General features: G+C 38.9%; 1 protein-coding gene across 1 annotated transcript; it reads left to right on the top strand.

The window, feature by feature from the left end:
- The first annotated feature begins 17,742 nt into the window (after positions 1 to 17,742).
- On the top strand, positions 17,743 to 61,623 carry LOC139736272 (uncharacterized). The gene is made up of 10 exons (XM_071647001.1): positions 17,743 to 17,818; positions 22,640 to 22,951; positions 23,649 to 23,990; positions 24,459 to 24,539; positions 25,508 to 25,693; positions 25,965 to 26,126; positions 30,210 to 30,297; positions 48,460 to 48,527; positions 60,313 to 60,631; positions 61,164 to 61,623. The coding sequence occupies exons 1-9, from the start codon at positions 17,743 to 17,745 to the stop codon at positions 60,609 to 60,611; spliced, it is 1,614 nt and encodes a 537-aa protein (XP_071503102.1). The 3' UTR covers positions 60,612 to 60,631; positions 61,164 to 61,623.
- Positions 61,624 to 72,089: the final 10,466 nt, after the last annotated feature.

The raw sequence follows: 72,089 nt of genomic DNA, 5'->3' as shown, positions 1-72,089 counted from the left end.
GGGGGGCGCACCGGGCGCAACTGCTGGCAATTACTGGCAGTAACATCAGGAGAATGGCAAAGCGATTAAATGCGAGCGAGCCTGACGATTTTGACATTTTACAGGCAAAAAAAAAAAAAAAAACGTTTGTAGCTATATTTTTTCGCTTAGAATATTAGGCAGGGCGCACCGGGAGCAACTGCTGGCAAGTACTGGCAATAACATCAGGAGAATGGGATAACGATTAAATGCGAGCGAGCGGAGCGAGCGACCTTGAAAAATTTGACATTTTACTGTCAAAAAAACTTCCGTCTGTAGCTATATTTCTTCGCTTTGGAAATTAAAGGGGCGCGCAGGGCGCAACTGCTGGCAATACTAACATCAGAATGGCATAACAATTAAATGCGATCGAGCGGAACGAGCGAGCTTGAAAATTTTGACACAGTCAAAAAACTGCCGTTTGTAGCTATATTTTTTAGTTTTCGAAATTAAGGGGGGGGGGCGCACCGGGCGCAACTGCTGGCAATTACTGGTAGCAACATCAGGAGAATGGCATAACGATTGTATCGTCTGTATCACTTCAGTCAATCAATTTTCCTTACAACGTTTTTGTTACCCAAAGGTTCCACAATTATGTTTTCTCAATTTACTTTGTTTTGATTATGCAACCTTATTCTATGCTACCAAAGAAAGTGAAATGTTTATGTTCTTTTCGAAAAATGAAATAAAGTTTGAATTGAATTGAATTGAATTGATCTGAATTGATTAAAATGCGAGCGAGCTTGAAAATTTTCACATTTTACAGTCTAAAAACTGCCGTTTGTAGCTATTCCTTTTCACTTTGGAAATTAAGGAGGGGGAGCGCACCGGGCGCAACTGCTTGCAATTTAATACTGTCAGCAACATTAGGAGAATGGCATAGCGATTAAATACGAGCGAGCGGAGCGAGCGAGCGTGAAAATGTTGACATTTTACAGTCCAAAAACTGCCGTTTGTAGCTTTGTTTTTTCGCTTTGATAATTAAGGGGGGGGGGGGCGGTGCGCCACTGGTAGTCAAGGATGTCGATTTATGTTCATGATTGGGGGAGGTATGACCAGCGAGGGGGCGTCGAAGTGACCAAGCTGGGGAAGGATGTCCAAAATCTGCACTTTAGAGCATCCCCTAATTGTTTGTGTTTGTGTGTGTGTGTGTTTTATACATGGAAAAGTTGGGAAATAGCCCAGATCAAGTCTTATTATTGGCAATGCAAGGCATTTTAATGTAGACTATAATACATGCAACACTCAGTGATCTAGCTTTGATATAACGAAGTGTAAAGTACAGAGGTGTACATTCTACATCACATTGCGCAACATTGCAGCGACTCTTTGCCGTTCGGATGTTCTGAGTACACTGCTCCATCCTCTTTATCATTCAGAATGCCAACCAGGAATTACGCTGAATCACAATCTTTTGTCGGCTCCGGGCTTTTTGAACAATGTTTCACACTATTGATGCCTCTTTAATTATGGTTAAAAGAAATCTTAGAAAAAAAAATAATTTCTTGCTCACCCTTTCATGTCAATTTCCAAAACAGCTTACTAATCCTTGAATTGCCATTTTGATATATTTTTTTTTTTTGGTACCAGCGGATTGGGGGGGGGGGGGCACGTGCCCCCCCCTCCCCCCAGTTACGCCATTGATTGGAGACCTATAACGGGGGAGGAGGATGTGGGCGGGGTATCGCCGTCCCATGCGATGGAGCTTTTGCATTTTCTGAATTGATAATCCGTTGCATAATGAATTCAATATACCTTACGTATACAGTATATACGGGTCGATAGATATACAGTGCGTATCAAAATAAACGCAACAAGATTTGATTTCAAATTTGTGAAGATTGTGTTAACTTTACACCAAAGTGAGTAGCAACATCTTAAAACCACGTATCTCCTCTTTCCAATAATATCTTATTCATTCTTACACGGTCATGGATGGCTGAGTAATCATTCTTTTTGGACAATGGGTCAAATTGGACTTGGGACCAAGTTTAGGCACAGCAAGAATCAATACACCTTATTAGAAATTAACTGAACAAACGGAATAATGAAATTAATTTTAATGAAATTAATGATCACAATCAATAAAATTAATGATCGCAACTTACCATTGTCTTCTTACGGATACAAGTATCTCTTTTTAACATTACATCCCATGCCCCTCAACATGCTGCCACCATTTCTTTCCACACTGAGATTAGCTCTTAGCCATCTCACGCACAGCCCTGAGAATCATTGGGGCTTGGTGGCGTAGAGCTTCAAACTCATCAGTGATTCTTTGTCTCAGAGTTGCAATGTCAGGTGGAGGGGTAATGAACACTTTGCTCTTGAGATAACCCTAAGAAAAAAGTCACAAGTCAGATCTGGAGATCGTGGTGGCCACTCCACATCATGATACAAGGCAATCACCCGATTTCCGAATACCTCAGCCAATCTGTTTCTTACTGCAACTAGTCGATCGGCTGGTGCGCCATCCTGTGCCCACCATAGGCATCTGAACACACTCCTTTGTTGCACAGGAAAATTTTCCATTAATTCAGGAATCATATTTCATTTAAAATTTGTAAGTATCCATTTCCGTTCATGTTGTTTTCAAAGAAGAAGGCCCTAGGAGGAAACCGTTTCCAGAAAGTCCAGAACAGACATTCAGCTTTTCTCTACGAAAATCGACGTCATAGTTGAATGCAGAAACTGAAACTTGGTCCCAAGTCCAATCTGACCCATAGTCCAAAAAAAAAAAATGATTACTCAGCCATCCATGACCGTGTAAGAATAAATAAGATATCACTGGAAAAAGAGATATGTGGCTTTAAGATGATGCTACTCACTTTGGTGTAAAGTTGACACAATCTTCACAAATTCGAAATTAAAGGGGGAGTACAGTACTGGTTAAGGTGGGGATTCATGTTTTTTACATTCCTAAGTGAGATAATGAGAAACCTCTTCTGAAATACGAAAGAGCATGTGATTTTAAGAAGGATTCAACGTTGATTTGATGAAAATTGGTTTTCAAATGGCTGAGATATCCAAAAAAGTGAAAATAATAAAAGGCGACATGCCACAACTTTATTAGGATCTCTTTGTTTCACCTTGTTTTTGGATAAGTCAGCCACTTTAAAGCCGATTTTCATCAAATAAACTTTTGATACCTCTTAGAATTGCATGCTCTTTGACATCTCATAGAGTGGTTTCTGAATATCTCACAGAATGTTAAAATCTAAATCCTCGCCTCGACCAGAACTGTACACACCCTTTAAATGTTGCGGGTTTTTTTTTATACGCACTGTATAGTAAACACTGTATGTATAGCATCAGTGCTGCCAGGGCCGGGGTGCGATTGTTTTTGTTTTTGTTTTTGTTTTATTTTTGTTTTGTTTTGTTTTTTGTTTTTTTCCTCCTGGTGCCAAAAAAAAAGAAGAAGAAAAGTAAAAAAAGAACAATTATTTAGCGTCCGGCGTTGAGGTCGCTCGCAGACTGAAGCGTGTTTTTTATTTTCTTTTTTTAGGTTCTGAAGGGGGGTGCGTTCGCACCCAGCGCTACCCCCCCCCCCCCCCCGTGACGCCCATGAAAATACATTCAATCCATGTCTTGTTAGCGGAAGTCAATATATCATCTGCTAGCGCGTTTGATTCTGTCTTGAAATCATGTATCAAAACTTTCATATGTAATGTACATGTATTTCAATGTAAGGGTGAATTACGAACAAAAGTAAAAATTTGTGTAGGACTGTGTTATGCAAATTGTATGACGAAGACACTCACTGTCGATTGTGCCTTCTTGTGCTGTAAGTATAAACCTGTAGGGTCTATTTTGTAGTAATCGGTAATCTGTAGAATTACTTCAACGGAATCATGCAAACGCCTCTCTCAGCGCTCGTGGCCAAAAATACACCCAAGACACATCAGTAGGACACTCGTGTTTGTTTAGGAGAGGGATTTCCTGCAAGAAACATTTTGATTGGACCCTTGCACATTTTGTGCACTAACTTTCTTCAATATCACCCAACGTTGTGAGCTAGTTTGGCAAGAATTGAAGTGCACATGACGGCTGTCATTTCAGTGTTTAAAATCTAATATTAGCCGAGAGAGGGGAATAAGTCAGCAGCTCAGCATATCGAGTCAGAATATTGTTTAGGTTAAAGGGACTGTACAGTACTGGTTGAGGTAGGGATTCATGTTTTGAACATTCCTAAGTGAGATAATGAAAAGCCTCTTATGAAATATGAAAGAGCATGTAACTTTAAGAAGGATTCAATATTCATTTGATGAAAATTGATTTTCAAATGGCTGAGATATCCAAAAAAGTGCTAATAATAAAAGGCGACAAGCCACAACTTTATCAGGATCTCTTTGTTTCACCTTGTTTTTGGATATCTCAGCCATTTCAACACCGATTTTCATCGAATAAACTTTTGATACCCCTTAGAACTGCATGCTCTTTGACATCTCATAGAGTGGTTTCTGAATATCTCGCAAAATGTCAAAAGCTAAATCTACACCTCGACCAGAACTGTACACACCCTTTAAGAGTGTTTGAAGGTAGGATTTGGGTCATACCGTAACAAATTCGAACCGGCCTTGTTGAAATTTTGTGGGTGAACGATTGAGCCTCCCATACGGGATGATATTCCTTGAAGGAGACGAGTGCCGGGTACAGGCCTATCGTAGATTACACTGTATGTAGTTCATGTTGTGTGTGTTCCGCATACTGTGCACTTTGTACGGTTTGCAAGCAGTTCTCAAGCATCGAGTAGGGAAAAAAAAATGATAAACCTATTTTGTGTGTGTGTTCCCGAATGTTATTGTGTGTGAACTTTTTTTTTTTTCGTCTTGGATTTTCTTTTCCTTGCAAAAGAAAACAACAGACAAATAATACTCTTCCGGTAGAACAATATGAAAAAAAAAAACACAAAGCCAAACAGAAAAGTATTATTCAGGGGGTCTTTTCAAAACCAAAAATTATACACAGGTGAGTGTTTTATGAAATAAAAGACAATAGTTGATACATTCTTGATTACGTTATGCAAGATAAGTAATTGTCCAGTCAAATTTTAAGAGCAGATGGGACATCTACATTGCAATACGGGGGGGGGGGGGGTCCATCAACACAGATTTTTTTTTTCCCCATTGTTGTGTTCACGCACTTGACTAAGGCGGTTTAATATAAGACTACCCCTTTATGCAGAATGCTGTTTGAATCGTGATCGGCGATAGTTTGAAAGACGACACACAGAAAGAAAATCACCAGCAGTCGATTACGTTTGAAACATATCTATAGCAAAACAGGTCTTTGCGATATGGACGCATAAAGAGCAAAGCTGATTTGCTTTATTACCATAAAGATGCTAAAAGACGATCTATGATTAAAGTTTTCCAATAATTCCATTGACGCTTCCATCTGTGGACTTGTCTTTTGGAGGGTGCAGAAATTGTTCAACACGTACAGAGACATGGAACGAGTGCTATTCATGTAATGCAGTGGTGGCACTATACTCTTTCTGGCCATGTTGCATATACATGCAGGGCTGCCAACTCTCACGCAATCAGCGTGAGACTCACGCAATTCAACCAATTTTGACTGTCTCACTCTGATAAACGAAATCTCACGCTAAACCCCCAAAATGGAATGTAAAAAATAAACATCTCTCTAAATTCTCTGATATTCCGAATATCAATATGCCCATGCAAGCCCAAAGTTTCGAGATTTTCCTGCGCGGGTGTAAAGCTTAACCAATAATAATCGTTTTCGGTTCGCGCGCAAAGACGAGCTATTCGATTACGATTGGTTTCTACCTATAGTTACGTAAACGTAGCTTGTACTTTTGGCAAATTACAGTACTACAATGTAGTACATGTATGGCTATGACGCGTGCTTTACATTGCTTTACATACAATGTACACACTATGAGAGAATACGTTCGTACAGCTGTACGTACGTACGGCCGCACAGCAGGCCGCCGCACACACGTACCAGGCGCTCAAAGTATAGCAGCCGCGGCCCAGAGGATCTTTCTTTCATCACATTTAGATGAGAGTGAGACTTTCATTCCTTCATCGTGCTGCTTGCATGTATGTATGTATGTATGTATGTATGTATGTACGTATGTATGTATACGTTCAAATCATGACTAAAGTATGCATCAGATTGCACCATGTAAAATGTAAAATTGTCAAAGCTCCCTACCGTGGAAGGGGGACACACCCCTTCCACACCACCCCCCCCCCCCCCCTCGTTCGCTTCGCTCCCTCGCAATGTCTCACTCCGAACTCTCACTCAAGGTTGGCAGCCCTGTACATGTACTGGTATCATGCGTCACCAGGGCTACAAACAGCAGCAGTCATGGCAGCTGCAAGGTACTAGTGGGGAAAACCACGTGAACTTTGAACTCAGTATGTTAAAAGCGCAAGAATAACAGGTATAGAATACAGAACATAGATGAGCGCAAATGTCAGTATGATAATGAGGAAACTTTTTGTGACCACTGCAGAAAGTATAATAGCAGGGATGAATTGTATTGATGTCTTCAATGCAATATCTAAAGATGCCAGACGTTAAATGGCCTTTATGGCACTGCTGCCGTTTTGGTCTCGGAACACATGCAGTGAAAAAGCTTCACACTGTCTGCATTTAATGTCGTATGATTATGTGCCACCGATTTAACAAAATCTTGTAAAAAATTGACTTTCTTTGGACATTGTTCTGTAAAATCAACCTTCAATTTTCAATCCTCCTAAAAACTTTATTCGTCATCAAAAGGAAAACGAGCGCCACGGTTTTGTTAATACACATCGGGATCGGTTAACATCTATGGAGATCAGAACTTAGAGACAGGGCAAAAAGAAATTAAGTCATGGAAGACTGACAAGCAATTTTGAACGTCCACCAATTAAAAGAAATGTCAACTTTGTATAGTTTTAACTGTTTTGTTTTGTAAGTACAACAGTAATTCCATTTACATAACAACAACTTTATTGAAAACTTGTCCTTACGTTTAAATAAGGATATGGTGTAGGCCTATATCATCCTCACAATTTTCTGCATATAAAATTCCCTTAAATTTACTTCAGTTAAGATTTTGACATCTGTTTTTTTATTTTCTATTTTTAGTGATTGTGCCTCTTTATGTGTCGTTGGCGGATCAAGAAGGGAGCGTATCGGCCCGCCCCTCTTCATTTTTTTTTTTTGGTTAAAACATCTAAAGAAAACAAATACGTGGGGGGGGGGGGGGTTGCGCCCCCTTTAATTTTGTAAAGGCGCCTCCCCTGTACGGAATTCCTGGATCCGCCCCTGTCATACTGCTTCGCTCTTTAACTTTCATTTTCCTTTATGTTCGATATCACATGTCGTACGTTATATCACATTTCTTTTTCTTCTTTTTTTTTACGTGCCGTATAGGGCATTCTTAATCTTTTGTAGTTTAAAAAAACAATAGAAAAACAGAAAACGTAATATGTAACAACTATAATTCACACAATAATTATTTAATCAGGCAAAATGTCACAGCCAAATCCGCCTTCACGTAAAGGTTTGAACACGATGAAGAAGAGCAACTTATCAATTAAGATATCACGATCTGATTTTGTTCGATTGTTGCGTACTATGAATCATAACACAATGGTGTCTCGATTCGTGTTATCAGTTGCTGCAATAGTGCTACCCACTCTGGACAATGATCCTAAATTTTACTAGTGCTTAGTGGGCGGTAGCGAACTTACAATTCTCAGTCACGTGGTTGGTAACCTACAACCAGCCATTGCTTCCTTAGTGGTCACGCAAAGCAAATCAACTGTATTTGAAGTGAATGCAATTTTACAGTAAATCTGATGAAAACTAATTCAATACACTTGAAATCGGAAATTCTGACCACCTTAAACAACAATAAAGAATGCGAACAATGACGATTAAGATTGTGCCCATTTAGAAATGTTGATATGAAAAAGACTGAAACATGGTGACGGATGAGATTATCACCCATTTACCCTTGAGAATTGAAACAAAAATATGAGTGCTACAAGACGTCAATAAATGCTTTCAATCTCTTCACAAAACTAAGTCTATACTAGAAGATATGATCTCATAAATGTGCGAATCGTTTGCCATTGGGAATCTCCGCCGACCTGTAGGTAGAGCGACGACTTTGTTCATGCAAATTACGACAGGGTTAAAGTTCTTCAACGACGCGGCGTTCACTGAGTTGATTTTGCTTGAGAGAATCCTACGTGCGTAAATGCAACCATCGATATACCCTGCTGATATTATGCTGTCAGCTATCGTAATCAAAATAGATCCAGTGCAGTCGATGCAAGAGCAGGGTTGGGACCACTGAAAAATTTGAATATCTCTCGAACCTTATGATGGACACCTGGTACGGAAACCTACTGCTTTTTCTATCCATAAGTGGGAATCTGTTGTTTGGTCTCTGTTCAGAAGGTAAGCGGATATTTTGTGTGTATCTGCTGATTAGACGTTAAACCCGTTATGCCTGGTTCAAGTAGAATGACATCCACGGAAAGAATAATTCAAGTGATATCATGCAATTACTTTAGTAAACGATTTATAGTACTGGATACTGGATGTCTTTTATTTCAATTTGAATTATTTTACTTTGGCTCTCCTCGCAATTTCGTAGAAATTTTAACCTGTCATATAGGTATAAAACAGTTACTGTATTTGTTTTTTTTTTTCTGGAATTGAAAAAAAGAGCTCGCGAAAATATATCTTTTTCATGTATTAATTTAACAAACACACACAAACACACACACACACACACACACACACACACACACAAACAGTCTTTAAAATTAAAAGTTTTATAGAAATGTGCAAATAGTAATTCACGAAAGCATACTATAAATCGAAAACTGAGTCAATAAGGTATGCCCTTAAAGAAATATAATCATTTTTTTATATTTGCATATCAACAATATCTTGGAAATGGAAATGAACGAAAACTACATAATAAATGCAATTTCACTTAAGGATAAAAAGTAATTCAGCTGACATGTTTTTTTTTTTCTTTAGGTTAGTCCCTAAAACAATGACAGGAGGGGATAATTATGCAATCATATATTTTAATCAAAAACAAAAACAAAACCGAAACAAATTTCATTACAGTATAGGCTGCCATGTATATATATCAAGTTTGTTTAGCATTGTGTGGGTAACTAATGAGGCACATATTACACAAAGATACATTTTCCTGTTGAATACCAAAGTGTAGTGAGGGGAACCAGCAATTTCCACCAGGATTCTTAACCAGGGATTTGAACGCTCAACAAGACTTCTAGTAGGCTTGCTAAGGGCGAAAAAAAGGGGTTGAATGCTGCATTTTGTTGCGGTAAATGTCACATTTGCATAGTTCTTAATGGCCCGAATTCACGAAGGTGGTACAAACTAAACCATGGTTTAAACCATGGACAAAAACCATGGAGCGCCAAGTGTCGCACGGAATATCTTCGTTATGAAATTGGTCATTTTGTCGACAAAATGACAGTTTCGTTAACAAAATTATCATTTCATGGACGAATTGTTCAGTTAGTTACAAAATGTTGTCATTTTGTTACAAAATAATCATTTCATAGAGGAAATGACTGATTTTGCAACGAAATATTCCATGCGACACTTGGCGCTCCATGGTTTTTGTCCATTAAACCATGGTTTAGTTTGTACCACCTTCGTGAATTCGGGCCAATGTGTGTAGATAACCTTGCATCCATACAGCTTTGCACATGTTTATCAATACGATGTTACAAGCCTGTAATTCGTTGAGTTGCCCAACAAAATACTTAAAAAAATAGAAGTCGCACTTTCCATAGGGAGTGGTTCTGGGCTTTGTGATGATTTTCTAATCAAAACCTTAGTTGTGTATTGCATGCAAGGAATAAAGTCCATTTGCTAACAACATTGTTCCAATTTGCATGGATTAGAGCTAACTCCAGTGCAGTGTTTTAATTTCATGTTCTTATTGTGTCACTTTCGGTTATTATTTTCCCACCCTACTAAGCATTTATGCAATGAAGAGGTAAAATTGATAGTAAAATAATTTTAAAGATCAAAATCTTTCGAAACCTTGCATCTTGTATGCTGATATCTGAGTAATGTGAATACTGTGAAACAATTTCAAGCAACTAAAGAGTCTTGTTGCTGGAATGTTTTCTTAGTCAATTGGCTGTATGGATGAAAGTTCAAAGCGATTAAGACATGAATCATTGTTTTGGTCCTGATCATCTGTGTATAGGAAATTGTAAGAATGCCATCCGAATGGAACGCTGTTTGCATATAATAGACAGTTTGTTCTTTTATAAATGAATCACTTCCTTTTGACACAAGGGACATTCATCCCGGGCTAGACTTTTGTACATAAGATGCTGTACTCAATTTGAAACAAACAAGAGAAATACTCTCGGAAATTCAAGTTATTGCAAAATGAATTGCATAATTATGTAAATTTAATGTTTATTTGCATAGTTATAAACTCAATTTTGCACGATATATTTTAGCCGTATTCTACTGAATATTTCTACCAAATGTGACATTTCCAATGGATGCGTATAATATTTCTAAATATTTTACAATCTGTATATTCTGCACAAATTTATGGACAGACATTCAGCTTTTCTCTACGAAAATCGACGTCATAGTTGAATGCAGAAACTGAAACTTGGTCCCAAGTCCAATCTGACCCATAGTCCAAAAAAAAAAAAAAAATGATTACTCAGCCATCCATGACCGTGTAAGAATAAATAAGATATCACTGGAAAAAAGAGATATGTGGCTTTAAGATGATGCTACTCACTTTGGTGTAAAGTTGACACAATCTTCACAAATTCGAAATTAAATGTTGCGGTTTTTTTTTATACGCACTGTATAGTAAACACTGTATGTATAGCATCAGTGCTGCCAGGGCCGGGGTGCGATTGTTTTTGTTTTTGTTTTTGTTTTATTTTTGTTTTGTTTTGTTTTTTGTTTTTTTCCTCCTGGTGCCAAAAAAAAAAAGAAGAAGAAAAGTAAAAAAAGAACAATTATTTAGCGTCCGGCGTTGAGGTCGCTCGCAGATTGAAGCGTGTTTTTTATTTTCTTTTTTTTTAGGTTCTGAAGGGGGGTGCGTTCTCACCCAGCGCTACCCCCCCTCCCCCCCCCCCCCCCCCATGACGCCCATGAAAATACATTCAATCCATGTCTTGTTAGTGGAAGTCAATATATCATCTGCTAGCGCGTTTGATTCTGTCTTGAAATCATGTATCATAACTTTCATATGTAATGTACATGTATTTCAATGTAAGGGTGAATTACGAACAAAAGTAAAAATTTGTGTAGGACTGTGTTATGCGAATTGTATGACGAAGACACTCACTGTCGATTGTGCCTTCTTGTGCTGTAAGTATAAACCTGTAGGGTCTATTTTGTAGTAATCGGTAATCTGTAGAATTACTTCAACGGAATCATGCAAACGCCTCTCTCAGCGCTCGTGGCCAAAAATACACCCAAGACACATCAGTAGGACACTCGTGTTTGTTTAGGAGAGGGATTTCCTGCAAGAAACATTTTGATTGGACCCTTGCACATTTTGTGCACTAACTTTCTTCAATATCACCCAACGTTGTGAGCTAGTTTGGCAAGAATTGAAGTGCACATGACGGCTGTCATTTCAGTGTTTAAAATCTAATAGTATAGCCGAGAGAGGGGAATAAGTCAGCAGCTCAGCATATCGAGTCAGAATATTGTTTAGGTTAAAGGGACTGTACAGTACTGGTTGAGGTAGGGATTCATGTTTTGAACATTCCTAAGTGAGATAATGAAACGCCTCTTATGAAATATGAAAGAGCATGTAACTTTAAGAAGGATTCAACATTCATTTGATGAAAATTGGTTTCAAATGGCTGAGATATCCAAAAAAGTGCTAATAATAAAAGGCGACAAGCCACAACTTTATCAGGATCTCTTTGTTTCACCTTGTTTTTGGATATCTCAGCCATTTCAACACCGATTTTCATCGAATAAACTTTTGATACCCCTTAGAACTGCATGCTCTTTGACATCTCATAGAGTGGTTTCTGAATATCTCGCAAAATGTCAAAAGCTAAATCTACACCTCGACCAGAACTGTACACACCCTTTAAGAGTGTTTGAAGGTAGGATTTGGGTCATACCGTAACAAATTCGAACCGGCCTTGTTGAAATTTTGTGGGTGAACGATTGAGCCTCCCATACGGGATGATATTCCTTGAAGGAGTACAGGGTACAGGCCTATCGTAGATTACACTGTATGTAGTTAGGTGATCCGAGTATCCTCTCGGATCACCTTCTGTATCTGTACGGATTCTTTGTTGGTTCTTCTTATTTCTGGACAAAAGTTGTGTATCTACTTACTCAAAAAGTTCTCAGAGTATCAATTTTAAACTCATACCATATATGTATCATGTCCCAAAGACGACAAATCTAATGTATAATTGTGATCAGTCGACCGTGACGTCACTATGACGTCATTATATGAAAACACATTTTCATTCATATCTCATTAATAGAATGGAATTTTTCAATGAAATTTACGTCACATACACTTCAATTTATGCACATTCTATTCATATTCTCAAAATTCATATTTTCTCTTAAAACGTGCGCGTACGCGCGCGTTGAAATATTTGTATGCTCAAATCGAGCTCAAATTTTTTTTGCACACGTTTCAGACCATTTGGAGCATTTTTTGAAAAATTGAAAAAATTGGACGGACGCGTACGCGCGCGCGCATATACGCACGTACAGCTCATATGCAATAGAAATTTCCACTTTTTTTACACAGATCGGATGCCTGAAATGTCAAGGAATATTTCTACAAAGTTTCAAGTCAATCCCACTCAAAATGACGTCATACGGGTCCGTCAAAGTTGAAATTCCGCGCGCGCGTCAATGGCGATATACAGTGCAACAATGCCAAAAAACTGCCAATTTTAAATCCGATTTTACTCGTCAGGATGGACGGTGACCCCCCATTTTCTTTACATATTTTGAAAGCTGATGAGTTGTACATGTCATTTCATGGGTTGGCAATGCTGGAAAAATGATTAAAATATATCAAATTTCTTAATAAAGTTAAAAAAGTAAATTTTCAAAATGACGTCATCAAATTTCAAGTTCATTCAAGCATATCTCACTTATTCTTTAGTTGATTTTCGTCCAAATTTCAATATGTTGTAGCTTATTAAATGGTCTTTCAGATATATAATAACAACAATTTGATTGGATAACGGCATCACCTCGTAAAAAGGGATTAAAAGTAACATTGTTAAATTTGACCAGTTTACGTGTTATCTCTATGGGAGTGCAGTTTTTCTGGAAATGAAAACTGACATGACTATCTTTATCGAGCACTAGCTCACTTATGCTTCGGTGAATTTCTCCCATGTTTTAGTATGTTGTAGCTGAGACTTTGGGCTATCGTGTGTGTGCCCTTCGTTTTTTCATACGGAGTCGGCATCATGCCCAAAAACTTGGTTGAAATTAAAGCTTATCTTCCATGTATTTTCATATTCCTTTCTTTCTGCAACTTTCTTTGCAATAACTCAAGAAAAACAAGCTCTATCAGCCCAATATTTTGCACATGTTTAGTTTATGTCACGTACATTATTTCATAAAATAACAACTACTTGATCGGGCACCTTCTTGGGTATGTAAATTAGGGTCAAAGGTCAAAAATGTTTCATCCTGTATCTTGGTGAATACATGTCTTATCTTTCCCATATTTTGCTTACGTAAAGACCATGTTACAAGAATCATTTCACAAAATAACCACTTTTTGCTCAGACGCCATCTTGTCTGTGCAAAGTAGGGTCAAAGGTCATATGTACTTCTTTCTTTATCTTCATTATGACGTGTTATCTCTATGGGAGGGAATTTTTCTAGATGTGAAAATTGACATGATTGTCTTTATCGACGACTAGCTCAATTACCCTTCAGTGAATTTCTTCCAGATTTGAGTATGTTGTAGCCAATGTAATACTCTTTAAGTTTGGTTAATCAAAGTTTTAATCGGATGATGTCTTCACCACGTGAAAATGGATATAATGTAACCTTGTCAAATTTAACCAGTTTACGTGTTATCTCTATGGGAGGGAATTTTTCTGGAAATAAAAATTGACATGACGGTCTTTATCGAGCACTACCTCACTTACTCTTCTGTAAATTTCTCCCAGATTTTAATATGTTGTAGCTCAGACTTTGGGCTATCATCACTGATTCTCCATTTTTTCATACGACGCCGAAATCACGTCAAAAAACTTGGTTGACATCAAACTTATCTTCGATGTATTGAGATATTTCTTTCTCTCTGCAACTTTCTTTGCAATAACTCAAGAAAAACAGCCCCTATCATCCCCATATTTTGCACATGTTTAGTTTATGTCACGTACATTATTTCATAAAATAACAACTACTTGATCAGACACCATCTTGGGTATGTAAATTAGGGTCAACGGTCATAAATGTTTTAACGTGTATCTTGGTGAATACATGTCCTATCTTTCCCATATTTTGCACACGCAAAGGACATGTTACAAGAATCATTTCACAAAATAACCAATTTTTGCTCAGATGCCATCTTGGCTGTGCAAAGTTGGGTCAATGGTCAAATATACTTCATTCTGTATCTTCGTTATAGTGTATACCGAATTTGGTAACAAAGATAGCAGACCTGACTCTCTTTTCTAAATGAGAATCCAAATATCACACGTCCAATGTCTCTAAACACAGATGAAACCTATATGGTCATGCCTATTGCGATCAGGACTCAAATCATTGATTAAAAAAAATCGGATCACCTAATTTGTCAGTCTTGACAAATTCCAAGTCTAGTTCATGTTGTGTGTGTTCCGCATACTGTGCACTTTGTACGGTTTGCAAGCAGTTCTCAAGCATCGAGTAGGGAAAAAAAATGATAAACCTATTTTGTGTGTGTGTTCCCGAATGTTATTGTGTGTGAACTTTTTTTTTTTCGTCTTGGATTTTCTTTTTCTTGCAAAAGAAAACAACAGACAAATAATACTCTTCCGGTAGAACAATATGAAAAAACAAAGCCAAACAGAAAAGTATTATTCAGGGGGTCTTTTCAAAACCAAAAATTATACACAGTTGAGTGTTTTATGAAATAAAAGACAATAGTTGATACATTCTTGATTACGTTATGCAAGATGAGTAATTGTCCAGTCAAGTTTCAAGAGCAGATGGGACATCTACAATGCAATACGGGGGGGGGGGGGGGTGGCATCAACACAGATTTTTTTTTTCCCATTGTTGTGTTCACGCACTTGACTAAGGCGGTTTAATATAAGACTACCCCTTTATGCAGAATGCTGTTTGAATCGTGATCGGCGATAGTTTGAAAGACGACACACAGAAAGAAAATCACCAGCAGTCGATTACGTTTGAAACATATCTATAGCCAAACAGGTCTTTGCGATATGGACGCATAAAGAGCAAAGCTGATTTGCTTTATTACCATAAAGATGCTAAAAGACGATCTATGATTAAAGTTTTCCAATATTCCATTGACGCTTCCATCTGTGGACTTGTCTTTTGGAGGGTGCAGAAATTGTTCAACACGTACAGAGACATGGAACGAGTGCTATTCATGTAATGCAGTGGTGGCACTATACTCTTTCTGGCCATGTTGCATATACATGTACTGGTATCATGCGTCACCAGGGCTACAAACAGCAGCAGTCATGGCAGCTGCAAGGTACTAGTGGGGAAAACCACGTGAACTTTGAACTCAGTATGTTAAAAGCGCAAGAAGAACAGGTATAGAATACAGAACATAGATGAGCGCAAATGTCAGTATGATAATGAGGAAACTTTTTGTGACCATTGCAGAAAGTATAATAGCAGGGATGAATTGTATTGATGTCTTCAATGCAATATCTAAAGATGCCAGACGTTAAATGACCTTTATGGCACTGCTGCCGTTTTGGTCTCGGAACACATGCAGTGAAAAAGCTTCACACTGTCTGCATTTAATGTCGTATGATTATGTGTCACCAATTTAACAAAATCTTGTAAAAAATTGACTTTCTTTGGACATTGTTCTGTAAAATCAACCTTCAATTTTCAATCCTCCTAAAAACTTTATTCGTCATCAAAAGGAAAACGAGCGCCACGGTTTTGTTAATACACATCGGGATCGGTTAACATCTATGGAGATCAGAACTTAGAGACAGGGCAAAAAGAAATTAAGTCATGGAAGACTGACAAGCAATTTTGAACGTCCACCAATTAAAAGAAATGTCAACTTTGTATAGTTTTAACTGTTTTGTTTTGTAAGTACAACAGTAATTCCATTTACATAACAACAACTTTATTGAAAACTTGTCCTTACGTTTAAATAAGGATATGGTGTAGGCCTATATCATCCTCACAATTTTCTGCATATAAAATTCCCTTAAATTTACTTCAGTTAAGATTTTGACATCTGTTTTTTTATTTTCTATTTTTAGTGATTGTGCCTCTTTATGTGTCGTTGGCGGATCAAGAAGGGAGCGTATCGGCCCGCCCCTCTTTATTTTTTTTGGTTAAAACATCTAAAGAAAACAAATACGTGGGGGGGGGGGGGTGCGCCCCCTTTAATTTTTTAAAGGCGCCTCCCCTGTACGGAATTCCTGGATCCGCCCCTGTCAATCTGCTTCGCTCTTTAACTTTCATTTTCCTTTATGTTCGATATCACATGTCGTACGTTATATCACATTTCTTTTTCTTCTTTTTTTTACGTGCCGTATAGGGCATTCTTAATCTTTTGTAGTTTAAAAAAACAATAGAAAAACAGAAAACGTAATATGTAACAACTATAATTCACACAATAATTATTTAATCAGGCAAAATGTCACAGCCAAATCCGCCTTCACGTAAAGGTTTGAACACGATGAAGAAGAGCAACTTATCAATTAAGATATCACGATCTGATTTTGTTCGATTGTTGCGTACTATGAATCATAACACAATGGTGTCTCGATTCGTGTTATCAGTTGCTGCAATAGTGCTACCCACTCTGGACAATGATCCTAAATTTTACTAGTGCTCAGTGGGCGGTAGCGAACTTATAATTCTCAGTCACGTGGTTGGTAACCTACAACCAGCCATTGCTTCCTTAGTGGTCACGCAAAGCAAATCAACTGTATTTGAAGTGAATGCAATTTTACAGTAAATCTGATGAAAACTAATTCAATACACTTGAAATCGGAAATTCTGACCACCTTAAACAACAATAAAGAATGCGAACAATGACGATTAAGATTGTGCCCATTTAGAAATGTTGATATGAAAAAGACTGAAACATGGTGACGGATGAGATTATCACCCATTTACCCTTGAGAATTGAAACAAAAATATGAGTGCTACAAGACGTCAATAAATGCTTTCAATCTCTTCACAAAACTAAGTCTATACTAGAAGATATGATCTCATAAATGTGCGAATCGTTTGCCATTGGGAATCTCCGCCGACCTGTAGGTAGAGTGACGACTTTGTTCATGCAAATTACGACAGGGTTAAAGTTCTTCAACGACGCGGCGTTCACTGAGTTGATTTTGCTTGAGAGAATCCTACGTGCGTAAATGCAACCATCGATATACCCTGCTGATATTATGCTGTCAGCTATCGTAATCAAAATAGATCCAGTGCAGTCGATGCAAGAGCAGGGTTGGGACCACTGAAAAATTTGAATATCTCTCGAACCTTATGATGGACACCTGGTACGGAAACCTACTGCTTTTTCTATCCATAAGTGGGAATCTGTTGTTTGGTCTCTGTTCAGAAGGTAAGCGGATATTTTGTGTGTATCTGCTGATTAGACGTTAAACCCGTTATGCCTGGTTCAAGTAGAATGACATCCACGGAAAGAATAATTCAAGTGATATCATGCAATTACTTTAGTAAACGATTTATAGTACTGGATACTGGATGTCTTTTATTTCAATTTGAATTATTTTACTTTGGCTCTCCTCGCAATTTCGTAGAAATTTTAACCTGTCATATAGGTATAAAACAGTTACTGTATTTGTTTTTTTTTTTCTGGAATTGAAAAAAGAGCTCGCGAAAATATATCTTTTTCATGTATTAATTTAACAAACACACACAAACACACACACACACACACACACACACACACACAAACAGTCTTTAAAATTAAAAGTTTTATAGAAATGTGCAAATAGTAATTCACGAAAGCATACTATAAATCGAAAACTGAGTCAATAAGGTATGCCCTTAAAGAAATATAATCATTTTTTTATATTTGCATATCAACAATATCTTGGAAATGGAAATGAACGAAAACTACATAATAAATGCAATTTCACTTAAGGATAAAAAGTAATTCAGCTGACATGTTTTTTTTTTCTTTAGGTTAGTCCCTAAAACAATGACAGGAGGGGATAATTATGCAATCATATATTTTAATCAAAAACAAAAACAAAACCGAAACAAATTTCATTACAGTATAGGCTGCCATGTATATATATTAAGTTTGTTTAGCATTGTGTGGGTAACTAATGAGGCACATATTACACAAAGATAAATTTTCCTGTTGAATACCAAAGTGTAGTGAGGGGAACCAGCAATTTCCACCTGGATTCTTAACCAGGGATTTCAACGCTCAACAAGACTTCTAGTAGGCTTGCTAAGGGCGAAAAAAAGGGGTTGATTGCTGCATTTTGTTGCGGTAAATGTCACATTTGCATAGTTCTTAATGGCCCGAATTCACGAAGGTGGTACAAACTAAACCATGGTTTAAACCATGGACAAAAACCATGGAGCGCCAAGTGTCGCACGGAATATCTCGTTATGAAATTGGTCATTTTGTCGACAAAATGACGGTTTCGTTAACAAAATTATCATTTCATGGACGAATTGTTCAGTTAGTTACAAAATGTTGTCATTTTGTTACAAAATAATCATTTCATAGAGGAAATGACTGATTTTGCAACGAAATATTCCATGCGACACTTGGCGCTCCATGGATTTTGTCCATTAAACCATGGTTTAGTTTGTACCACCTTCGTGAATTCGGGCCAATGTGTGTAGATACCCTTGCATCCACACAGCCTTGCACATGTTTATCAATACAATGTTACAAGCCTGTAATTCGTTGAGTTGCCCAACAAAATACTTAAAAAAATAGAAGTCGCACTTTCCATAGGGAGTGGTTCTGGGCTTTGTGATGATTTTCTAATCAAAACCTTAGTTGTGTATTGCATGCAAGGAATAAAGTCCATTTGCTAACAACATTGTTCCAATTTGCATGGATTAGAGCTAACTCCAGTGCAGTGTTTTAATTTCATGTTCTTATTGTGTCACTTTTGGTTATTATTTTCCCACCCTACTAAGCATTTATGCAATGAAGAGGTAAAATTGATAGTAAAATAATTTTAAAGATCAAAATCTTTCGAAACCTTGCATCTTGTATGCTGATATCTGAGTAATGTGAATACTGTGAAACAATTTCAAGCAACTAAAGAGTCTTGTTGCTGGAATGTTTTCTTAGTCAATTGGCTGTATGGATGAAAGTTCAAAGCGATTAAGACACGAATCATTGTTTTGGTCCTGATCATCTGTGTATAGGAAATTGTAAGAATGCCATCCGAATTGAACGCTGTTTGCATACAATAGACAGTTTGTTCTTTTATAAATGAATCACTTCCTTTTGACACAAGGGACATTCATCCCGGGCTAGACTTTTGTACATAATATGCTGTACTCAATTTGAAACAAACAAGAGAAATACTCTCTGAAATTCAAGTTATTGCAAAATGAATTGCATAATTATGTAAATTTAATGTTTATTTGCATAGTTATAAACTCAATTTTGCATGATATATTTTAGCCGTATTCTACTGAATATTTCTACCAAATGTGACATTTCCAATGGATGCGTATAATATTTCTAAATATTTTACAATCTGTATATTCTGCACAAATTTATGGAAATTTAGTCTCATTTTCAAAAGAACAGAATGTCTCTTTGAATGAAAAAAAAATGATTTGCCCGAGGGAACATCTGCGCAGAGTATTTGTACTAAAAAGTGCAGTGTTTACCCCCTTTAGCAAGTCTACAAATCTAGGAATGAGATTTCGTAACAACTTTACTTGAATGAACTTTTTGCACAGGATTGGAGTTTGAACGTTTCAATGTCTAGAGCGGTTTGCACAATGAATAGAATCAGTTCATTACATTTTAGTACCTTCAAAATCATTTTGTATTTATGATATTCTTTGATTCTACTTCATCTTATATGTGCTGTAAAGGTATTTGGGGAAACGGAGCCAAATGTTTCCTAAAACGTATTTAGGGTCTATGTCCTTCAAAAACATGCAATCAGAATAGTCGCATCATATCAGTCCTTGGCACTGAGACAAACACAACTCATAGTTTAAATTATTCACTATTCTGCTACTAGGAATGTGCCGTCAGCATTTTATGCAATTAATCCTATCTACATCTTATCTTTTTCAAAACCGTTCCAGTGTTACTGCTGCTGGAAATACTTACAATAACAAATTTCAAAGTAGGCCTACATACGTTATCATCCTAAACGAACTTCTATGATAATTATGGCATGTTTAGACTAGTTTTTTTTTTCTATGTAAATCTTTGCTATGTGAATGAAAAGGAGATAGTATGGCTTCTATTGAGATTGAGCTTCAGATTTACGTCTCTTTGGTAAAATAATAAAAGAGAAATTCAACTTTTACATTTCACGAAACAAGTTTAAGTGTTTAAAATTCCTGAGCTATCCAGAAACAAAGTGTTTTTTTATGATGAAAGGTTAGACCCACCTTTACTAGGACAACCACATACGACCATCTTTTTTACTTTATGTTTTGATATCTCAGCAATTCCAAATTCATTTTTATCAAATAAACTTTAAATAGCACTTAGAGTTGTATAAACTCTTCAATTGTTTGCATGTGGTTTCTGTCAACAGTCAATAGTCAACATCTGAATCTACCGTCTCAACCAAACACTGCACCATCCCTCAAGAGAGTAAACTTTACCATGAAAAAATACAAGAAATCCATCTCTTTTGACAAGGGATCATGTGCTTCACATGATTCTTATTATCATTGCTGTACTATCATATTATGCTATGTTGCATTGTCCCCGCACTTTGCTCGTTCTGTGCCTTGCAGTCTGCTACTTATGCATACTTTGTGATGTGTGCGTTGTTGTGTCTCTGATCACAAATTGATTATGCTTCTTGTGATCAACCTTTGAAGGATAATGTAAGCCAGTTTGTTGATTCTTCACTTTCTAAATAATATTTTACTAATAGCCTCTATTTACGTCGATGCAGGGCAATTTGTCAATCAGTTGCAATAATAGCCTCTGCTTTGGACATTTTCGTATATTTGCATGTTTTGATATGGATATGTGGTTTTATTTTGTTTGGGGGAAATACGTTTTAGTTATTGATTGTAATAATTAATTATTCAATTAATAACAACATGAAGAGAGCAGAAGTTACCTTCCCAAAAGGAAAATTAAAGGACAGCTACACGAAAATATGAACTAATTTTGGAGAAAAAAGTGCAGAAAAATTTGAACAATCATTTTGAATTGTTTGACTACGCCTTTGGACTATAATATAAATGATGTCAGAATTGCTGGTTCTTCCTCTGATAAAAACATTTTTTTTTCTCAAGTGTGGTGTACCTCAGGTTCTTTCCGCTGCTTTTTACCCCCTCTATGTACAAGTAAGTAAAATATTTCCAAAACATTGCATGAGTTATAGGCCTAAATGTTGTGTAGATGACATACAATTCTATATGTCTTCATACTAATATGGCTTCATTGTTATCTGTCATGGCAAACCTGCTTGAAAACATGTTTGCAGGACTTGTGGCCTGAAACTGAATTATGATACTTTTTTGTGTGTGTTTTGGGGTTCAAGACACATATTAAGTATATAAGGCCGATTATTGATCATAATCATGTCGATATCTGTAGCACTTGAATTATTTCATCAAAATCAACCCGTAATTAAGATGTGATATTTGGTCATAAAATGTCTGTTCGAATCCGTAAATAACTCAAGTTTAGGGAAATTTCAGGTATCAATTGCGTTATAAAACAAATCTTCCTCCCAACCGGTAGTAGATATGCTTATCCATGTTTTGATCTGTTCTGGCTTGGATTTTTAGAATTCGTTGTTCTGTAATTTTTCCTACTAGAGATATTACTAAATGTAAACGATTGCTAAATTCTGCTTACCGTTTGCTATTTTTCATTGAGATGTTTAATTCCATTTGGCCAATTCTACGTTCTCTACTATGGTTGCAGGTGGAATACAGGTTTTTGTAAGATTCTGTTATTAGTACATCATGCAGCTCACTCTCAATCCCCAGCATACTTGCGTGACTCTCTTCAAAGTACATTGCGACAAAAGGACTAACAATGAACTTTCACTTGCCGTTAATGGTCATCATGTTCATCACAAATTATACCCAGAATGCCGTCACAAACATCAGTATTGCATTGGGGGCAGGGTTGTGTATCTCAGTTTTCCGCATATAAACGTGTGTCCTCGAAATGAATTAAGAATAATGGGCAGTCTCTTTCTGTACCTAATTATGTTCTTAGCATCAGTGGTAGGCACCGCCCAAGTCGTTCAAGGATGGAAAGGGGAAGACATCCGACTTTCCTGCATCTTCCAGGAACAGCCTCTTGGTGTGTACTGGGTGAAAGAGAACATCTCAGATCCAAACCAGGTAACTAACAAGGCTATATTCTACGACGGGGCCATTACGTTCAAGGATGAACGGTTCGACATTGACAGCAACTTCAGTCTCGTTATCACCGACTTGAAGGTCGCAGATGAGGGTCGCTACCTGTGTCAGGTGGCACTAAGTAATCTCAAGGATTACTCGATTTCCACTACTCTGGCAGTTTACTGTAAGTATTTTCTTTTTTCGCATTGTGATATTGGAGGGTTGGCTGTGCCATATCCAAAATTAATGTAGAGATATATCTAAATAAATAAATCAAATCCATACAACTTTGGTAAATTATTAAAAACAAAACTGAATATTCAATGATGATAATAATGTCAATATCATTTGACGTAGTATAAAGGCATGACTGTCTTTGGTGATAGTTATCCTTTTTTTAATCCCTTTCATATTACCAAAGTCATTACCTTCTTGTAATGTTCATTTGATCTCACTGCTCAAATTTCAATTGTAGCTATGATCGGTTAGAGTATGCTGACCTCTTCAATATCTTTGATATACTTGCTCGAGGTCTTAATTACACCAATACTACTTAGAATTGACAATTCGATATACGAGTGAAATCATTACGCCATGACACAGCTTTTACATCAGTGAAATCTTTTATACTTTGATGTAAACGTATACTATTGATCAATCTAATTTCACTGTAAAGCCTTATACGGTGTCAATTATAACAAAGCTAGATAGGATTGGATCGCGGCAAACAATGGCAAACTCTGCAAAGTTTGGTAATGACGCTGAGGAACATGACATTTTTTTTTTGATAGTACGTTTGCTACAAATATATTTAATAGTCTCAAGCATCTCATTCATCACTTTTATGTTTACTATGTCCTACTGATTCTCTGTTTCGACAGCGATGGCATCAAGACATGAAATTGAGGAGTGCGTCAATACAAACAAAGTCAACTCAAGGCGGTGTACATACAACATTCCAAAGAAGACTTCTGTTGTAACCCTTACGTGTGTTGTGAGTGGATTCAAGCCAAACATAACCATGGAATGGATGGAGAAGTCGGGAAAGAGACTGCATTCCGTGGTTTCGCAACAGGTTACAATCCCTGATGGCACATTCGAGAGGTTCGAGGCAATCACTGTTTCGGTCAAACAAGAGACAGAGGTAACCTTCATATGTAGGGCTAATGGAGACTCCGTAAATGGAACGCTCACCAGAGAAATTACCGTTCTACGTGATTCAGGTTAGTGCATTCTTGTCAGGGTTTTTTTTTTTTTGATAAAGTGAATCCTTGTCATAACTATTGTCAGCCAAAATTTTGAGAAAAAAAAATAATATCAACTTTTAACATAAGCATGTTTGATTTCGATTTGTTTTGTTTTTTCAACACATTGGCTATGTTTGCCTCAGAGAATTTTTTTTTTTCAATCTATAAAACATGCTCCTAATAATGTGTTTCAGTAGCAACATTGTAGAAATCTATATGAACATAACAAAGCTTTTTATTTGGCATATCTTCATACGATATGTGACAACGCGTGTGAGGGTTCCAAAGTTATAAATGTATGAACTATCGATCTTTCATAACAATGGTGTCGATCGGAGTGTCATGATACTTATTGCCCGAAATTATAATGACTTACATGTATATCTGCACGCCTGGCTAGCGCTTATCCTACATGTTTGTGATTTCATCCCTGCTAAATTTCAGGAACTCCTCTCCTTCTCTTCATTGGGATAGCCGTTGGTGTGTCTGTTGCACTAGTCATCCTGTTTCTACTTTTTGTAAAAGGTTTGGAGATTTGATGTATAGTATTTGATGTATAGTTATAATATTGCGGGTTATTTATCTCTTTTTTTTTGGGGGGGGGGATATCATATCCGAAGTGCGTCGTGCTTAAACCTTTCACAAATTAATTTCTTCTTGAAAACCACAAGATGGATTTTCTAGTAAACATGTCGACAGACAGACTTCATAGGATCTAAACTGTTCAACGGATCACCATGTTACACCCACCAACCCCGTTCCTATCCTGGGCCCCAAAGCATCCAACTCAAGCTATGTTTTACATGCAATCTTTTCACCTAACTTGCAGTTTTCATCACGAAGGAAATATAATACTATGGGTAGTTACACTAGCAAGTAAGTATACTTTCTGGTACATGGCTGATTGTACATGACAGATTTCTGGGAACGAGACCAACGTAGGTGCCAAACTTCACTTTTTCATTTTTTCTTGAATTTACGTCATCAACGAATTGCCAAATGAATAGGTACGTTAAAAGTATGGTATATTTTCAGCTGACATAGGGCTTCAGGTTTCCAACGATTATTGATGATGATGATATATATGTATATAGTTTATGTATTGTTCCTCCTAATTATTATATATATATGAATATAATTATGTTGTTATATAATATTATCTCGGATGCTACATGAATCTTTTGCAAATGTTTGAACAATATCATTTCATGACATGTATACTTTGTACTATGTTTTAATTTTCGTTGATTGGAAATTTGTACTATGTTTTTTTTTTCGTTGATTGGAAATTAACTATGATTGAATTAAGAAATTGAATTAAGGAATTAAGGCATACGAACTTTTGCCGATGACCATCATTTGCTGTATCCCTACTAAAATAAATGCAATATCTTACTTCACATGCCTTTTTGTAGTTCTTTTAGAGGGTTGATAAAGAGTTTAGTAAACGGCAATCACTAAAAAAGTGCATTTTTTTCCATGTACATATCTAGTGTGCGGCGTAAAGTGCAAAAGAAAGAGACTTCGAAGAATGATTAAAAAATACAGACCTGGATCGGCGGCTTACAAGTTTGGAAGCCTTCGCGGTAATATCCCATCAAAGGTGAACATCAATTTGTTTGGGGAAATGTCTGCCGGCAAATCGTGTCTCATCAACTCTCTAAGGTTTGCCCTCACCGGTAAGTGTCTTTGCTCCTAGACTGTCATTTTTTACACCCAAAGGATAAAGAAGAACATATTTAAACATTGATAACCATTTTGTCGATGCCGTCACAAATCTGCACCCCTAAAGCCCCCTTTCTATTGACATGATTGACTACAACTTTTAGTGTTATACAGCATTTTTTTTTTTGTATTATATGATACGTGGGCTGTAAAGTCATCTATAGATTACTCAGTTTTGTACAGCTGACTGATCTTAGACAAACGATAATTCCTGTTCATCGACAGGAAAATATGAGACTGTGGCAGAAGAAGGGCACGAGAGTCACGGAGCAGGGAAGACAAGAAACCGCTTCCATCTTAAACTTACTGAAAACATCGACTTGATCGACACTCGTGGGGTACCGGACTTCTCTGATCGGCATATGGAGCGTCTTCAGCAGGAGTGCAGTGAGTACAAAGTGCAAGGGTGGTATACGACTTCTCTGAATACGCGCTTTTCTTTCTTTGTAATCATAGCGACTTTACTTTTATTTTTATCCATGGCCTTTGAAAATCATCATAAGTTACATCAAGTCCAGTCAAGTTACATCACCAGTTACATCCATCCAAACGAGGATGGAGCAGTGGCCGCCTACTCAACTTTTCCAAGATAGTTAAAACATTAAATATGTTGTCAATCTAAATTCAGTGATATTTTTGGTGGATTTCCATGATACATACTTTTTTGATTTTTTAATTTATGTACATGAGCAATATCATTGAAAGTAAAAAACTTCAAAACTTCAATATGTTGTCAATCTAAATTCAGTGATATTTTTGGTGGATTTCCATGATACATACTTTTTTTGGTTTTTTAATTTATGTACATGAGCAATATCATTGAAAGTAAAAAAAAAACTTTGATGTAAACGAGGCGACAACAATAAAAAAAAATTCAAAATTGCAGTACGATTTCAAAGGAAGGCCAGATAATAAATGAAAGAGGTACGGATTCACAGTCAAATCTTAATCTCAGACATAGGACCTAAATCAATACATGGTGAGAGTATGCATTCAAAGGATGCGTATGTTGCGACACGGATTGTCGCCCCTACACGGATTGTCGCCTCTTGCTCGGGGCGACAATCCGTGACGGGCGTTGGCGGCACGGATTGTCGCCCCCGTCACGGATTGTCGCCTGGCGACAATCCGTGACGAGGGCTGGCGGCACGGATTGTCGCCCGCCCTCTAAGCACATTTTGCTGGGTAATATCGTTCTGGACATAATCATTGAAATACTAACACATAACTTACATGGCTACATCCATGCAAACATGCCATGTAAAAAGTCATGGTGAGGTTTCAAGGAAGTGTGTATGTGCGCGTGCACATGATAATTTAGTGTCCATTTGTGCGTGTGCGTGTGTGTGTGTGTGTGTGCGTGTGTGTGATGGAAGAATGTGTTTATTATGTCTTTTTTTGCGTATGTGCTTTTTAGCTGCGCGTGGGGAGGGATACCTAGTAAGCTGTTGCTGGCATAAACGTTGATATTGATTTTATCAGCAGCTTTGAATCTGATGAGTTTGTTTGGCAGATTTGTATATGAATTCGGAGTGGAGCTTGCGTGCGGGCGGATGCTGCTTTTCTGCATACGGTCCATTATGTCTTATTTATCAACATTGGGGAATCTTTTCATCAGGAAGGAATGTGGTATCGGTTCGGGTGTGCGTCGGTATGTGGGAAGGGGGTTCCATTTCGTTATTGCAAAAGTTTGTTATTCTGAAGGCTCATTCGTCCGAAGGTTCGTTATTCCGAATTTCATTTTGGATCAACGAACCTCTAGGTATAGGGAATTGTGTGTTTCGGATAAATGAAGCCTCGGAAAAAACGAAACTTCGGAATAACGAACCTTCGTGTGTGTGTGTGTGTGTGTGTGTATGTATTTGAGTGGGTGAATGTGGGTGTGGGATGATTTAGGTTTTGTTTAATCAGGGGTTGGTGGGTTGGGGATTGCATTTGAAGGATAGTTATAAATGGTATGACTGATGTTGGTAGGATTTAATATTTAGGATAGATGTAGGCCCTAGATTTGTTTCGGTTGGGGAGGGGAGGGGGTGGTCGGTTTTTTTATGACCGATTTCATTGTGTAATGTATTTGTGTTTATATGCCCTTGTAAGTAAGATGGTGTTACATGATCTAAACCAATATATTCAAGGAATATAGGTTTAGTAGGGCCCTACATGTCAACACTTTCTCGTGAGGAAATTATTAGTAGGGTTGATCTATAATCGAGTTATCTATGTTGAAGTGAGATTATTTGTGGTATAAATTGACAAATGGATTTGTTTGTGTTTCGAATTGCCATTTGTAACTTTTTTGTTCATGTTACACCCAGAATGGGTCAATTTATGAATGATTTGAATGAAATCAATAAATATCAAGGAAAAAAGTGTTGAGTTGGTTTGTTTGCATTATGAGGATTTGTTTGAGTGTTTGTTGGTGTTTGTTTGTATTACGTATGTATTAGCGGTGTGGAATGGCAGTTCGTTTGTGCTAAAATCAACTAACGATTGACAAATTTTTTACGGCGTGTGGAAATTATTCGCTCATGCATAAAGCATGCCAAACCTATTCTGGGACAAAGAATAGTGGTATGGACGTTCTAGTTTATAAGACTGATGGAAGAAAATGACTGCAGTGAAAAAATGAACAAAGACAAATAACATTTGGGAAGGGTACCTCCCTCGTATGTATTTTCTCTCGGTCTCTCTCTCGCCTAGCCCGCCTCACCGCTGATATTGGTTGACACACCCATACTATTTTTAGATCAACGCTGGTGTGAATTCTTTAAACACGTGCTCATACACTCTGAAGGCGTTTGTATTGCCACAGTAGCGCCACTATATTCCACATACACACGTAAGCATACAGTCACACGTATACACACAGACAAACAAACGACTACCACTATACAACCACCACACATGCACAGTTTCTACATAATAATTATTGTATTATACTCCAAACACACACACATACACACACACACACACACACACACAACAAATCATACACATCACATATCATGCAGCTCACAATACACACACACACACGCACACACACACAGTGTCAGAGCTACCAAGTCTCACGCATTCTGCGTGAGACTCAAGCATTCTGCGTGAGACTCAAGCATTTAGGGTCTGTCTCACGATCTCACGCATGGCACCCATTTTTCTCACGCATCTGGTGAAGTCTGCGATTTGGGCCAAAAATAAGGAGCATAGCTCAAAGGATTAAAGTGATAGTTGTAATTGAAGGTATATTTCCCTTTTGCCTTTCAAAATTAGTAAAAAATAGTCACTAAAGTATGCACCAGATCGCATCATTAAGAGCTTATAATTTAAAAAAGCTCCCTACCATGGGAGGGGGACACCCTCCTCGTTCGCGTGCGCATGCACGCGAGCGCCGAGACGCCGAGTCATAAAAATCTCACTCATAAAAGTTTTTTGAACTTGGCATCTCTGACACCCCTCACACACACACACAAACATACGCATAACTTACTAGTCATACCCATCCCACCAAAGCTTAACACCGGAGGAACCAAATGGAGCCCGGGGCGACAATCCGTGACGGGGCGACAATCCGTGTCGCAACAAATTTTTTGCCAACACGGATTGTCGCCTTCGAGGTCAAAAACTGGGAACTGCACAAGCGTCACGGATTGTCGCCAGGCGACAATCCGTGACGGGGGCGACAATCTGTGCCTCGAGCGCCCGTCACGGATTGTCGCCCCGAGCAGGAGGCGACAATCCGTGTAGGGGCGACAATTCGTGTCGCAACATGCGTAACAACAGAAACATGTGAAGAGGTTAGTTACACAAGGTGCTTCATCCATCCTTCATCAAAATTCCTCTTTTTTTTTGTCTGAATGTAATCACTTTAGGACCTTTTTACACTAATCATACTAACAAAAAGTTGAATTTCCAACTAGAAAGTGTTTAAAACTTCAGTGAAAAAAAATAGTATGGTTTCAAAAAGTAGGCCTACTACATTGTACATTTATTTTTATTTGGTTTCAAAGGGTACTACATCCATTCCCATGCCATCATAGGAAAATGACCAATCAGAGAGCAGTATTGACCTGGCACCTCTACTGACCTAATCTGAATAGAAGTTGGCTTTCGGCTTTTGGCTTTCGGCTTTTGGCTTTCTGTATTTCAGGCTCACTGCCCTCGTAACCAAGCTTATCCACAAGTTCCTATCAACAAGTTCTGTCCACAAAATGCTTAAATACCCCCAAAACAGTATATATAACCTCGCTAATGGCATATCTCAGGGTGGATAGCTGTCTTCGAGTTAACTTAATAATGATACCTATCTATGAGTGCGTCTAAACTGTGCCTAGCTACGAGCATATCCGCAAAGATAGCTATCCTCAAAGATGAATCACCGTCTGAATGTAACTAATGATTGCAATCGCTCAATAATGACAGTTCTTTTGAGAATTGTCACAAACATTTAATATCAATTCAATTCATTTTATTCAGATGGGGAACGTGGCCTCGATCCCTTGACACGTGTCAAAAGAAACGAGGAGGAAGAATGTCACTGCGCTGTGTTTGTTCATCATGATAGGTAAGATTAGTCTGGCTTCCAGAACGTCTGCTTGTCCTAATTTCCTTCCAGAGTATCAACTACCTCTAACGAAAGAAGAAACAAGACTTGGCAATTTGTCAATTCTGACAAATTAGGTGATCCGATATATCAGTAAATAAATGTGACCGTGCATCACAAAACGCACGAAAAGTCGCACACACTGAATTTGCGCGAGGACTGAAAATAAGTGAAATGGGTCAACCTAACCGATCTTGACTTTGTCATGTTTTCTGAAAGAGCAAACCTTCTTTTACATTATGCTAAAATTTGGGGTCATAAAACGGGCAGGAAAGTGCATTTTTAGCAGTTTATCTCGAACATTTTTGGTAGAATAGTGTGATTAGGTGTGTCTTTAGAGTCCCTTTTTCAATTCTAAAAAATCTTGTACACACTCTTCACTTTCAACTCCAATAACTTTTAAAAGGATAGCGCTACTACTTTGAAAGTTGGCATTGATTATGGAGAGAATGTGTTAATGAGGCAGGTTCTAGGAACAGTACCCCCTGGAAAACCACCCTCCGGATAACTACCACCCGGATAATTACCCCCCAGGACAATTCCCCCCTAGGGCAACTACCCCCCGGACAACTACCCTCCAAGGGCAATTACCCTCCAGGGTAATTACCCCCTAGGACAACTACCCCCCGGACAACTACCCTCCTAGGGCAATCACCCCCCAGGGCAATTCCCCCTTAGGAAAACTACCCCCTGGATAACGGTAGAAAATAAATGACAAGCCAAAAGAGTGATTACAGTGTAAGAGAAAGGTGCATCTTTTGATATGGTGTTATGAACTTATGGAAAATATACGACGGGTGGTAACTTTCGGGGGGCGGGGAGGGAGGGTTGTCCAGTAGGTAAGTATCAGGAGGGGGCGGGGGGGGGGGGGTTCGGGGTATGGTTAAAGGGGGGGGGGGGTAGTTATCCGGGTGGTAGTTATCCTGGGGGTAGTTATCCGGGGAGTAATTATCCGGGTGGTAGTTATCCTGGGGGTAGTTATCCGGGGGGTAGTGTTGTGTAATGATACACAAAGTTATGACTACCTCTTCCCATATACCAGTTCACCTCCACCAGTCAATGACCCCTACCAATACTCTCCACCTCATCCAGTGAGTCATCGACCTTCATCATCCCTTGAGTACTTCTAGCCCCATCTAATTTACGGCCAGGCTAAGCCAAACCTAAACATCCTGCTGTTCCCCCATTGATTACTTAGAATTGTTGTTCATTCCAAATCCAAGAATACTACCTCCCTAAATAAAACTAGTCCCGCCTTTGTTCCTATAACAACCAAAGTTTTGCCCAATTAAAACCCCTCTTTAACATGAAGACTCCACCCCAATTGACCCATTCATAGTGTGTTACAACACACAGCTCTATGGTTATAACAGTGTAATACTCATGATTGAATGTATGAAGTGAATTACAAGTTGTATAACATGCAGAGAAGAAGACTTGGATTCTGATGCTCGAAGAGAGAGGATCGCCTCCAAAACGCCTCTCAAATAAAGCACACGTATGGAAACTCAAATGAACTGTGTCGCCACTCATTTTTACTATGATGTGTACCTCTCAGAATTAATATCAACCGATCCCAAGTAGCAAACATCCGCTACGCGACATGGTGGAGAACCCGGCTTGATTTGAACAATTCAACACGTACAGCAGTTGTGACGTAACGAAAGCCACTTCTTTCGACCAAATACTCAAGACATTCAAACGAACCCTCCAAGGTCAAGCACGACTTTGGATTGACGGACAAACCTTTAAGACATTCAGTGACCTGCGTGAAGCATTTGTACGACGATTTAGCCCTGCTAAATCAGACTTTGCCAACGTACACGACTTTAACACTCTACACCTGACTGACGGCGAGAGTACTAAGGCTTTCCTACAACGACTACGTGTAGCAGCCTCCTACATTGACTATGGGGAAACCCAAATTAGACATAGACTTTTGGACTCATTACCCCACGACTGCCGTGCCGCCGTCCTCATGTCGGCATCGACTTCGACTCAGACCTGTGACGAAATAGCTACTAAAGCGCAGCTGTACCTAGACATACAAAAAGACAAACAACCTATGACTAAAGACTTGACCTTCGCCACTCAGAGCGAAATAGACCGATTAAAGGACGACCTCAACTCCCTTAAACTTGACACACTTGACCAGACCCGAGGACGGACTCGTGACAGAGGACGGGGACCGCCCCACTCGAGGTCCTCCAGCAGAGGTCGCAAGCGCGAGCACAGTGCGGGCAGAAGCCCATATCGTAGCGACCGCCAATATACAAACAACCGCCATCGCAGCCATACCCGTAGCCCCCATCCCAATGACCGCGTGCCACACTACACCAGGCGCAATGACAGACGCTCCATTATTTGTGACTATTGCCTCATACCTGGGCATGTTTGGCGACAATGTCGCAAAAGACTAAGGGACATTGACATGCGTGCGCAACAACAACAACAACAACACTATTATCACAACCAACATCAACATCAACAACATTACGACCAACAACCATACTACGGACCACGCCCACAGGATTTTTAGGGCGGGAGGACAATAATAACGCTCATTATTCCTCCTCCCGTAGTAAGAATCACAGGCAAAACCCCAACCATGACTCCAACTTGAAATCGACTTACTTAGGGACTGACGATGTAGATCTACAATTAACTGATCGAAACTTTGTTAAAGGACGACTAGACAATGGTAAGAACATGTTCATACTGTTTGACAGTGGCGCGACTAAGACTCTAATTTCGGACAGGTACGTGAAATCGACCCCGCATCTCTCCAACCTGAAAAGACAAAAAGTAGCCCCTACACGGTTTAGATTAGGGAACGGGCAGTTCCTTCAATCGCAGTCGGCAATTACATTCCGAGTCACTATTCAGGGACACAAATTTGAAATTTCTGCCCTCATTGTGGAGAATCTTGTTGGTGTTGACCTGATTTTAGGGACGAATACACTATCGGACTTAAACGGGACTTTGACATTCAGGAACAACAGGTTCAAGATCAAACAGAAACGAGTACCTTTCTCCCCGACAAACAAAGTGACTATCAACCCTAAAGACTCCACACTCATGACCTTACAGGGACAGGCACCCCCACAATTCCGTAACACTGACGTCATACTGACTGCAAACGACTACCTTGGTAGACATTGCCCCTCTACCATGGTCGTAACATTGATGAAGGGCAGGACTCAAATACTAGTGACTAATACTTCTGACCGACCCCTCCAATTTGCAAGAGGCAGACCAATTGCATACCTCGACATGGCATGCCCCATAACTGTGTCTGAGCCCCTTCACACTGACAAAGTGAATGTGACCTTAACTGACCGGCACACAGACAATATTTACAGCACCCAACTCTCTACCTCATGCCCAGATGGTAACCATGGATACCAGACTAGACAAGACAACCTCAAGAGATACCCCCACCTTGACCCCAGCGACCCAATTGCAAGCATGACTGAAGACCAGATAATTAAAGAACACATTGACTTAAACAACAGCATACTGTCCCCTACTGAGAAGGACCAATTAAGACAATTACTAAGAGACAATAGGCCTGCATTTTCCTTGTACGGCGAACTTTCCAGCTGCCCCGACTTTGAAGTCGACATTGAATTGACTGACGACACACCATTTTTCATACGCCCTTACTTTGCCACAGAACCCGACAAACGACAGATTGAAAAGGAACTTACGAAACTTGTGAAGCTAGGAATACTAGAAATCGGACCACAATCATACACATCACCAGTACTACTGGTAGCTAAAAAGGACAAATCGGAAAAACGTGTTGTGACTGACTTTAGACATCTGAACTCCAAAATCAGACGAATAAACCACCCTTTTCCCCTACTGACAGAGACCCTTAAACGAATCGGACAAGCAGAGACTAGAGTAATGAGTGTTATTGACCTGAAATCCGCCTTTCACTGCATACCCCTCTCAAAATCTGCGCAAAAATACACCGGAATTGCCTCATACCATGGAGGTAAACACTACTACTACAAACGCCTAGCACAAGGACTTAACGTTTCCCCCGGACTCTTTCAAGCCAAGATTGACGACATTTTAGGTACAATTCCCTATTCTCATGACTTTTGTATTGCCCACCATGACGACATTATCTTATTTAGCCCCGACAAGACGACTCATAAACAACACTTGACACAGGTCTTAAAAGCACTTTCTGACAATGGACTGAAAATCAGCCCGAAAAAGTGCAAACTGTTCAGGAATGACGTAGAATACATGGGACACAGGATTACTATCAATAGGGACGGTGAGGCATGTTTTCAACCTATGAATAACAGATATGCCTCCATACGTAACATGACTAGACCTAAGACCCCCAGACAAGTAAGGAGACTTGTTGGAGCAGTGAACTATGTGGCAGGATTCTTTCCACAAATTCAGGCCATACTTAAACCCCTGCACCAACTGACAAGGAAGAAAAACAAATTCATGTGGACTGACGAACATGAAAAAGCTTTCAACAAGATTAAGGATCTAATGACCAATCCCCCAGTACTACATATGCCCCAGAGCACAGGACGCTTCACTTTGTATAGTGACACCTCACGGACTGCAACCGGTTCGTACTTGACCCAAGTCATAAACGGACAAGAGAGAATCATTGGATACTATTCGAAGGTCTTACCTGACGCATGTCAAAGATACAGTGTTACAGAATTGGAATTATTTGGCCTTTTGATCAACGTGACAGCATTTAAGCATCTATTGAAAGGATGTGAATTCAATGCATTTGTGGACCATAGTTCAATTGTCCAAATTTTAAAGTCAAAAGAACAGCCATGCACAACACGTCTACAGAAACTTCTTCTCAAATTATCCGAATATTCATTTAAGATTGGCTACAAGAAAGGAACAGAGTTAGTTTTAGCAGATTTTCTCTCCCGTGTTCCAAGTGAACACCACCCGGAAATAGATCAGGTAATTCCCCTTTCCTTTAGTTTGTTTAGCGAGAGTGACTTTACTCTTCACCCCGTCCAGCCAGATGGACGACCCATGACACGTGCATATGCAAAACAGATGGGAGTTACAATCCCAGACATTTTTCCTCCACGTGCCAGTGACCCACCACCTCAAGCATCTCCCACTACTACAGCTCCTCCCCCACGTCCACCCCCTAGACCTAACTTAGGCAAAACAAATGACACACATGCACGACCAACCAACCAGAGACAAGAACCACAACATGACACACCCCCAGCCCCAACTCCAGTCACTACACATTCCCACACACGTTCCCATGACAACCATGCCCCTTCCACTCAACCTCCTACTCGACATACACCTGTTACTCCTCAACTTCACGAACCAAGATTAGTTGACAGACATAACGACCACCAACACCAACACCGGCACAACTCTAACGACCAATACCGAGAAGCACCGCCTGACCTCTACACCCCGCCTAAGCCACTGACCACTAAGGTAAACAACATTGTAGCTGGACACATCCCAAAACAACATGAGCTAGACAAGTTTACTGACTTAATCAAACGGAAAATAATCAGAGACTACAACCTTCCCATTGACATGCGACAACTAATGACTGAACAGCAAACCTCGCCTTTCTTCAAGCCTGTTTATGACTATTTGTCACATGACATTCTACCTAGTGACAAAAGAGCAGCCAAAACAGTGAAATTAAAGGCTGAAGAGTACATTTTGTGTGACGGCCTACTATTCAGACTTTTCTTCACAAAGGACGATGACTTCAGACTACAACTAGCTATCCCAGAATCCTTGACTGACACAATCATCTCCCAACACCATGACAACCTCCTTAGCAATCACCAAGGGACCCAACGGACTTACTTGACAATCAGACGCAACTTCTACATGCCCAACATGTTTGACAGAATCAACAATTATGTCAAAGCTTGCTTGCGCTGCCAGCAATTCAAGGGCAAACCAGACAAGGACAGACCCTTTCACACGCGAATACCCGACTCTTACAGACCATTCCAACGTATCAGTCTAGACTTCAAGACAATGCCAAGTTCACAGACAGGATTCAGACACTTAATGGTGATTTGTGATGAAATCACTCGATTTGTTGTTTGTGCGCCTTTGAAGACGCTAGACGCAGAAACAATATGCGAAGCACTGATCCAAAAAGTGATATGTATTTTTGGACCACCATCATGTATCGTGACCGACGCTGCTGCCTCACTGACCGGCAAATTACTGACTTTACTGTGTGATGCACTGAACATTGACAAGAAAGTAATTAGTGTTGCCAATCACGGTAGCCTACACGTAGAACGACATATCAGAACTCTTTCTGACTTTCTCAAAATCAACCTTAACCAATTTGGAAATGACTGGGTAAGATACATCTCGACCACATGCTATGCCTACAACTCCTTTTCCTCTCCACATTTAGGTGACCATTCCCCCTATGAACTTGTTTTTGGCCGAGACGCTCCAAATCTAACCAACTTGACCTTCAACCCCATGAATGGACTTTCTCAGACGTATGATGAATATGTGGCCCATCTCAAGAAGAAATTTGACCACATTTCTCAGACCATGCTTTCACTGCAAAGAAAACAACAGAACAAGCAGAATGCAGAGATTGCCAATAGACTGAACAAATCACCTATCTACTCAGTAGGTCAACTAGTCTATTTGTACAAGCCTACATCCTCTTCCCTCACTGCTAACTCTCGAAAAATAGCAGCTGAATGGGTTGGACCCCTGGTCATTCATGAGATTTTGGATAGGACCCACTACATTCTGGCAACTCTCAAGGGAGAAATCCTGCGAGATGTTTTCAATTTCAACAGGCTGAAACCCTGTTTCATGAAAGCGTCTGATGACAGAAAACCGATCACGCACATACAGCGACTGAAAGAAAGACTAGGCAAAGCAGCACAAAACGAGACTGGTCAAAAATCTGACAAGCCGTCAGTACAGTTCATGGATGAGCATGACGAAATCAGACCAGAGTGTACTGCTGACCAAATTATGTGCATGCAAACCACTGACCCATTCAATGACAGAGATTATGTTGACTCCCTACCCTCAAATGATGGCATAGCCGCCCCCACCCCCCTGCAACAGCCTGACCTAGAAAGGCAATTTTATTTGCTCATGAGTGCCCCCACAGACAATGAAATGTCATTACACAGAGGGCGATTCAAGGCTGGACAGTTACAAGTTCTGACTTCATTTGTAAGGAATGTTACTGATAATGACCCTCAAGACATACGCTTTTGGTGGAACATAGGGTTATACCCCGACATGCATTACTTGGTCCAAAGTATCTTGGCAGACAAGAATATTCCTGTAACTGGGACACCCAAGAAATTCATGAGACAATTGTATGTGTGACTTTGTAAATAGAAATTACGTATGCGACACTTTAACTTCATGTACTATCATTTTGTGCCTCTATAAGTCTAGAGGACCTTTAAATGGATTCTGTGTGATACACAGTGTGTCACATATTTGTTATGTCTTCTTAATGTACAAGTTTGGAATTACTTGTCTATGGACGATTTATCTATTCCATCTTCTTGATGAATGCTTTACGAGTTTGGAATACTCGTCTTATGTTTAACTCGCTTGAAAGCGCGAGTTCACGTTCATTACATTTTATTATTTTGGTCATATGGAAAGATTTCCTCTTAATAGGAAAGGTTTGTAAGCCATGATATTCTATGATAGTCTTTCAAAATTGAATGACATTTTGCCTGGATCATAGACTTGACTTTCATTCCTTGAGCGCTCCTATTATCTTCCCAATGATTTTATTACGAAGACATAATGTATGGATAGTGCATTAGATACAAGCACTCAAGGTTGTTATTTGGATCAGATTGTTTATCGCACTGCACAGAATAATGACCAGCGAATTGTTTTTACTTTGTTTTGTGTTACATGAATTGTCATTGTTTTATGATAGGCAAGATCACATTAATGATTTGTCTACAGTGCATAAGTCTGCACAACATTTTGTAAATACATGTATTATTATAGTGCATAAGTCTGCACAATTTAATTTGACTTGCTTTAAATCTATATCCTAAAAATGGTATAGACATTAGTGAATATGATATCTTAATTTGGTAACTTGAATAGTTCCCAAAATACAAACAAGACAAGGATATTTCACTCAATGGTAAAATAAGTTCATGTATCATACACCCCCTCGGCATGACTAAGTCTTTTAAGAAGAACTTAAAGAAGAACTTAAATGTCTTCATCGTGCATTTCATATACAGTAATTGGTCTAATTGATTTAACTGTATATTATTATTGTTAGGATTTGAGCAAGAGAGAAAGTATGAAAGAGTCTGGAACTATGATAAACGGTTTCACAAGCATGTTTTGTACGTGGTCAATCGCCTTTACTTTTGTCACCCAGTATATACTGATTTGTTGTGTGTAAACTCATTCCCCCTCTAAAAAAAAAAATAAAATAAGAGAGGAGTCTTAATTTCCAAACAAAAGGGATGTTGTGTAATGATACACAAAGTTATGACTACCTCTTCCCATATACCAGTTCACCTCCACCAGTCAATGACCCCTACCAATACTCTCCACCTCATCCAGTGAGTCATCGACCTTCATCATCCCTTGAGTACTTCTAGCCCCATCTAATTTACGGCCAGGCTAAGCCAAACCTAAACATCCTGCTGTTCCCCCATTGATTACTTAGAATTGTTGTTCATTCCAAATCCAAGAATACTACCTCCCTAAATAAAACTAGTCCCGCCTTTGTTCCTATAACAACCAAAGTTTTGCCCAATTAAAACCCCTCTTTAACATGAAGACTCCACCCCAATTGACCCATTCATAGTGTGTTACAACACACAGCTCTATGGTTATAACAGTGTAATACTCATGATTGAATGTATGAAGTGAATTACAAGTTGTATAACATGCAGAGAAGAAGACTTGGATTCTGATGCTCGAAGAGAGAGGATCGCCTCCAAAACGCCTCTCAAATAAAGCACACGTATGGAAACTCAAATGAACTGTGTCGCCACTCATTTTTACTATGATGTGTACCTCTCAGAATTAATATCAACCGATCCCAAGTAGCAAACATCCGCTACGCGACAGTAGTTATCCGGGGGGTAGTTATCCGGGGGGTAGATCTCCGGGGGGTAGTTACCCAGGGGGTAGTTCTCCGGGGGGTAGTTACCCAGGGGGTAGTTCTCCGGGGGGTAGTTATCCAGGGGGTAGTTATCCGGGGGGTAGATATCCAGGGGGTAGTTATCCGGGTGGTAGTTATCTGGGGGGTAGTTATCCGGGGGGTAGTCATCCAGGGGGTACTTACCCAGGGGGTAGTTATCCGGGGGGTAGATGTCCTAGGGGTAATTGCCCTTGGGGGTAGTTGCCCTAGGAGGGTAGATGACCGGGTGGTAGTTGTCCTAGGGGGTAATGGCCCTGGAGGGTGATTGCCCTAGGAGGGTAGTTGTCCGGGGGGTAGTTGCCCTAAGGGGGAAAAGACCTGGGGGGTAATTATCCGGGTGGTAGTTATCCGGAGGGTAGTTGCCCAGGGGGTAAGTGCCCGGATACGAATGATTCTGCGGAAATGCGAACCTTCACATAAACAAACCATCGGAATCCCGGGAATGGCGAAACTTCGGAATAAGGAGTCTTCGGAGTAACGTACTTTAGTAAGAAAATAACCTTTGGAATAGCGAACTGTAACCAAATCCTACACCGTCATTTTCTACACATGTGTGACAACACAAACAAGTTTATGCTCTTTTTAAAATGTAATATTTAAACGAAATTAAAAAGGTATTCTCCCATTTCACATAGCTTTCCAGCGTATGATGAGGATTCAACAAACAGAATTTTTTTATGCGTGGTTTCCTTCTTTTCGTTATACATTGCATATCATATTTGTTCGGTTACAACGAAATTTCGTTAAAACGAAAAAAACAAAACAAACTGCCGGTCCTGAGCATTTCGTTTTAACGGGAGTGCACTGCACATGAACACACACGAGATAAATCCCTTGTAATGAGAGAAAGAGGAAAGGTGAGTTATGAATGACAGGAATAGACTACCTTCACGGTGGACAGAGAAAAGCGAGAGGGAAGAGGAAGATGATGGGTCAAAACCAGGGCACGTGAAGCATGAGATATAAGCTCCTCAAAATAAAGAAGTGTTACATGGAGTTGTGGTAAACGATAGACAATTGTGGTTAAAAAAATATTGCAAAAAGTTTAACTCATTCTGAAGAGTAACATTTCTTCAAAATGTCTTTAGTTCAATGGTAAAGGCATTCAAACTTAGAACTTATTTTATACTATACTATCAAGAGAAATTCGAAATTTCGGAACAGTAAAAGAAAATACAGATTTAGCGAAAATAGTTTGGTTAAAGGCATTGACATTTACTGGATTACCGGGTAGGATATGAAGGGACAGCTTCGTTTTTTTATGAACATAGAGTCAAAATACAGAGGGAGAAATTAAGCTTTTACATAAATTGTCCTAAGTGCAAACGATACAAATCGTAAATCTTTAAGATGTTGTTTTCATAAAATGATGTCCTGGGGGTAATTTTCGTCTTGATAGTTATAGGGGAGGGGGAGTTGTAGGCTTGCTTATCCGGGGTAATCATCCATGGGAAGTTATCGGAGGGTGTAGTTATCGGGTGGAAGTTATCTGGGGTCTAGTTATCGGAGGAGGGGGTAATTAACCTGGGGATAATTATCCTAGTGGTAATTATCGGGGGGGGGGGGGGGTAGTTATCCGGAGGGTAATTATCGGGGGGGGGGGGGGGGGGTGATTATCCGGGGGGTAATTGTTCGGGGGGTAATTATCCGAGGGGTAATTATCCGGGGGGGTAGTTATCCGGGGGGTAGTTATCCTGGGGGTAGTTACCCAGGGGGTAGTTCTCCGGGGGGTAGTTACCCAGGGGTAGTTTTCCGGGGGGTAGTTATCCAGGGGGTAGTTATCCGAGGGGGTAGTTATCCAGGGGTAGTTATCCGAGGGGTAGTTATCCAGGGGGTAGTTTTCCTAAGGGGGATTTGCCCTGGGGGGGTGATTGCCCTAGGAGGGTAGTTGTCCGGGGGGTAGTTGTCCTAGGGGGTAATTACCCTGGAGGGTAATTGCCCTTGGAGGGTAGTTGTCCGGGGGGTAGTTGCCCTAGGGGGGAATTGTCCTGGGGGGTAATTATCCGGGTGGTAGTTATCCGGAGGGTGGTTTTCCAGGGGGTACTGTTCCTAGAACCGAATCATTATTCCGAAAGTTAATAATTTAGATCAAAATAATATATTGTTCATTTTCCGAAGGTTCGTTGATCTGAAAATTAAATGAGGTTCGTCATTCTGAATGTTTATAAATCAAAAAAAGAAAAAGGTTCACTATAGTCAGAAAGTCCGTTGTTCCGAAGGCTTTTTCATCCGAAAATGAAATAAGGTTCGTTATTCCGAAGAAATTTTGTTAATGAAAAAAAAATGAGAAAGGTTAGTTATTTCGAAGATTTATTTACCTTAAGACGATTATAAAGATTGCAATTCTTAAGTTTTGTTAGTGTACTCTCCTTTTTCTACCACGGATTAACGATACTTTTTGTAATGTTCCGATTAACGAATGTTTTGAATTCCTATCATTTTCGGACTAACGAACCGTATAACAATAAGAATAAGGACCATATGTGACCGTGCACCTCAAAACGAACATAAAGTCGCACACACTGATTTTGCGTGAGGACTGAAAATAAGTGAAATGGGTCAACCTAGCCGAACTTGACTTTTTCATATTTTCTGAAAGAGCGGGTTTTCTTTTACATTATGGTAAAATTTGGTATCATAAATGGGCAGGAAAGTGTGTTTTTTTTAGCAGTTTATCTCGAACATTTCTGGTAGAATAGTGTGATTAGGTGTGTCTTTAGAATCCCTTTTTCATTTCTGAGAAACCTTGTCCACACTCTTCACTTTCAACGCTAATAACTTTTGAAAGGATAGTGCTACTGCATTGAAAGTTGGCATTAATTATGGACAGAATGTGTTAATGAGGCATGCTTATTTTTCAGTTTAATCTGTTAATCTCTTCATTGTTGTTACTCTGGTGGTTTACTTCCTGTTTTTTGTCCCATTCTTCGCACAGCCAGCGCGGTTTGGTAAAGATTAAGCGCTTGAATAGGCACTGTACTTCAGAGCCTCTTTTCTTAGTTCACACTTTTCCTGAGTTTGTGCTTCCTTTCCAATATTTAGATAGGTTAGGAGAGTCCATTTGATTTGAGTTATACATCATTTTAAAGCTTAAAGTCTGCTCTTTCAGAATATGGTCTTAACTAAAAATTCATGTCTGGCGACTTTTTGTTTGTTTTGAGGTGCAGGGTCACATATTTTATTATCGAATTAACGAACCTTTGGAATAACGCCAAAATGTGCTTAATAACAAACCCTCTTTCATTTCCGAACTAACGGACATTTAGTTGTATCAGAATCTGTGTGTTTTGTATTAAAGGACTTCGGAACAATGAAACAAACCTTATCTGAATTCAAATTATTTTATTACAACAACGCAAGTTCCCCTCGGAAACTTTGCGTGATACACGGAGTGAACATTCAATGATGCGTTCACTTATGCAGAGACGCTTTAATAATGCTTGTTCCGCTACGCATTTTCGAATGCGATCCGCATTTCGTTATAACGGAGCGCATTTCTTTTGTTTTTCTTTGTCAGTGGCGCTCAGAAAAGACTTCGTGATAACGAAAATTTTGTTATAACCGTCTTCGTTATAAGCGAATTTTGTACCATAGACTTTAATGGCGATAATTTTGGGACCAGAAGTTTTGCTTCGTTATAACGAAATTTCGTTATAACCGTGTTCGTTGTAACGGGAGTGCACTGTATCTTTATTTGTGTACTTCGTCTCTGTCTTAATTTGCTTTCTTTGTATTGTTTCATCAATTTTGCAACTATTTTACTGTTATACCGTTAACGCTCATTTCAGAATTGCCCTACTGCATTATTGGGCATATTAACAACTAGTATATCAAGGATGTGGGAAGAGATTGTCACCTCCTTGGTATGTTCACTGCAGAGCATTACCTCCCTTGACAATTACTCCTTATTAAAATTAGGCTCCAAACAATCACCCCTCTTACAATAACTCTCCCCCAGAAAATTACGTCTCTCATTGTTATTTTCGAACACGTTTGCTATTTGAATTGGAAAAAAAAAACACAACATTTTTTCATATCGTCTGGTTTTGGTCGAGACCTAACTTCAGGTTTTAAACATCTTTTGGGTGAGATAATTAGAAGCCCCTTACGAAATATTAAAGAGCATGTTATTCCAAGAAGGATTCAATTTAAAAAAAAAATACTCTTGAAATGGCCGGGATAAAACAGAGCAGCCCTATAATGTAAAAAGGATTCTGTCAACTACAACTCTCCCTAGATCTATTCAAAAAGAGGGTGCAGGACAAAAGACTTCGTTAACAACTAGGGGTGTTTTGTAAAAAAAAAAAAGAAATACCGTTAAACTCGTAATAGTTTACTCTTTCTAATGAGACTAACCTATAATTAAACTGGATTTCCTCTTAAAGTGTCGAGAACATTTAATTTGAAAACTAGCACAATTCTACTTGTATGTAAAACAAGCTGTAATCTTACTCTCAGGACAGATTAGGGCACCTTTTGATAAAAGTTGCCAGTTATGATATCTTGTTAGTCTCTAATAATTTCAATAAAACCATGGGTTCTGCTTGATTGATAAGCTCGAGTCACTGACTTGTTACCATGGACCTGCTTTGATCGACCTACAACGATTGGTAATTGTGTGGAACTGACAGCTTGTCAGGACTGATAACTTTCATAAAACCGTGCCCGGATCCTATCAAAAATTATGGCTTTATGTCGAAGAGTCCCTCGCTAATGTTAAGGGAATATGAATTGCAGTGAAATCAACTCACCTTTTCTTATGTTTATCGTCTATCATGTGTTATAACGGTAGAAAATAAATGACAAGCCAAAAGAGTGATGACAGTGTAAGAGAAAGGTGCATCTTCTGATATGGTGTTATGAACTTATGGAAAATATACGACGGGTGGTAACTTTCGGGGGGCGGGGAGGGAGGGTTGTCCAGTAGGTAAGTATCAGGAGGGGGCGGGGGGGGGGGGGTTCGGGGTATGGTTAAAGGGGGGGGGGGTAGTAATCCGGGTGGTAGTTATCCTGGGGGTAGTTATCCGGGGAGTAATTATCCGGGTGGTAGTTATCCTGGGGGTAGTTATCCGGGGGGTAGTTATCCGGGGGGTAGTTATCCGGGGGGTAGATCTCCGGGGGGTAGTTACCCAGGGGGTAGTTCTCCGGCGGTAGTTACCCAGGGGGTAGTTCTCCGGGGGGTAGTTATCCAGGGGGTAGTTATCCGGGGGGTAGTTATCCAGGGGGTAGTTATCCGGGTGGTAGTTATCTGGGGGGTAGTTATCCGGGGGGTAGTCATCCAGGGGGTAGTTACCCAGGGGGTAGTTATCCGGGGGGTAGATGTCCTAGGGGTAATTGCCCTTGGGGGTAGTTGCCCTAGGAGGGTAGATGACCGGGTGGTAGTTGTCCTAGGGGGGTAATGGCCCTGGAGGGTGATTGCCCTAGGAGGGTAGTTGTCCGGGGGGTAGTTGCCCTAAGGGGGAATAGACCTGGGGGGGTAATTATCCGGGTGGTAGTTATCCGGAGGGTAGTTGCCCAGGGGGTAAGTGCCCGGATACGAATGAGGCATGCTTAATTTCACTTTAATCTGATCTACCTTTCATTGTTGTTACTCAGGTGGTTTACTTCCTGTTTTTTGTCCCATTCATCGCACAGCCAGCACGGTTTGGTAAAGATTAAGCGCTTGAATAAACACTGCACTTCAGAGCCCCTTTTCTCAGTTCACACTTTTCCTGAGCTTGTGCTTTCTTTCCAATATTTAGGTAGGTTAGGAGAGTCCATTTGATTTGAGTTAAACATCATTTTAAAGCATAAAGTCTGCTCTTTCAGAATATGGTCTTAACTAAAAATTAATGTCTGGCGACTCTTTGTTTGTTTTGTGGTGCAGGGTCACAAATGATTTGAGCCCCGACCACGGTTCAGATAATTCTATCCGTTACGTCCTCAATTACGGTCGAATCGCCAAGTGATGTTTATATTCTCATCCACAAAGGGACTCGAACCTGCCCTCTTTCGTATTGAATACCGCGTTCATAAACGAAGATCATAGAATAAAGTATAGTTGACCTTGGCCCCACTTTGCACAGCCAAGATGACATCTTAGCTAAGTTATTTGTTAAATGATTCTTGCAACATGGTCCTTACAGATGTACGCGTGCAAAATAAAGGAAAGATAGGACATGTATTCGTTAAGATACAGGATGAAACTTGTTTGACCTTTGACCCATTTTTACCTACTTGAGATGGGGTCTGATGAAGTAGTTGTTATTTTATGAAATGATTTTCGTGACATAAACAAAACCTCTTAAAAACATGGGGGTGATATTGCCTCTTTTCCTTGAAATATTGCCAAGAAATTTTCAGCAAGAAAGACATACCTCCGTAATGGAAGCTTTGTTTGAATTTCAGCTGAAGTTTTCGACGTGATCCCGATATGCAATAAAAAAGCAGAGGTCCCTTTTCCAATAGCCAAATGACTTAGCTACAACATATTGACATCTGGGAGAAATTCCCGGAAAGATAAGTGAGCTAGTGCTGAATAACGACAGTCATTTAAATTTGTATTTGAATATTAAAAAAGGCACTCCCATAGAGCTGATACGTGCTGAGTAAGATACAGAAGTCGCAGAAAGAAAATGATATCTCCTTCCATAGTAGCTAAGCTTCAATTTCAACCAAGTTTTTCGACATGATTCCGACGAGCAATGAAAAAACGGAGGTTATAATGACGATAGCCCAAAGTCTCAGGTACACCATACTAAAATCTGGGAGAAATTCACTGAAGGATAAGTGAGCTAGTGCTCGATAAAGACAGTCATGTCAATTTTCATTTCCAGAAAAAAATGCACTCCCATAGAGATAACATGTATTGTGGTCAAATTTGAACAATTTTTCGAGGTGATGACGCCATCCAATCAAAATTCTGAGGCTACATATCTAAACGAGCATTCAACAAGCTACAACAAACTGAAATATGGGTGAAAATCGGTCAAGGATAAATGAGATACGCTCAAGTGAACATGGAATTTGATATGTACTGTATATCGCCATTGACCCACAATTTTAACTTTGACTGGCCCGTATGACTTCATTTTGAGTCTGATTGACATGAAACTTGGTAGAATCATTCCTTGATATTTTAGACATCCGATCCATGTGAAAAACCCAAAATTTCTATTACTGTACTCTGATACTCTATCTTCCTAGTGGGCTTCCAGACTTTTTTTCTTTTTTATTTTATTCCCAGTCTTTCTTCCCCTTTTTGCATCAGTTCAATTTCTATTGACATTCTGTACTTGAGGGGCCCATATTCTACAAGCATTGTCTTTTTAGTGGGTCCCTCCATTTTTCGATGTCTTACGTATTTGTCTTTATCACTTCAGTTAATTTTCATTACAACGTATTTCTTATTCTAAGGTTCCTCGATTATACTTTTCTCAATTTACTTTGTTTTGACTATGCAACCTTATTCTCTGTTACCAAAGAAAGTGAAATGTTTATGTTCTTTTCGAAAAATGAAATAAAGCATGAATTGAATTGAATTGAATTGGATAGCAGCAGCGAAACTGTAAGATTCATAATTTTTCGACGGATTTATGGATTTTCCTCAAAATTATTTCACTCATGTGTTCTGCTAATATTGCTGTATATACTTAATCCATGCGTACATATGTATTTATTCCTCTTTATAAAGTGCAAGCAGACTCCTGTGCTAGTCATCTATCCTTGACTATGTACTTGTACACCTACGGCTCCAGAGGATTCAACGACGGAGAAGAGTCTGGTCCCAGTGAACCCAGATGGCAATTCGGACATGGAAATATAAATTTCTTGCACAGTTGGACCCAAATTTGGTCGAAAGCCAATCAACCGCCGCAGCAGGAACGATGGCCCGCAGAATGTCATATGTGACCGTGCACCTCAAAACGAACATAAAGTCGCACACACTGATTTTGCGCGAGGACTGAAAACAAGTAAAATGGGTCAACCTAGCCGAACTTGACTTTTTCATATTTTCTGAAAGAGCGGGTCTTCTTTTACATAATGCTAAAATTTGGTATCATAACACGGGCAGGAAAGTGTGTTTTTTTAGCAGTTTATCTCGAACATTTTTGGTAGAATAGTGTGATTAGGTGTGTCTTTAGAATCCCTTTTTCATTTCTGAAAAACCTTGTCCACGCTCTTCACTTTCAACTCTAATAACTTTTGAAAGGATAGTGCTGCTGCGTTGAAAGTTGGCATTAATTATGGGCAGAATGTGTTAATGAGGCATGTTTAATTTCAGTCTAATCTGATAATCCCTTCATTGTTGTTACTCTGGTGATTTACTTCCTGTTTTTTGTCCCATTCATCGCACAGCCAGCATGGTTTGTTAAAGATTAAGCGCTTGAATAGACACTGTACTTCAGAGCCTCTTTTCTCAGTTCACACTTTTCGTGAGTTTGTGCTTTCTTTCCAATATTTAGATAGGTTAGGAGAGTCCATTTGATTTGAGTTATACATCATTTTAAAGCTTAAAGTCTGCTCTTTTAGAATATGGTCTTAACTAAAAATTCATGTCTGGCGACTTTTTGTTTGTTTTGAGGTGCAGGGTCACATATATTGGCACCCGAACCAACACGAAGGCTACACGAAGATATACCGATGATGTAAATCTTTATCAAAAGTTTCCAGGAGGGACACTCGACCATACGATTGTTACATGCCGATTTTGCCACCGCTCACGAAGTTGCTGCTGGGACTAGAGAATCTCAACCGGCGGTTGTAAAATGACTCGGGATACCTTAACGAATAACCCGATGTTTATATATGATTAGAGTAGAATTCAAACATTTCAGTTATCACGAGTCAAACTTTGCTCAATGCGGTACAGTGGGTGTGACGCCTGCATTGATGTTGAAACATAACGAAACATGATTACTTCAAAAGTGCTTTAACTTTTATCTTCATATTTTCAGACCAAGCGCTGGAAACAATGCGAAAAACTTCATCAGAAAATTCTGCAAGATGGTGAATGAGAATCTCAGTAAGGATACCCTTTTGCATCTCCCATACACCTACACCCTCAGGACAATAGATTTAACCATGCATGTACAGTGACGGGGCGATCGTTAACGGGCCGTTTAAGCGGGGTTCCCACTATCACGATTGGCGCCACGATTGCAATCGTGGTCTTAATCGTGCAGCAAGCGTGATGGTCTTATCAGATTGTATCAGATCTTAAGGTCAATCGTGGCAATCGCGTTAACCGTAGGAAAATTTTGGACGGTTCAAAACGGACGGTTTTCTACGATTAACACGATTAGTTTTTGAACGTGATCATCGCATCAGATCGTCTAGGATCGTATCCAAACGCAGCAAATCTCTTCTAATCGCGCTTCTTAATCGTGTTTATTTATTTTTATTTATTTATTTATTTCTAATCTTTTGTCAGGGTAGTCCATTCACCAATAAATAGTGGTCTTCCATGGAGCCCTGAATAATATTGATGAACATATGTACATTAAATAGCAAAACGTATATACAGAAGATGACATAATACAGTGTAGATACATACCAGCATACTGTACATTGCAAAGTAACATAAAAAGTACATGCCACAGCAAGAGTTCACCAGAATGCCGAAATAACAATTAAAAACGCTATTATACAGGAATAATAAAGCCCAGAATGAATTTCGTGTGTTACTTACAAATAGCAACTTTGCTTAAACAATCTCTTAAATGAATATATGGAAGAAGCTGATCTAATTGAATGATCTAGCCTGTTCCATTCAAGTACAGAGGATACGATTGGGCTGCACTTGTGACAATCAGAGCGAAATCTTGGCACACATAGATTTCCACTGTCTATTAGCCTTGTATGATGTTCATGTACATCACTAGGCTTAACTAAGTGCACCTGAAGGTACGAAGGTGCTAAGTTATGGACGCATTTATATATCATCATAACGCGGCTGAAATCAAAACGTTTGTCTAGTGTCATCCATTTAAGACTTTTGAATAAATCAGCCGACGGTGTGTCATATGTTTTGTCCAAAATTATTCTTGCTGCCCTCTTTTGAATTTTTTCTAGCTTAGTTGTATGGTATTGAAATCTGTTTGACCAAACAACAGAACAGTAATCAAATTGTGGTAACACTAGACTATTATAAAGTAATTTTAGGGATTGTTGGGGCAAAAAGGCCTTCGCTCTCTTTATCATGCAGACACTTTTTTGGGTACGTTTACATACATTTTCGATTTGTTTAGACCATTTCAGTTCTTCATCTATCAAAACACCTAAACATTTAGTGAACTGAACTCTTTTAATCCGACTACCATCTAATGAAATACTGAAATTTTCAATTTTCCCGAGATTAGCACGGGAGCCGATAATCATGACAGAAGTTTTGTCAGTGTTAAGGACGAGCCGATTTTTCTTAATCCACCCCATTACTTTATTTAGTGCAACAGTTATCTTTTCTTCTAAAACTGTTGCGTCATTAGCACTGACAGTGAGGGTCGTATCGTCAGCGTACATATCTATAACACCTTCTGAAGTACACTCGGGTAGACTGTTGACATATATTGAAAATAAAAGGGGACCAAGAATTGACCCTTGAGGTACACCCAATCTAATAGTTGAAGGGTGGGACTTGGCTCCTTTGAATTGCGTCACTTGCTGTCTGTCACTTAAATAGGATTTAAACCAATCTACAGTCGTCTTACTACACCCTATACACTTTAATTTATGTAAAAGTAGGTCATGATCTACAGTGTCGAATGCCTTCCGAAGATCTATAAAGGCAACTCCAGAAATTTGATTATTATCTATATTCAAAGACCACTGATTCACAAGTTTTGCAAGAGCAGTTGATGTGGAATGAAATGGTCTAAAACCAGATTGATTAGGGTGTAGTAAATCATTCGCATTCATGAATTCGCTCAGTTGTTGATGTACGGCCCTTTCGATAATTTTACTCACTGTTGGTAAGATTGAGATGGGGCGGTAGTTATTCAACGAAGAAATATCTCCTGCTTTAAATATCGGTACTACCCGAGCCTTTTTCCATTCACGTGGAACAACTCCCGTAGACAGGGATCGACTTTTTCACTTCACTTCCGCTTATTATTATAATCATTTTTGGCCCATTTACCCTTATTTTACTCATAAATTGATTTATTTTGTATTCCGATAGGTGGTAGCCTGCATCTTTAGATTATCATTTCCAAACGGTAAATTGTATGACGGTGTGGGGTTTAATTGTAATTTTTAAGGTACATTATCAAAATCATTTTTTTAATGATTTCATAAAATGAAAGTTGTATTACAGATTTTTAGATGTTTTCACACATTATGCTAATGATGTTTTCATTAATGAGTTGTTATTACCATTATACAGACACACAAAACAGGATATGGGATAACTTTTGTAACGAAAACAAAAAAAATGAGCAAAAATTAAATGGCAATTGTATGTCTGCACGTATTGACTAACGTCAGTACAAAGATGAGAATAATTTAATAAATCGTGCTTGAATGGGTACTGATTATCAAAGGCAAATGGTTAATTTTTAAAAGTATATTACAGACTATTTTTTGAGGGTGCAGTATCCTGCTGTTTGTGTATTGTTCATAGTAATTAAGAGTTGTTGTTTTATCAGCCATCGTTTGACCCCATTGCATATATTTTGACACTTTTCAATGTCTTTTTTTGTATGTTTGGTAGAGCATAATTTTAGAGGGAAATGGTTATTTTCAACTCTCATTATTACTGCAAATGTAAAAGTGACCATTGTCGTGGATGTGAGATTACCCGTATGATTATGACAATGAAGATCACTCTTATTATTTTTCACAGTTAGTTATTCAATAAGTGTAGCAATATACCCCTGCGAAATAATTTTGCGTAAAACCTTTTTTTTTTTTGTTTGAAAGTGACATCATTTTGATTAGGGAGTCACTTTTCTGTTATGTGTGTGTATCAGTTATGTTATACATTGTTAAGTAAAACACTAAATCAAGCCGAATAAACCAAACTTTTAATAACCCATGAAATCGCGACATTTTGAAATAAAAAGGCATATGATACATACACTTTGCGAATATGTAATTGAACACTTAAGCAATACTATCCATTCGGCCAACTTTCTTATATCGAGCGTATAAAACACATAATACTATGTTACATAATATTTAAAATGATCCCATCCTATTTCTTAGCTTCCATTTCATCAAATAATTATTTTCTTCATGTATTGGAGAGAAAGGTCATTTTGTCTTGCTGGTTTTTTTTTTCTGGGGAAGAGGGGTAATCATCTGATCTTATGTATTTGGGTTCGTTATTTCATTCTTTTTTGTGAGGGGGAGGGTGAGCATATCGATTTAATAATCTATAAATTTCTTTACGTTTAATGTTAGACGAGGGGATATCTGAGGTTATGGCTGGCCTGGGTGCTGCTTTCTCTCTGATAACATAATCGTCATTAGCAATACTGCAAAGGTTACGTTTTCATCATCGTCAACCTGTCAAGCCTTGCCATCATCAATGGTTGTGGATAAAATTAATAGGCCTAATCACTCTGCATAATTTAAGGGAAACAGTGAAATCCATCGTCAGCCGGACTATAATATTCCCATTCGGGTCCAATCGCGCCTTAAATGGGGGTCGCTTCTGATCCCGATCGTAAAAGATATCGTATCTTATCTCAGCAGCCCGTATTGGTTCGCGGTGTTCGTATTGGAACGTATCAGTACGTTGCTGCACGTACCAGATCGGGGTTCCTGATCGTAATGGTCATGTTAGATCGGTACCAATCGTGAACTCAATCAGGACAATCCTGTCGGATCGTATTTGAACGGCAGACCAGATCGTGACGGATGGTATCGCTTGAAATAGACCAATCGTGACCATATCGCATCCAAGCGTACCAACACGTATTGACTCGCATAACCTCGTATCCAAACGTGAAATTTCAGACGGGTTCAACAAATTTTCCACGATCAGTTACGAATGTCCAATCGTGGCGTTCGCAATGGATCGCACGATAGTGGGAACCCCGCTTACGATCGCCCAGGCATGCTAACCTGGAAACATTAAACTGCACATTACTTGAATGTGAGATCATTCTGAAGCAAATACTTTTCACACGACAATAGATATGTAATGTACTCTTAAATGAATCCCACAGGGTTTGGAACAATCATCCCCCAGCATTCCCACTGATTCCCACTGATCAATTGCTAGCCACCTCCTTTAATCTCCGGTGCCCTTAATTCTATGCCAGTTAATCTACGATGCCCTAATTTCTGATATATTCTCCAACACTGTCAAACTGTTTGAAAATTTCGTTCAATGTAGTTATATAATATTAGGATTCTAGAAAGAAATGTTGGAATCTAGAAAGAAATGTTAGAATGGTATTCTTTTTTTTTTCTCCAATAGAAAACATGCAGATGATCATTACTGGTTGAGCTGTCTCCATGGGTGTTGGGTAGGGGTGTTACTCACGTTGAGAGATAGTTTTAGTTATCTATGAATTTATTATTTTTCTCTCTATCTTTCGCTCTTTCTCTCTCTCTCTCTCTCTCTCTCTCTCTCGCATTTCTGTTTTGATATCTGTCCAAATATAATGAAGTTAAAATGAAATGTTGTAAGGGAATATAGTTTACATGGAAATTTCAAATTCATACATTGTTCATTAACTGTATGCATTTTCACACGCAGTATAGGTTTTGATGTCGGTAGTCATTTAAGAGCTGACATACATATATGCAATGTATAATTTTTTTTTTCTTAGTAGTATTTTATTTAGAAAATGACCTCTGATATCTGAATGGAATAAGAAAGATTGGTAGGTTCACATATCTCAAATTGACACTTACAAAGAAACAGTTGTTTTGTTTTTGTTTTTTTATGTATGCCTGTTAATGAAATTTGTATTTTTTATATTGTAAACTGACTGTTTTGAGTGCACCAGGTGGGTTGGGGAGGATGGCCTGAGGGCCTAAGTCATTTAGTTGGCTCTTTCCAGACCCGGGCTACCCAACCTGGTGCCCCCTTACCACTCCAATGTACAATTTTCTGATTTCGAAAAATGTATTTGTGATTGAAAGCCAAATAAAATAATAATAATAATAATAATAATAATAATAATAATAATAATAATAATAATAATAGAAACATCTCTTTCAATGTGGTTATATAATGTTGGGATTCTAGAATAATTGAAAACCTGAATATAAGAACGACCCAAGTCCAATTTTTGGCCAAATTCAGTTTCACATGGGGAATTGTAGCTCATGCATTGACTCATCTTGTGTATAAATGATAAATCCTAATTACCCCCGGAAGTGCCTGAAATGAATGAGTGAAATCCTATATGAATGTAAGAATGAAGGACTTGGGTCATTTTTACATTAATATTATAGCGCCCTCTCTCATCCTTCTTTCATCTCATATAGCAGAATATTATGTGTATGATTCAAAGAACGACCCAAGTCCATCACACAAAATGGTCTCTCCACAATTAATGTAAATGTTAATTGTCGTAATAATATATGTTCTAATTTGTATATACAATGTTGCCTTCCCATCACAGTTAAGTAGAATATTATTGGACAAATAAAAAAAAATGAAGTTTTAAGTTTACTGGGAATGGTCTTCCATGGACTTGGGTCGTTCTTATATTATTCAGATACTCAATTACTACAACGCAACCACTCTGGTCTTTATCGTAAAACGGCTTTCCCTGGTTTTGTGTAAAGGTGAGCTACACTTGAATTTCATATCACAGGTTTTAAGTTAAAGGCTTTTTCTTATCATTATTACGAGTAGTAGCAGTGGTAATAGTATTAGTAGTTCTGTGAGTGCATTTTTATGCTTAAAGGGGAAATCGAGTCCAAATATAAGTTATTCTGATAAGAAAGAGTAAAATAAATACAAGTTCAACGGTATAAATCTATCGAAATCGGACGAAAAACAAGGAAGTTACGACGTTTCAAAGTTTCGCTACTTCTGGGGGAAACAGGTCTTAAACATTCAATATGAATATGCAACTGGCAAAGTGAGCATGTCATACCCTCACACCTTACCATATAGTTTGTACATAAGATTTTGAAATTTTCAGCGTTTCATTTTAACGAACTAATGCCCTAGGCTCAAATCCGCATATATCTAAATGATAACTATTCTGAAGTCATTCAACCAGGAATAACGTCATGTTTCACTTTTAAAGGCAGCCGATCGCCATCCCTTATGGTACGTAAACTCCGAACGACCGAAGTTTGTGCATGCAATTGCGCAATGCCAGACTCGGTGCTCTTCTTGACCCGCTTGTCTGCTTGCCTGTACTTGTCAGCTCCCTCATCACTACCATACTTGGACTGCTTGCGGTCTCTTCTTTCGTCACACAGCTTGAGTAAGTCTGGTGTGACCCAAGGCTTCTTGGTGGTCCGTTTCTTGCCGAGGACTTCACTGGCCGTTTCAGTCACTGCGGTGTTGAATGTGTCAATGAACGTGTCTGCATCTGTGCCATCTGCGTCGAGTAGCAGGAGTGGGGCGAATTTTCCTCCAATCTTGGCCTCAAAGACCTTTGCCACGTCTGGGTCTTTCAATTTCTCTAGATCAAACTTAATTCTGGTGTGGTCCTGTTTCTTTTTCATATTTTTGAGGTGTAGGCGGAAGGACATCATGACGAGCTCATGGTCGCTGCTGATGTCCGCTCCGGGGAAGCTGCGTGTCCTGGAGATGTTGACTGATGTGTAGAAGCGTCGCTTCACTAGGATGTAGTCTATCTGGTGGTGGGATCCATTTGGGCTGTGCCAGGTCCACCGCCTAGATGCTTTGTGGAGGTGAAATGTGTTGGTCACTTTGAGGTCGTTAAGCGTTGCAAATTCAAGCAGTCTCAGCCTCTGTCATTGGTCTTTGTGTTGCAGTAGGGCCCGCATGTGCTTTTCCAGTCTTTCTGTGCATCTTCTCCAATCTTTGCATTCCAGTCCCCTTGAACAACTAGGATGTCTTTCTTTGGTGTTTCATCAATAACTTCTTGTACTTGATGGTAACAATCTTCTATTTCTTCATCAGAGTGTGTTGTGGTTGGCGCGTAGGCTTGCACGATTGTGATGTTGAAGGGTGAAGCCCGTAGGCGTATGGTGATGAGCCTGCTGGAAATTGGTCTGCATCCCATCACTGCGCTGGCTGTGTATTTGTGCACAAGGAATCCCACGCCTCCTTCGTGTCTGTCATCTCTCTCTGAAATAAGTGTCAAATCTAAGACATATGGTGATAGGTCTTTTGGAAAAATGGCACCCTCATTATGGAATAATCTCCCTCTCAGTGTTAGATGCATTACAGATTTTGATAAATTCAAATCTGTGTTAAAAACTCACCTTTTTGACAATTGTTGATTACATGTTTGAATTAGAGAAATATGTGATAGATTTTGTTTCATTATTTTGTACACGCATAGAGACTATTTGTATGGTATTATGCGTTTCTAAGAACTGACTATTATTATTATTATCATCTCTTCCACTAAAGTAAAGCTTGTGGCCTTCGTGGGTTGTTGTCTCTCCCATGCCTTTCCATCTCATCTCACATATCCCTAACACATTCCAGTTGTATCTGTTCATAGTATGGGTAAGTTCTTCAAGCTTGCCAGGAGTATTCAATGTCCTGACATTCCATGTGCCGATGACTATGTTATTGCGTCTAACACTGATCTTCTCTTTGGTGTTATCTATGGTAAAATCTTTGGTGAAATCTTTGGTGGCACCAGTAGCATGATTTCCACTTCCGTCCTGATACCTCAACGTTGTGGCGGTCCTTGGTGATCCGGGCGACGACCGAGCCGGCATGAAATTTGTTCTGTTTGTATTCATCATGTAGCGAAACTCAGACAATGACGCCTGGCGGAGCCCGTCCCTCTCCAGGCCTGGCCACGGCCGACTTGCCCCAACTCGGAGGCTCGCCCTGGCCATGGGCACTTAGCCGTTGAAGTTCTTCTGAACCCCTTCCGTCCTGGCCGGTGATCTTCTTCTAGGAGATCCTTCGCCCAGTGGTGCAGTGACAACACCACCCTCTCACGTGGGTCAAGAAGAGCATGCTCAAGGCAAAGGAAGACTGGATTACTGATCAGTGCAACGACATTGAACGGAACCTCAAAGCAAACAACACCAAGAAGGCCTACCAAGTAGTGAAAGACCTCACAAGCAGCAAGCAAGGACGACCAAACACCATCCTTGACAAAAACGGGAAGTGTCTGACCGAATCCAAAGACATCTTGAACAGGTGGACAGAGTATGCCGCAGATCTATACTCATACCGCGCAACAGGAGACGCAGAGAAGCTCAACACCCCTCTAGCAACAGACACAGACTGCTTCCCCATCCTCAGAGAAGAAGTGGAGGAAGCAGTGAAGCATTGACAACATCCCAGGAGAACTAGTGCAAGCAGGGAGTGAGGCCATGATTGTTGCGCTACATGCAATCTGTCAGAAGATCTGGGAGACAGGAGAGTGGCCAACAAAATGGACCCAATCTCTAGTGATCACCCTACCAAAGAAAGGCAACCTAAAACAGTGCAACAACTACCGTACCATCAGCCTGATATGCCATCCTAGCAAAGTGATGCTCAGGATCATATCGAACAGGTTAAGACCTCAGGCTGAAGCAATCATAGCTGAAGAGCAGGCAGGATTCAGGACTGGACGCAGCACAACTGAGCAGATCTTTAACCTCAGGATTCTGTGTGAGAGATACCTTAAACACCAACAAGAACTCTACCACGTATTCGTAGACTTCAAGAAAGCATTCGACAGAGTGTGGCATGCGGCACTCTGAGCGACCATGAACTACTACAACATTAACGCAAACCTCATCCGCGTCACACAGAACCTCTATGAGAAGGCCAGCAGTGCAGTTTACCTCAATGAAGACATTGGAGACTGGTTCCGAACCACAGTTGGAGTAAGACAAGGATGTTTGCTCTCGCCGACACTCTTCAATGTTTTCCTTGAAAGAATCATGGCAGATGCACTTGAAGACCATCAAGGAACAGTCAGCATTGGTGGCAGAACAATCACAAACCTGCGTTTTGCTGATGATATAGATGGACTCGCAGGCTCGGAACAAGAACTAGAGAACCTGGTCAGGCAACTAGACAGATCCTCCACAGCTTACGGCATGGAAATCAATGCAAACAAAACAAAACTGATGACAAGTAATATCAATGGAATTCAAAATGACATCACTGCCAACGGAGAAAAGCTTAAAACCGTGAAGAACTTCAAATATCTTGGAGCAATAGTTTCAGATGAGGGGTCCAAACCTGAAGTATTGGCCAGAATTGCAATGACAGCTGCAACACTTGCTAAACTGAACACCATTTGGAAGGACAAGACAATCAAGCTCAGCTCAAAAATAAGACTCTTGCGTTCCCTTGTACACTCAGTTTTTCTGTATGCTTGTGAAACATGGACTCTTACAGCAGAATTAGAGAAGAGGATTCAGGCCTCAGAAATGAGATGCTTTAGAAGACTGCTTGGCATCTCTTACAAAGATCACATAACTAATGAGGAAGTCAAAAACAGAATAAGGCAAGCCATTGGTCCGTATGAAGATCTTCTCACCACCATCAAGAGACACAAACTAAAATGGTTCGGCCACGTAACAAGAAGAGATGGGCTTGTCAAGACAGTGCTCCAGGGAACAGTCAGAGGAGGAAGGAAGAGAGGAAGACAGAAAAAGAGATGGAAAGACAACATCACAGAATGGACAGGACTGAAGCTGAGCGAAGCGGTCACTCATGTGAAGGACAGGGAAGGATGGAAAGGACTGGTTGCTAGGTCATCTGTAGCGCCCCAACGGCAACCGCCATGGGGCAGGTGAGGTGAGGTGAGGTGAGACTCGGTGCTATATCTATAAACGTGTGGGACAATGCTGCCACTGGGACACGTGTGTGTGTGTGCGTGTGTGTGTACGCATCATACACAAACATTGTCACCGCGAGCTGCGGTGATTAGAGGAGACATAGAGGCCAGAAGACGCGTGGCTCTTTTGGCCTCTCTTCATGCGCACGCGCACTGAGAGTGTGCGTCCATTCGGAAGCTCTCGTGGCTCGCTCGGACAGCCATTTTGGGTTAGGAGATTTGTAGCATAGAGCTCTTGTACGTTAGCGTGTTGTTCGCTGACCCATTGAGCCAGCGCTATTCTCATTCGGGGTCACTACATTTGATACAGAATGGGGGAGGCAGCGTGTTGCGTTCGTCTCCGTGCCGCACAAACCACTCGCCACGATTGAGTGCCTTTAAATGACAGAAACACTGAATGTTCATCTTGGGGTCCTTTTTTTTTGTACACGATCAATGGAAAATTGTGAGGGTAAAACATATTTAGTTCACTCATTTGCACAGCCATACCCACTGTACAAGAACTGTTTTAGAAACATTATTAAAATTTCGAAATTTCATAACTTCCTTATTTTTCTTCCGATTTCAACCATTTTTTTTTTACTGTTGAGCTCGTAAAATGTAACAATTCTTTTATCAAACTGACTTATATTTGGACTGGATTTCCTATTTAATAATTGCTGTGTTTTTCAGGCCTCTACTTTTGATTTGACTTTGCAACTGTTCAGGGGCGTATGATGTACATAATCATATCATACAAGAATATTGTTAAAGATAATAAAAAGTTTTGGTACCTCAAAAGCTTCCCTGAATTTCCTTGTCTTGGTTTGTGTTTCAGGTTAAAGTACGTTGTCTGTGAGAATTACTCGCCCCAAAGTGCTCTCATGTCTTAGTAATCATGCAATAATGGTTTCGTACCAGAGCCGACGCTGTACAGCGTCGATAAATATTGTACGAAACCACTGACTGCGACCAGCAGCGTGCAGCCCATTGTACGCATAGCTAACTGCGACCAGCAGCCCCATACGCATAGCGTAATGGGGCTTCGCATTGTAGCATTCAGGATCACGACAGAATTAGTATCGCGGGTAAATGTCAACTTAAAATCCAAAAATATCTTCGATTTGAAGACCTACCAATTAAGTTGAAGTATTGAAAACAGGCTTCGAACAACGTTTGGTTCTGCCAATAGTCCCTTTCTGTTCGAATTGATGACTGAATGTGACTCGGTCAAGAGGACCTTGGGAGAGCTACACACTGAATACCATGGCCAGCGCATGCGCACACAAACATCTTATCCGTTCATGGATTTGAAATTTGTGTGCATGTGATGTGTTCGCATGCACTGGCTGTAGTATTCAGTGTACAGTATGTAGCTCTCCTAAGGTCCTGTCGACCGAGTCACATTCAGTCATCAATTCGAACAGAAAGGGACTATAGGCAGAACCAAACGTTGCCCAAAGCCTTTTTTCAATACTTCAACTTAATTGGTAAGTCTTTAAATTGAAAAATTTATGGGATTTTAAGTTGACATTTACCCTGCGATACTAAATCTGTCATGATCCTGAATGCTACAATGCGAAGCCCGATTACGCTATGCGTATGGGACTGCTGGTCGCTATGCGTATGGGGCTGCTGGTCGCAGTTAATTGCATGATTACTTAGACGTGAGAGCACTTTGGGGCGAGTAAGTCTCACAGTGTTAGTTATATGAAAGGTACTTTAACCTGAAACACAAACTAAGACAAGGAAATTCAAGGACACTTTTGAGGTACCAAAACTTTTTATTATCTTTAAGGGATGAATAATCTCTTTAGGTTAATCAAAAGTGGAGAAAAACATCATCCCACGATATCAAACACGAATTCTACTTTTCACTATCTTTATTTTTTTTTTTGTGTAATCTATCTTTCTTTCCAGACACAAACGCAGTTATCGTCATAACCCACAAGCGTGAATGCGCCAATCCGAAAGCGGTTCGTCAGGATATGGTTGATTTCACAGGAATTACAGGAGAGAAACGAATTTGGATGTTTGAAAACTATACCGGCGCAAATCATGTGGGAAGCCCCAAGAAAGACGTGAAGTATCTGGAGTTTCTCTGGTCTGCTTTGCAGATCTGTGATCACACAATCTATCATCGCCAAATGAAGAGTCGAGAATTAAAAGAAGAAGAACCTGGCTGGGGTCGGAGGATCCTTAATTTGTTCGGCTTTTAATCGCATGGATGTACAGTCCTGTAAGCACATTCGGTCATGCGGTGTTACTTTGGTTTAAAAAAAATACAAATCGGTACACGTAATATGATATGGCTATACGCTGATTATGTGGTGGAATGCCTGTAGATTGTGTGTTACAGTAGTATATCATCATGTGTGATTTTTTTTTAAACTTTATAAAACCAGTGGGAATAAGGTGGAAACAAATGAAATGAAATTGAATTAACGCAATGTTAGTAGTTTTTACGATGTTAGCAAAAAAAGTTATCGTAATTGTTGTTTATTATCTCTGTTAAAAGAAAAGTGCAAAGAAGAAAACTGTGGAACTGGTAACAAATTTTCATATCTTCCGTATTTTCTATTTGGCTGTACAATTACGTGTAAGCCCACTATCGGCTCGTGCCTCATTTTAGTCATTTTGTTTGCCACGGCTTTGATACAAAATCACTTAACATGTTCTCTCTTTCTTTCTTGCTTTCTCTCTCTCTCTCTCTCTCTCTCGATATATATATATATATATATATATATATATATATATATACATATATATAGGCGTACCTGTGTTTTGGTGCCTTGTCTGCTACCGGCGGTTTCACGCTGTCGCGATCCTCAGGCAGACTGACAAAGTGGTGTGTTTCTGTGCTCATGTGGCGCGGTGGATCGGTTTGACGCATGGATGATTTTTCTTTTCCGGTGTCTGCATTTGGATATAAGCTCGGACCTTTTATTGAGTGCGTTTTTGTTTCGGATGATGATGACCTTCTCATCGAGGCAGTAGTTGCACAGGCCACTCCTTCTTAGAGTTAAGTTTGACTTTTTTTGGATGTCCCATGTCAGTGTGAAGTTTACGCGTTTTTCTTTCAGGCTCCAGATGTATTTTGAGAGTTGGGTTTCGTTTTTGTATTTCTCATTCTTGATGGATTTAACATGATTCCTATATCTATCTTTGAAGGTACCCCCCGCCAGCCCGTAGTAGCACATTTCCTCGTTGTCATTACTTCGGGCTATATATATATATGGGTCAGAATTTTGAACGATGTACAATTGAGCCAAAACAAGGCAAAATTTAAAAAGCAGGAAATTTTCCAAATCATTCATCTTACCTGAAAGAGTATAACTCAAGCTTTAATATGAACCCAATTATACTAGGATTTTCCCAGAGGAACAAGTTTTTATTCACCGCTGAAGTTTACCATGTCCAGAGCAGCGAACGTCCGTGAGGAATAGTACTGCACATACATTTGAATACCATTTAACATAGTTTCCAAAGATTTGATTCAGTTCAAAATCCTAACGAAATATCTTAAGGGACATGTGTACATGATTGCAGAATATCAAGCTTGTACTCTTAACCTGTACGTAATGGTAGACAACTGATGATTTAACTAAATTCGTCATTTCTGTGGAAATATTGCTCTTCCGCTAAATACTTTCTCCACTTTACGCGCATTTTACAGAAACTCAATATTTTCACCTCTTATTTCACTATCCCATACTTTAATCCTCACTCCCAAATATTAATATACCTTTTTAAGATGTATCTCATCTGGGCAGTCTCTAAAACCCAACAAACATAGCATAGTTGTCATCACGGAGGTTCGCATGTAGCTCACGGACGTTCGGAACAAACAAGATATTGAACAATGCAGCTCTCTTGAGTTGGAAACGCATTCTACTCACAACAAACAGCAATTTCATGTCGAGAACAAATTCCTCTGCAAAATCCTGAATAGATATTACCAATTCTCAATTATATAAGCTTGTTTATCTTCTCATACTGAGGAATCAAAGAAAACAATTTTTCCATCTCTCGTAAATGAACGTACAAACGTACGTGTAATCTCAGTGACGTAGTCCATCCTTGAGAACGAATATATTTATCAAAATTTCGTTATCATGAAGTAAATATTCAGGTCTTATACTTGTTATATATAGTCTACAATGCAAAATTTGCTTTTTATATAACGAACGTGGTCACAGCTAAAATTATGACAAAGAATTAATATAGAAAAACAACAGAAATGTGCCCCGTTATAGAAATACGAAGTTTAGCTGGGGAGGGCAAACGAATACGTTAGGAAGAAATCCCTCTGTGTTTGCTCCTTGTGTTACACACTGTTTCCGAGGAGAATTTGTGTTATTATATTAGTCAGAAATGATAATAGGTTCGATACTGCGAAGTTTCGTCATAACAAGACACAATAAGTCCATATAACTTGGATGGATGTTTGTGACTTCGATGTTATGCAATATGGTTTGTTATAACAAACATTTTGTAGCGCGTCATTTCGGAGGCTCGCTATTCACACAGTTTGTCAATACGAAAATTGATAGAGTTCGTATAATCATGAAGCTTTTTTATTCGGTAAATGATAGGAATCTCCGAAGGTTAACCGAAAGGCTTATTAATTGGAACATGAAAAATTATGTTCGCTTATCCAAATGTGGAGAAACAAGTTAACAACTAAAATCCTCCAATTTCAAAACCTCATAATAACCGTTTTCACCTAAACGAATATCAGGCCCATTCCACTTTTAGAAGAACGGATCTAAAAATAATGATCCTTGATATCTATTTTTCGAAGAACATTTCTAATAACAAACCTCCTGAATTAATTACATTTTTTTCATTTTAGAATAACAAACCTTTGGACATCGGAGTAACGAATCTTTGGAAGAGCGAACGTATCAAAGTGTAACCTTAAACCTATTCTTAATCAGTACTTTTTTAAACATGTGTTTTCATAGTAAGAACAAAAGCACAAACAAATTGACGATCTCTCTGTCTCTTAAATGTAAAATGAAAAAAAAAAATCTTCGAAAAAATTACAAATGAATATTGCTTTTCATTGATGAGTATAAAACAACACCATGTGATGACAAGCGGAGGATTTCTGTGTTTTCATCAGACAATAATTGTATACTGCATGATTTTTGTTCGCTTGTGACGGCATTTCGATGAATAAAAAACATAAACAAACAAACAAAAACTTCTCCAGGGGAATTTGGTATAACGAGAGTGCACTGGCAATTCTTTTCCCTGTGTGTTGGAGCTCGATCCCTTCTCTGTTTCTCAGTCATTTTCATTCAACTGCTTCCCCGTCCTTTTGAAACTTTTCCGTTTCTATTCAACACATGCTCATTACAGACTTCTTCCGTCATTATCCTGAATGTGATTGCGTAGCACTTTTCGGATTTGTTTTGGTTTGTTTTGTTTTGTTTTTGTTTTCTGTTTGGTCGCAGCATGTTCAGGCTATTGAGGGAATGAGAGAAAAATCGTCATGAAGAGAAAAATAAGAATGAATTAAGGCATTTAATATCATGACAATTACAACGAACGTCCGTTATGGAGACCAAAACTGGATGTGTTCTGTTTGAGACGGCAGCTACCATACTCAAAAGATAAACACTTAGAGCACCTGTCACTAAAAAGTGGCACTGATCCTCTTTCTCCTACTATGTAATCCATTGACTTATTCAACCAACGAACATCCGTGAAAAAAAAAAAACGTTTTCCGTTTGTTATTACAGGTAAATTGAGTGCTGAACGCTATTCACTTTCGGGTATGAGCGGCTCGGTGATTTGGTAATATTTTCAACTAACATTAACTTAATGTGCAGTGATATATTTGCAATGGTCAGAAATTTCCTTTCTCGGACAGAACGTCCGTGAGCGAAACTTTCAGAACCTGTAACAGTACAAATTGTCTTTAGAACCTCATTAGAAAGAAATTTAAACGCACAGAAATAACAGATTACGCAAAATTCCATTTTCCTATAACTTTGTTTTAAGTGTTTAGCTGTTTTTGTATAATTAGAGGGAAAACAAGCGTAAAATTGCGAGTAAATTTTGAGCTGTTTGTTCATCATAATCATATACCGCCTTAAAAATTCTGAAACTACTGCTCTAAACTCATTGTTTACTTTGTAAAACTTTATTTGTCGCTATTCGAGCCAAAAGTTTTAAAGAATACAGGACACTTTCGGGACAAGTTATCCCTATCGGAGGGATTGCATACGTCACGGACGTTCGCTGGAATTGTCACGGACGTTCGTTCTACTACTAGGGTCATGTTCCAGGACGGATAACTAATCGGCAGAGAGTACCTAGCCTTCCTAACTCTTTCAAAAATTTGAAAAAGGTATTGTCAATGCAAATTATAAGAAATTTGACATCCTTACAACATATGTATTGCTCAGAGGGGGATCAGGAGGTGATTTTTCAGAGAAAATATTAATTATTTGCTTGGTTTTTGGTGAATTGCATGGTCCAAAAACTGCGGACGAACCTCAGTCCGCTCCAAAAATGGCATGCAGCTCCTCGGCTAGAGAGCCAAAGATGAAATGCACCTTCGCCATCAAAGCAAGATGGTGTCCCACTCGAAAACGTTTTAATCATCACGGACGTTCTTTTTTTCTTGGAGGTTCGTCTAAAAATATAATTTCGGTTCCTATTTGAAAAAGGATGGACAGAAACTCAAAACAAACATATTATCGTGTTGCTAGATCTTAGTTGATTACGACTCAGAACAATATCGCCAATAACGTTTCATGGGCTACAATCTTTATTATAAAATAGCGGAAGCACGTCCGTGACGAAAACTGAGTATAATTTTGCATAAAAGAATATTACGTCCCATGTACAGCAAGCAGACGTACAATTTTTGCAGGATATGTTCATTAGGTGGAACACCAAATTTTCGTATACGTTACAGTTGGGACAACAAAGTAGAATTTGCAGCAGCGATAGAAATAAAAGCATCACGGACGTTCGTCTGTTTAGGACTTTGATATTTTAATTGTTCTCTGTAATTTTATACGTGCTCATAAAGTTCTTATAATTTTTGTGGTACATACCCATGATATGTCAGATCCAGAACATGGTCAGATATTAGATGCCACGTACCATTAGAAATGCACATCATTAGTTTGAAAAACAAAAATTATTGTGAAAATAGCGTTTTTACCGTATTTTTACGCTTTAAGTCCTTGTGAAATGAAATATATTAGGCAAAAGTCAACCAAACCATATATTTCCTGAAAGAAAATTTACCAATCTTTGATATGGCATGAAAAAATCTGGTTTCTTAGATCATCCTGGCGTGTTCTAAGGGAAAGAATGTCATAAGGTACGAAAATTGGCAATTGTACATCGTTCAAATTCTCACCCATATATATGACCCTGCACCTCAAAACAAACAAAAAGTCGCCAGACATGAATTTTTAGTTAAGACCATATTCTGAAAGAGCAGACTTTAAGCTTTAAAATGATGTATAACTCAAATCAAATGGACTCTCCTAACCTATCTAAATATTGGAAAGAAAGCACAAACTCAGGAAAAGTGTGAACTGAGAAAAGAGGCTCTGAAGTACAGTGTCTATTCAAGCGCTTAATCTTTACCAAACCGTGCTGGCTGTGCGATGAATGGGACAAAAAACAGGAAGTAAACCACCAGAGTAACAACAATGAAGAGAGTATCAGATTAAACTGAAATTAAGCATGCCTCATTAACACATTCTGTCCATAATATTTTATATATATTGTATATTTTATATTCACGACAAAATTCTTTTAGCCCACCTTCCATTTATGTATTTATGCCAATTGTTACGTCATCATCTATACCTCCACACCCACTTAAATCCTTACAATCTCAGTCGTTGTTCTCTCAATGTCCTTACTTGTAGTAGGTTATAGTTGCAACATGTGACCTTTCAGTGTTTTATTCTGTATTTTATATAACAACATTTGATTTGATCTTGTTCGTTTTAATCGGATCCCCCAATTATAGTATGGTCTAAAAATATCTGTACTTATGCTTCCCCTAATCTGATTTTACCACGGGACCTGCGGCTCTATACAAGCTTGCTTTTACGCAGGCCCCATCATATTTTTTTCGCATTATGATCTCAGTTTAACTCGCATGTATACAGACCTTGTGTATACCAAGACAAACTTTTGAACATTCCGGTGAAGTTCTATTTTGAATTATGTTCTGTATAGATTTCGTATCAATTTATTTTATATTGTGATATATGTGAGAAATATGAAAATAAATTGAAATGAAAATGAAATGAAATAATTAATGCCAACTTTCAAAGCAGTAGCACTATTCTTTCAAAAGTTATTAGAGTTGAAAGTGAAGAGTATGGACAAGATTTTTCAGAAATGAAAAAGGGATTCTAAAGACACACCAAATCGCACTATTCTACCAAAAAAAAAACACACAATTTACTGCCCGTTTTATGATACCAAATTTTAGCATATGGTAAAAGAAGACCCGCTCTTTCAGAAAATATGAAAAAGTCAAGTTCGGCTAGGTTGACCCATTTCACTTATTTTCAGTCCTCACGCAAAATCAGTGTGTGCGACTTTATGTTCGTTTTGAGGTGCACGGTCACATATATATATATATATAGTAAATAGGTAGAGTGAAATTTGCGTTGTGATTGGTTCGATAGTATCACGTGATTGTGCAAAAATTCCGGTATAGTGGCACGACCGTGCCACTATACCGAACGCTTTCAGTGCGTGCCTACGCTTTATGTACGAATAGATTCGCGCAGGGAGGGACGCAGGGCGAAGCATGTAACGCATGCGCGCGTAGAGCACTGGACGCAGAATGTAGGAGTTTATACGCGAGTCTGCTCTGTGATGTACAATACGCATACGCGGCTGTACTGTATACTAGCGTCACGCGCTGTGTACGTAAACTACAGTAGGTTGTGGTTAACTCTGCGTGCAACAAGTGCAGTGCCGGCGGTACGGTGAGTCTTGTTAGATCAAAATCATAGGGCCTAGACCTACGGAAAATACATGTGGATCGAGGGACCTGTTTACTATAACAATTAGTGCATGTTCTATTGATGCACCAGTACTGGACTATAGAACTCCAAATACTAAATTATCCCTCGTGCAGTTCTATTCACCTCGGCCTGCGGCCTCGGTGAAACAAAACAGCACTCGGGATAATTTAGTATTTGTCGTTCTCTAATCCAGTATAGTGCATCATAGAACATGCACTATTTGTATAATATAACGAGAAGCGGGCTTGGTCTCGTACGTGGTGGGTGCTGCATTATTCGGTATATGTGTGACGGAGGAATGACTTGCAGTATAGACGTTGCAGTGATGTTCACTATGCCTTTTTTTCCCCAAACTTTCGACTGTGTAACCAGCCTTTTTCAAGGGCTTGATGAGGCATAAACATAAAAGCAAAATAGCAACCAATTTGCATGCATTTAAACAGAAATTATTTGCCTTATGTTGTTTTCTGCCTTATTCTGTTGAAATGTATGCCAATTGGTGTGAATGTCTTGTTACTGTCTATATTCCGTTTGATTGGCTTCTTCTTATTATTATATTCTATTTCTGTTCAAATGCATGCAAATTGGTTGCTATTTTGCTTTTATGTTTATGTCTCATCAAGCCCTTGAAGAAAGGCTGGTTACACTGCAACGTCTATACTGCAAGTCATTCCTCCGTCACACACACACACACACACACACACACACATATATATATATATATATATATATATATATATGAAGAGTTTGTTCGCAAGAAACCAATAAGTCCATATTTGCCAAATGGAGATATTTGCGATTAAAGGTCAGGAAAAATAAAGAGAATAATAAGAAAATATTTGCTTCTCTTGACCATAACTTAAAAAATGTACCTTTATATGTAGGGACCAATATGTTATTTAAAAGGTATTATTTTGTACTTTATGACCGAGACCGTACTTTGAAATCTTCAAAAATGGACTTATCGGTTTTTGCGAACAAACTCTTCATATATAGATATCATTTATAGGCCAATGGTGGGACTTTATCCAGCCCTGGGCTGCATTAACAATGAACAAAATGACTCCTTAAAAGAATCACTCTGCTAACTATTAGTAACGATTAGGGAAATTGCAATGTTTGTATGCATATGTGGTACATGTGTAGAATTTTCTTGAGGATTGTGTGTTTGTGTGGGGTGCGTTTGAAGAGAAAAACACAATATTTGGTATCGTTCGATTATATGGTGACAGGTGATCATGATGATGCACACGACCTGGGAAGCATGTGTACATTACACTTTCGGAAACATGTTAAAAAAAAAAAAACTATGCATTTCCTGAATAGTGGTAGGTGAGTAATACCTGCTGAACTCTACAGAAACGCCTACCGCTCCTTATACTTCGCAATTTGCCTACCATGAAAAAGCTGCACTGCGGTGGTCCATTCTACTTACTTTAATCCCTTGCACACTGGTATGATTTTTATGTACACACACGTAATATATGTATAATTATACATATAAATTATATTATATATGTATATATAAAATCACTATTTGTGTATACTGTCTGGCTTAAAGAATTCACTCGGGAAATTGCCCGTTACTTCAAAGACAAGCCACGTTGTTGCTTTATATTATTAAAGATTTTCTTCTAACCTTCCCACAGGAGAAAATAACAATTTTAGTCTTGCTAGCATCAAAAGTCAAGCGCCATGTCTGACAATAACTATCCACAGCATCAACAGCTTTTTGTAACTCCTCCGGTGTTTCTGCTAAATCATTGTATCATCTGCATAAAGTAAACAAAAAAGATTTAGAGCTTTTTTGACGTTATCAATATGAGGAATTTTAAATTCGCTTCCATGGAAGTATGTACACTTACGTCAGTACTATAGCCATTTCAATTATGTCAAGACACGCTACATGATTATACATTTGCAGTAGTATATATACAACTAAGCGTAGGTACTTTACTTTAGAAACTTGTACAAAGCTGAGGAATTTAATGAGACATAGAAAGTTGTGCACGAGGCAAACATACAGTCTTTATATCGTCTGTTGAGTGAGGTGATAAGTAGGTTTCTCTTCCGAATGAAATACGTGTGAATGTTTTTGGAGTGTTTCTTTCCAAACAAAATAGCAATAGCTACAACAATTCTGTCACTATAGCGTGCATTTTAAAGGTAATAAATCCAAACTTTTTGACTTATTTTCCCTTAAACATTTACAGTTCCCCTGCGATTTATCTCTGCTGATTTGAACAGTTTTGAATTTAACGCATATATATATATATATATATATATATATAGAACGTACCGCAATTCTGATAATCCTTCTACTTTTTCTGGAACGGCTGCCTCGCATCACGTTGGTCCACTTTAATAGCTTTGTCCCCACCAGTGCCATGCTTGGTTATTGTATGACCTTATTTGTACCAACGAAAATATAGTAATTTCTTGTCTTGTTTAACAGTGATTACATCGGAGATGCGTAATACAATGTTGTACATAGTTAATGTCGTATGGACTAACGAAAACAGTGTGGAATTTCGAAAAATATCGTGATTTCTTGTACTGTTAAATGGTGTTTACAAATGCATATTGGTATATTGTACCTGTATATAATGTATGCATATAACATTGTATTATTTTCCATCTCGTTTTTTCTTTTGTATTCTAACCATCTTTGCTGGGCTTTTAACATAATAGTGTGCCACTCTTAATGCAAATTAATGTGAAACTTTGTTGTTGGTCGCGTAATGAAAGCTTGTGACAACTGGTAAACTGGTAGTAGAAAATATAGTAATTTCTTGTAATGTTAATAGTGATTACAATCAGACATGCATAATACAATGTTGTAAACTGCTAGTGTCGTATAGACTAACGAAAATGGTGTGGACTTTCGGTAAATAAAGTGATTTCTTGTACTGTTTAAGAGTGATTAGAAATGTATATTACCATGTTATACCTGTAAATAACGTATGTCTATAACAATGTCGGATCATTTTCCATCTCATTTTTTTTTTTTTGTATTCTATCTTTGCTGGGCTTTTAACATAATGTGCAACTCTTAATGCAAATTAATGTGATACTTTGCTGTTGGTCGCGTAATAAGCTTGTAATTCTTGGTAAACTGGTAGTATACATTCTGACAGGTATATTCTTCATATTATGGCAATTATTTGTCATTATCGTCGTTGTAAATAGCACGAGCATCTACCATCAAACTTCCATTCATGGAGAACACCCAGAAAACGAACGTGCACAAGCAAAGCTGGCCTCTCTTTCTTATGTGCACGTGAATATAAACCTGAAGACAGGGGAGAACATTAATTATGTTTTCAATGGCAGTCAACCCCCAAAGACTGCCTGCGCAAGAAAAGTGCAGTTGTTAGCATTTTGCCAGCTCATTGTTCCTCGACTTTTCCTTCGGTTTGTGATGCACGGTCACTAATGTAAATGCATCTGTGTAATCTGTAAAACCTATATTCTGGCGTGTGTTCCCTGTGTAAGATCTCATTTCACATTCTTCTTTTTTTTTCTCCCTTTTGATTTGGTAACAATAAAATGCATCACGTGCACGTATAAATTTGCATGTTTTTTTTTATACTGGTTATATGGCATATACACTTTGATGGCATACAATAAACACACATACACATCAGTAATTTCACATACGGCATTCTTCGATCTACAAGATGACATTAGAAGAGATACGACGTGATTAAAGGACAAGTTCACTTTCATAGACATATGGGTTGAGTGAATGCAGCAATATTAGTAGAACACATCAGTGAGAGTTTGAGGAAAATCGAACCATCCGTTCAAAAGTTATGAATTTTTGAAGTTTCTGCTCAGTCACAGCTGGATGAAAAGACTACTATAGCTTGTGATGTCACATGAGTACAACGATATAAAAAAAGAATAAACAAAATTCAACATATTTCGATTTTTCTCGCGTACCAAAAGAATACTAGTCTTCTATCTTCCAGAATTCAGGAGGTATAATATTAGCCTTAACATATGTCAGTAGTAAGTCGAAGAAATGTGCACTTTATTAAAAAAGTGAAGTTTTGTGAAATTCTCTTTTTATTTAATTTTTCAAGGGCTTTTAAGGCGTTGGGAAATGCTTGCTGTGTGTGGTATGGTGTCATAAGTTGGCTTTCCATGGCTTTCCATGGCTTTGATACTAAGTCGCTTAATGTGCTTTAGTATCAAAGCTCTCTCTCTTTCTTTCTTTCTTTCTTTCTTTCTTTCTTTCTCTCTCTCTCTCTGTCTGTCTCTCTCTCTCAGTATAAATATATTCAGTAGGTATTTCATTGGCCAAGGTTTTCATGCAGCGTTTTAATGATGGGACTTTACCAGGGTTGTATTAACAATGAAAAAAAAAAATGACCCTTTACCAGAGTCACTGGGCTCTCTACTAACCGTTTCCGATAGGGAGATTGGAATATTTGTATGTTCAAAATGTATATGGTTCGTGTAGAATTTTGCTTTGAGGATTATGTGTGTGTGTGGGGGGGGGGGGGGTTTAAAAAGAGGAACGTGATATTTGGTATCGTTCGATTATGTAGTGATAAGTTATCATGATGATGCACACGACCTGGGAAGCATAATATGTACGTTACACTTTTAGAAACATGTTTAGAAAAAATGACAACCTCTGCATTTCCTTACTATTGGTAGGTG

Source organism: Diadema antillarum, unplaced genomic scaffold (assembly GCF_040938485.1).
Source record: "Diadema antillarum isolate AM-2024a unplaced genomic scaffold, OU_Dant_1.0 seq00000635_RagTag, whole genome shotgun sequence".
Taxonomy (NCBI): Eukaryota; Metazoa; Echinodermata; class Echinoidea; order Diadematoida; family Diadematidae; genus Diadema; species Diadema antillarum.
This window is presented reverse-complemented; position numbering and strand designations above follow the sequence as displayed.

Excerpts from the sequence above, each read along its gene's own strand:
- LOC139736272 (XM_071647001.1), top strand. The coding sequence starts at position 17,743 with ATGGACACCTGGTACGGAAACCTACTGCTTTTTCTATCCATAAGTGGG. Across the intron at positions 23,991-24,458 it reads TACCGTTCTACGTGATTCAG|GAACTCCTCTCCTTCTCTTC; the intron begins GTTAGTGCATTC and ends GCTAAATTTCAG. Across the intron at positions 24,540-25,507 it reads GTTTCTACTTTTTGTAAAAG|TGTGCGGCGTAAAGTGCAAA; the intron begins GTTTGGAGATTT and ends GTACATATCTAG.